The sequence below is a fragment of the Peromyscus leucopus genome, chromosome 4 (genome assembly GCF_004664715.2).
Source record: "Peromyscus leucopus breed LL Stock chromosome 4, UCI_PerLeu_2.1, whole genome shotgun sequence".
Classification (NCBI taxonomy): Eukaryota; Metazoa; Chordata; class Mammalia; order Rodentia; family Cricetidae; genus Peromyscus; species Peromyscus leucopus.
The window spans coordinates 107,450,182-107,522,270 of record NC_051066.1 but is presented as its reverse complement, the minus strand read 5'-3'; the positions used below and the strand labels follow the sequence as shown (position 1 = coordinate 107,522,270).

The window sequence follows — 72,089 nt, the reverse complement described above, 5'->3', positions numbered from 1 at the left end:
CTTCACCTTCACAGCTTCATGCAATGGCCTCTACAGGCATCCGTGTAGGGACTCCCTTGCCACATTCCTGGCCTCAGTAGCTTTCCTTAACCATGGAGGGGGATTCCATAACCCCTTTTCTATACCCTTCTTGACTCTAAAGCCAGAACTCCAAGGTCAAAGTTACTCCAACAAGGCCTCCTGATCCTTCCCAAACAGTTTCACCAACTGGGGACCAAGTATTCAAAAATATGAGCCTATACGGGCCATTCTCGTTCAAACTATCACATCCCTTAAATTACTTTTATCGGAGTATTTTAGCACACCAACACGACAAGTAAGTAATACAATGTATTTACTATATGGGTGTATATATGTGTGTACATAAATTCATATGTAAATATCTAAATAGTATATATTCTGAATACTTTAAAACTCTATACATATGGATATATATATACATATATATATATATATATATATATATATATATATATATATATATATATCTCCTTCTCTAGCATGTTTTTAGATGCTGTGCTGGTCAATTTTTTGTCAACTTAACACAAGTTGAGTCATCTGGGAAGAGGGAACCTCAACTGATAATATGCCTCCATCAGACTGGCCTGTAAGCAAGCCTGTAATGCATTTCCTTAATTGATGATAGATGGGGGGAGCGGGGTAGTCCACTGTGTGTGGTGCCGCTGCTGGGCAGGTGTCCTGGATGGTATAAGAAAGCAAACTGAACAAGACATGATTGACAAGCCAGTAAGCAGCACTCTTCCATGGCCTCTGCTTCATGAAGTTCCTGCTTCCAGATTCCTACCCTGACTTCCTTCATGAAGGTCTAAAAGCTGTAAGATGAAATAAACCCTTTCCTCCCGCAAGTTGCTTGTGGTCATAGTGTTCATCACAGCAATAGATGCCAGACTAAGACAGATGGGTCTGATAATAGAACCTTGATTCTTTCACCTGTTATGTTCCATTCTGTGAATGTGTCCAAATTCCTACAGGATGAACATGGCAGCTTTTGCCAGCATTCACTGTCACAAATGGCTACAGTGAACTTTTGTGTACTTTCTCCTCTTATATATCAAGTTTCTCTAAGGCATATGTTTGAAAGTAGCATTGCTGGACAATAGGACATGCGTGTCTTCCATTCTATATTATGGCATTGCTTTCCAAAGCTTTTATCCTTTTCTTTTAGGTGCTGGGAATCCAACTCAGATCTTTGCACATGCTAGACAAGCTTTCTACCATCAAACTGTATCCTTAAATCCTTTATAGAGGTTTATACCACTTGCATCTGAGTATGAGATTTAAAGGCAGGGTGTGTGACTAGCTAGCAAGGTGTGTAAGATTACAAGTAAGATTATCTGCTAGTTGACATCCTTGTTATACAGAATGATGTCAGTGTCTCACACAAACCCTTCAAGCTGGTGCAGCCCTGAGTCAGCTGTTGTGTGTATTGGTTGCCAATGCTCCAAACGCTCCCTTACTGGTGGATTGCCCTCAGCCTCCAGTGAGTCAGTCCCAGCTCCATCCATGAGTCCAGACCTACAGTAGGTTTTTGTTCATCGTGGTTATTTTGTATGGGGTTCAAAGAATGGAAAGAAAAAAAAATGAAGCCACAGTCCCCATCCTCTCTAACCTTGACCCTACTAAACGTGTGTGCAGAGACAGATTTGGAGGGAAGAAGAAAAGGAAGAAAGGAAAGAAGGATGGACTCTGAGGCAGATTCACCTCAAAGCTTCCCCCAGGGAAGGCTTGCTAGAGGGTGGGAGCTAGGCCAACATCTCTCTGTAAATGAAAAGAATATTGAAAGGCTTGCATCCTCCCCTGCTGGGAGAATTCTCTCTGCTTCCAGCATCCACCCACCCACTTGGTCCTTCTTAGCTTTGTCTATTTTCCTCTTGTCTAATTCCCAATTGGAGTCACATATTTTGTTTGTTAAATGAATCTCTGTGCAAAGAACACGTATATTATCAACTCAGTATTTGTTGAATAAATTACAGAGAATTTCACTTATATACATGACATTTTTGTTTTGTTTTGTTTTTTAAGACAGCGGTTTCTCTATGTAGCCCTACTCACTTGATAGACCAGACTGACCACAAACTCAGAGACTGCCAACCTCTACCTCCCAAGTGCTGGGATTAAAGGTGTGCGCCATCACCTCCCAGCTTTACATACCGTTTTTTAATAAGACACAAAAGGGAACCAGTGAAATGGCTCAGTGAAGAAAGAGCTTGCCACACAAGCCTGATGACCTGAGTCTGGTCCCCAGAACCCATGGGGGAAAGAGAGCATCATCACACACACACACACACACACACACACACAGAGAGAGAGAGAGAGAGAGAGAGAGAGAGAGAGAGAGAGAGAGAGAGAGAGAGAGAGAGAGAGAGAATAAATTAATTTATATTAGTTTTTAAAAGTCACAACAGTCCTTAAGAGGACTCTACGTTTCTGATTCCTTCCCAGCCTATCACAAACCATGCACCTGTACTCAGTGCCAAGTGTGAAGCCAGAGCCACATTTCCCAGGACAAACCTCCTTCCTCTCTTTACTCACAGAGCCACGGCCAGTCCTCTTTCTGCAATGGTCACACACCAGACAGGCACTGCCCACTCTCTAGTCTGGGCCGAATTCCTCTTTCTCTCTTTACTTCACGTACACATTCTTGGCAGCCTTTGAGACTCTGCTCTGTAGGGGCTGGAAATGTAGCTCAGTTGACAAGATTGTTGGCTTTGCATTCACAGTGCCCTGGGTTCAATGTCCAGTGTCACATAAACTGGGGGTGGTGAAACATCCCTGAAATCTTAGCACTGGGAGATAAAGACAGGAGGATCAGAAGTTCAAGGCCATGCTTCAAGGCCAGCCTAGGATACTTGAAAGCCTGTTTAAAAACAAAGGCCTCATGGACTACACCTATGCCTTCATCCACCCATCTGGGGCCACTTCTTCAGAAGTAGGGCCACCCTATCTGGACCTTACATTCTTCCCAGGCTCCACCCTCATATGGTTTGAATGAGAATGACTCCTGGAGGTTCATATATTTGAATACTTAGTCAATGCCCCTCCAACCTCCCACCCCCATTGGCGGAACTGTTTGTGAAGGATTAAGAGGAGTGGCTTTTTTGGAGGAAGTGTGTCACTGGGGGTGGGCTTTGAGATTTCAAAAGCCCATGCCTCTCCTGAGTTAATTCTCTCTCTCCTCTCTGCCTCCTGCCTATGGATCAGATACAAGCTCTCAGCTACTGCTCCAGTGCCATGTCTGCCTACTGTCATGCTCCCTGCCATGATGGTCATGGACTCACCCTCTGAATTATAATCAAGCCCCAAAAAAACTCTTCTTCAAGCTGCCTTAGTCTTGGTGTCTCTTCACAGTGATAGGCAGTAACTACAATAGCTCCCTTCTTCCACCTACCTCTTCCTTCTAGACCTGTGATCTCCTCATCCGCAAGCCTACACACTAAATAACCAACAAATTCTGTGTATTTCTTCTTTATGTATTTCTCCATCTTATATCCCAGCCCCTTACAACACCACCCTCCCTTCCTCGTCACTGGAACTGAGAACCCCTTTCACTGCCAAGGGCATTGAGGCAAGAAGAGCAATGGCCCCTCAAGATGTCCTCATCCAAATCTCTAGAACCTGTAGATATAGTACTACCTTCCATGGCATTCCTAGGAGACTCAGTAACGTGATGCGATTAAGGATTGCGAGGAGAAGTTCTTCTTGTTATTGTAGGGGTTTATCCCCATGTGTTAGTGGGTTTTCCCTTAGTGTGATGAAATATTCAAGATAATCAATTTACATATTGAGAATGTTTATTTTGGTTTACCAGTTTGGTGACTTCAGCCACTGACTACTTGGCCTTGTTTTGGGCGGGCTGTGATGACACAGTATACCATAGCATGGCCTGTGAGAGAAGAAGGCTACTTACGTCATGGCATCCAGGAAAGAGAGAGAGAGACAGGAAGGAACCAGGGTCCCAATGTCCCCTTTAAGGGGACCTAACTTCCTCCCACTATATCCACCTCCTGTTTTTTCGAAAGGGTCTCACTATACAGTCCTAGCTGGCCTGGAACTTGATATGTTGACCAGGCTGGCCTTGAACTCACAGAGATCTGCCTGGCTCTACCTAGGATTAAAGGTGTAGACCACTAGAACCACCTCTTTAAGGTTCCAAAGACTGGCAAACAAGCCTCTAATTGTGAGCATTTGGGAAAACTCTTCCACACCATAGCAGGTCCTCACACACACACAAAAGAGGTGGGCAAAAGAACCCTAGAAGGATATGTGATAACAAATGTGTTTGTGTATTTGGGAAAGAGGAGGGAGGGAGGAAGGGAGAACAGACCTGCAGTATGTATTAAAACATAACATAGGAATGAAAGGCAAAGGAGATTATACAATTATATTTTCTTTTTTTTTTTTTTTTTTTTTTTTTTTTTTTTTTTTTTTTTTTTTTTTTTTTTTTTTTTTTTTTTTTTTTCTTATTATTTTCATTTTAATTTTTTTTTTCTGAGACAGGGTTTCTGTGTGTAGCCCTGGTTGTCCTAGAATTTCCTCTGTAGACCAGGCTGGCCTCCAACTCACAGAGATCCACCTGCCTCTGCCTCCCAAGTGCTGGGAGTAAAGGTGAGCACTGCCACTGCCTGGCTAATATAAATTTTTTAAAGAAGAAAGTATTCAAATAAATAATGGCTAAACTTCTCAAATTTGGCACACATAATAAAAACCCTGTACACCTGCAAATTCAAGAAGCTGAACAATATCTAAAATTACTAAATCCAAAGTAATGGACACCAAGACATCACAGACAAGTACCTGAAAACAGAATGTAAACATTTCAAAAGCAGACAGAGAGAAGTGATGCACTATCTATAAGGATCACAATAGATCCTCCATCAGATACTCCAGTCAGCAGAAGGAAGTACCATGATATTTTTAGGTGATAAATGAACTTTTAACCTAGAATTCTATATTCATTTAAAATATACTACAGAATGAAGGGGAATCAGATCATTCAGATAAGGGCAACTGTTCCCAGAAAACATACTCTGAAAGAATATCCAGGATGCCTACAGTAACAGTTAGCTCTCTCTCTCTCTGCCTCAAGCTTGTGGATCTGATGCAAGCTCTCAGCTACTGTGCCAATGCCATGCCTGCCTGCCTGCTGCCATGCTCCACACCATGATGGTCATGGACTCACTCTCTGAAACTGTAAGTCTCCATTAAATGCATTCTTCTCTAAGTTGCCTTCATCATGATGTTTTGTTACAACATTAAAAGTAATTAAGACACTTCCCAAGAACATAAAATGAGAAGTCAGAGAAACTAGATCACTCATACATTGCCTGTGGGAGCTGTACAGCCATTCTAGAAAACAATTTGGCAATTTCTTATGAAACTAAATATGCAAATTTTCATGTCAATCAGTAATTGCACTCCTGGGCATTTACCCAAGAGAAATTATAAACACATAAAACCCTATATACAAATGTTTCTTTCGTAGTACACAGACTATAATGTTCAAATTGGAAACAAGCCAGGTGTCCTTCAACAGGCAAATTAATGATAAAGAAAAAAACATGCCATCCATACAATGGAAAAAAACTCAGCAATAAAAAGAAACAAACTGTTGACTCATGCCACAATACTGATAAATCTCCAGGAAAGTATTCTGACTAAATAAACTAGTCAAAGTCATACACTGGGTGGTTTCATTCATAGGATCCATTTGAAATGACTCAATTTTACACATACACATTATGAGCCTATTAAGTATCAGCCAGGGCCGGGCAGCAGTGGTGCACGCCTTTAATCCCAGCACTTGGGAGGCAGAGCCAGGTGGCCCTCTGTGAGTTCAAGGCCAGCCTGGTCTATAGAGCGAGATCCAAGACAGGCACCAAAACTACACAGAGAAACCCTGCCAGGACATTGGAGGTGGGAAGAAAGGAAACAAGAATCATGATAAAAGGGCAGCACATGCACCCCCTATTTTGCAACTCAACTGATGCGATTACATAGACCACCACTACTGATAAGCTGCATAGAAGTAAATGCACACACAGGAGATGGTGAAGTAAGATCTATGCACTGTAGCAATGTCAGTTTCTCAGCTATAACATCATAGCCACACTGGGAGAAATTGGGTGACAAATACACAGAAGTGTTGTTTTTATCTCTTATAACTTCATGTGAATCTATCTCAAAATTAAAATATCGGTTCAAAGACACCTCATTAGAAGGAAACCTAAAAGAATACAGGTGTAGACTGACAGTTTGTGGGAATACATCTCAGAGGAAACATTCATCTGTGCCATTGGATGATTTTCTGGGAAATATGAATAAAATACCTATTCACTCAGATAGGACAGCAATGGAAGACCAAAGAAATCACTGCACCCATGTCTACCTTGGTGAACCAACCAGTTAACTGAGCTCACTTACAGGACTGGGGATGAAGAGTTACTTAGAGAAATGTGGGTAATCCCTAAACAGCTGCACCACCGTAAAGTCCCAGCCAACCTGAATGACAGGCTCCCAAAGGCTGAATAGATGAAGTCTTCCCTTTGCTGCAGTTAACCCTGACACCCCCTGAGACCATGTATATCTATGAGAGAGCAAGATGAGTGGAGAAGCTATGATATCAACCACTTTTATTAAGGCATATCAATATGCCTGGTCTTCTAAAGGTCTCATGCAGGTTACCAAAACTGCTCTGACTTCAAGATGGTAATGTACATGTCACGCCTGAAAGATATAATTCCACAGCTCTCCGCCCTTCCTCTGCTTCTTACATGCCACCCTGTGTTTTCTGCAATTTTATTGAGCCTTGGAGGGGGTAATATACATGCATGATTGTTTTTCTCCCATTTAGTATTGGTCATTGAGCCTCTATATCACAGCAATAGTCACTTATTCTCAGTATTTTTTACCAGTTATGATCTCTGCAGTAAATACCAACTACAGCAAAAAATAATTTTCCAAGACCAGAAAAAGCAATGTATGGTGGATATAAACAAAAATTTAGGGGCCAATTAGCCAATTAGCCAGAAACATCACATCAAAACTTATAGACCTGAATACTACAGAGAGTAAATTAGAAGAACAGATAGTCTTAATGACATACGAATTCACTAGGCCTCTATGAACGTCTACACAGTCCTGAAAGCAAGTGATCCTGAAAGCAAGCCCTACATCTACTTTAAGACAGGGTCAAAACTGGAAGCCAAGTCTCAATAGTACTACACCATGTAGTTGGACTTTTTCTGTCCTGTCAACCAGCTCCCAAATAACCACATGGAGACTTCTTATTAATTATGAAAGCTCAGCCAATAGCTTAGGCTTGTTTTTAGCTAGCTCTTATAACTTAAATTAGCCCATTTCTGTTCATCTATGTGCTGCCCCCAGGCTCGTTTACCTCATCAATGTACTTTCCATGCTGCTTCTTCAATGTCTGGCTGGCAGCTCCTCAGACTCCGCCCTTTTTCTCCCCAGACTCTGCCCCAAAAATCCTGCCTAGCTACTGGCTGTTTAGCTTTTTTATTAAACCAATCACAGTGACATATATTCACACAGTGTAAGGGAATGTTCCACATTTCCCCCTTTTTGTCTAAATAAAAAAGAAAGGTTTTAACTCTAACAATAGCACTCTTTCCATCAATAACTAAGACCACTTTCTTTTAGACAAAGTACTGCTTCAAGGTCTGTGCCTCTAAGAATGCATGATTATAGGGCTGGAAAAATGGCTCATCAGTTAAGAGCACTTGTTCCTCTTTCGGAGGACCCAGGTTCAGTTCCAAGCATTCATATGGCAACCCATAATTGCCCATAACTCCAATTCCAGGGGATCTGATATCCTCTTCTGGCATCCTTGGGTACCTACATGCATGTGCACATATCCACATAATTTTAAACATGCCTACATAATTTTAAATCAGTAAAAATAAATCTGCTTTTAAAAATCTTGATATGACAATGGGACAAATATAGTAGTCCTCTTGGTGACCAGAGTCTTTAACAAGTGTTTGAAGTTTTCCTGGGTTGGTCCTATGTTAGCCTCATGGGAACTCCCTATACCCCTCTCCTGTGCTGGACCCCCCCAGTCTTTCTCTGGTTTTCTCTCTTGGTTTCAATTACTTCTATAAAAGGAAACATGAATTTGTACATATTGGAAATCATCTTTGTGCTACTCAACACTTGACTGGTAGTTTAGCAAGGTGTAGAATTCCAGATTAAAACAATTTCCCTTCACAGTTCTGAAGCTATTACTCTAATATTTTAACTTCCAGTATCGCTAGAAATAGTTCTGAGGAATAATAGCTAGTTAGAAAATGGAAAGGACATGGGAAAGGAAAGCATTTCCCTATCTCCTAGTTCCCCTGGTTCTAACATTTTCTTTTTTCTTCTTCTTATTAGCTAATAACCAGGATTTTTTCCTTTTTTAACATTGTTTTCAGTCCTTTGCAGTATAATTCCTTTTCTAAAGGATTTTTAAAGGTGGGGGGGGAAGGGAGGGAGGGAGGGAGGAAGAGAGAGAGAGAGAAGAGAGAGAGAGAGAGAGAGAGAGAGAGAGAGAGAGAGAGATTGATCTACAGAGGGCAAAAGAGGGTGTCAGATCCCTTGGAACAGATCCCTTGGGATCCTGTGAGCTACCGGAGGTAACTTCTTGGATCCAGACTCTGGTCCTCATGACAGAGTAGCTATCAATCTTAGTCACCACTGAGTCACTGCTACAGACCAGGAGGCTTCTTGTTCCTGTTTTGTTTTGTTTTTATGTATGACTGACAAGACCACGTGCAGAAAGCTGCACTCCCTTCTATGAGAAACATCACAGATGAGATTGTTTCAAACGCTAAAGAATGGCACCTTAAGTGCAGCCATTTGGGGACCTGGACATGAGTAAGATGTTCTCTCGGTGTTCTACGTCTGCCAGGCCTTCTCTCTCGGGCTGCAGGCCGCCCAACGTACCTGAAAACACTCCTCTTCAAGAACGAAATTCTGTGAAAAAGAAAAGGAGTACACTACTTTCCCTAACAAATCTAAAATGAGTTGCAAATCAAGAAGCTTCAAAACTTCCAAAGTCACAAACACAGCTTCCACTGCGGGCACTTCTGTATTTCTCTCCACACGGACCCACATGCTCGCTCACACGGACTCCCGTCAAATGTGTCATCTTTTTGCTCAATCAGTAATTCGTTCACTTTGCTTTACTCTGACTTGTCCTGGAAAATCTCTTCTGTGGCAGATGTCAAGGGTCAAGGTACAACTGAGTCAAGGTCCCCCTGAGAGCCTGTATAGAACTCCTCAGACCACACTGAGAAACACCAATTGAGTTTCCTGCTTCTGGCGACAGTGTGGAGAAGAGAAGTCTAGAGTTGTTCTGATTCTTGAGATTTAGTCTATGGCTTATAGTTTTCTCCATTAAAGTTTGTGGAACCTTTTTGTGCCAAGTTCTGAGATTTCACAGTTTTCATGTCTTAGTTGGGCCTGTTTTATCTACTGAACACAGTGACGCCTCACCACCTGGTAATTTATGTTTCCCACGTTGAGAAATTTTTCTTGAATTATTTCATTCATTATTACCTTCCCTCCCATTCTGGAAAACCTACTCTTTTTGACTGTTCCTCCTACATGTGTTTGCATTTGTTTTCTATGAACCGTCTCAGACTTTGCCAACACATCTACTGACTTTTTCATTTCTGGTACTATGAGCATGAATGTATATTTATTTTAAACTGCTTTCAATTTCCTGTCTTAAAATAGCATCTTATTCTTGTTTTCTGGTTATAGTATCTCATCCTTGAGAATAAGTCTTGATGTTTTCTAAGTTGCTTTTTCCCCTTATTACTTTATTTTAATCTGTGGTATTGTTACTTGTTTGTTCTCTATCTTCTGTGCTACTGAATTTCCTCAGATATCTGGTAATCTAATAATCTATACTATATTAGTGGTGTCTTACCCATGCCCAGCTGCTGTGTGTCTGGTTGCCAATGGGCTGTTCTCTAGAGAGTTGTCTTTGACCAGGAACCGCCTTCCCTAATTTGTGACCTCTTTCTTCAGTGACCAGAGGTCTAATAATATCTGTATATAAGAAATCAGTCCTCTTGATCCAAGATGATATCAACTCTGATATAATTTCTATTTCAGAATTCCCTGTGGATCAGGTGAGTTCAAATTTCAACCAAGGCCACCTCCATGGTCTCCTTTCTCTATGACTTCTCAGAGCAAAAGGGTGGAGCTGCTTCTGAGTCCCTGCCTCTGTAAATCACTTGCATGGGAGCCCCATCTCCAGGTAACCTAAGGCGTAGTTGTGGTTCGACTTCATTTTTGCCTTGATTGGATTTGGAAGTAGGGGGCTCACTCCCACATGTTTGTGGGGGTTCCTCCAGAGAAATTCAATTGACAAAGGAAGATTCATCCTGAATGTGGGTAGCACCACTCCATGGCTGGGGCTGGGGCTGCGTAAAAAGTGGGAAGGAGAAAGTAAACGGAGCTCTGCCACTCGTTTCTCCTGCTCCCTGACTGTGGACACAGCGTGTTGAGTTCAGTGTCTTACACCTTCACCACCATGCCTTCCCTACCGTGATGGACGGTGTCCTCTTCAACTGTGAGCCAAAATAAGTTATTCATCTATTATATTGCTTTTCATTAGGTATGTCTTCACAGAAACAATAAAAGCAAGTAATAAAAAAAAAAATTCCTAGAAGTGGGGCCTTCTCTGTGATTGCCTGATATATGATTTGTAGACCTTTGCAACTAATTTGCAAAAGGAATTTGTAGAAATTTGTACATAGGGTGGTGCGCGCCTTTAATCCCAGCACCCAGGAGGCAGAGGCAGGCGGATCTCTCAGTCTGAGACCAGCCTGGTTGATAGAGTGAGATCCAGGACAGCCAGGGCTACACAGAGAAACCCTGTCTTGAAAAACCAAACACACACACACACACACACACACACAGAGAGAGAGAGAGAGAGAGAGAGAGAGAGAGAGAGAGAGAGAGAATCTGGACATAGAATTATGAAATTACGCTGATCTTGTAAAGTGATAGTAGTAGGTTTTCTTCTAAGATCCATGACCTCACTAGCCCTGGGAAGTTAACTAGGTTCCTAGAATCAGGCATGACTCCCCTCCTATTGAGTGGGCCTCACAGCTTGGTAGTTTTCCTCCCTTGGCAGCTTACATGTACTTTCTGGTACTACGAAAGCTAGACCACAGGAAGGAAGATTTCAGGTTACAACTAGCAGGAATCTTCTGAGTCCTGTGTCCAAAGTGTGTTCTGTCTTCAGCAACAGGAACTTACTCTCAACCTGGGAGAGAAAACCAATGGCAACAGTAATAGCTTATAGTGTCTGCGGAGTCACTTGGGCCACCCTGACCAACAACTTGAACAGAGCTTCTCACGCTCAGTACTGGGGTTTTTGATAGTCAATGGCTCTTGTGGTGAACATCGCCAGCCCAATGACTTAACTTCAGGTAGTGTGTGTGTGTGTGTGTGTGTGTGTGTGTGTGTGTGTGTGTAAAAACATATATAGTATTATATTAAGTAAATAAATACATACTAATTCCTCGAAACTTTCAAATGTCATCAGTGTTAAGTGTCCCTCCTCCCCTTTCCTTTTTTATTGCCCTCCCCCGCCTCCCCAGTTACAAACCCCTCCCCATTTGTCTGTTTCCCAATTCATATCACCTGTATCCTGCTTTTACCTTCTGCTTCAAACCCAGTGGTCCCTTTTCACCTTCCTGGTTTCTGCAATCACTTCACATTGTATACTTGCATCTGAAAATTTGGAGCTAGGAACTGCAAATGAGAGAGAGCATGTAGCATCTGTCTTTTCTGGGTCTGGGTTACCTCAGTCAACATAATCCAGTTACCTGGAAATGTCATGATCTCATTTTTCTTTGGAGGTAAATACTATTCCTTTGTGTATGTGTACCACGTTTTATTATCTATTCATAGGTTGAAATTTAGGTTGTTTCCACTTCCTGACTATTGTGAATAGAGCAGCAATGAACATGGCCGAGCAAGTATCTGTGGAGGAGAATGTCAAGTCCCTTGGGTACATGCCAGGGCATGCTGGAGCTAAGAAACACAGTGGATTTGTTTGTTTTAACTTTGCTAGCCTTCTTCATACTGGTTTCCGGAATGGCTGGACCAGCAGTTTGCAGTCCCACCAACAGTGAAGGAGGACTCCCTTTCCCCACCCCCCTCCAGCATTTGTTGTCTCTTGTTCTGTTTGTCTTAGCCTTTCTGACTGGAGTGAGATAAAATCTCAAAGTTGTTTTAATTTGCATTCTCCTAGTTGTTAAGGCCAAATGGACTTTCTGAGGTGTTTCTTAGCCATTTTTATTTCTTCAATTGAGAATTCTCTGTTTAGATCCATAGCCCCACCCGTCTTTTTTAAAAAATTGGATCATTTGTTTTTATCCTTTCCAGGGGCTAAATATCCTGCTTTCTGCTCTGGGATGGAGGGTAGATGATTAGGGTTGTGGGGGAGGGTCTGAAGCATTAAGTGTGGAAGATGTTAACTGTATTAGTTACTGTTCTGTTGCTGTGATAAAACATTGTCATCAACCGGGCAGTGGTGGCACATGGCTGCCTTTAACCCCAGCACTTGGGAGGCCTTCCATCTCAGTGAGTGGTGGTGTGGAATGAGAGATGCCTCCCCATTGGTTCATGTATTTGAATACTTGGTCCTCAGCTGGTAGAACAGTTTGCAGAGGTTATTGCTGGAGGAAGTAGGTCACTGGTGTGTGTTTTTAGAGTGTAAAGTCTTACCTCACTCCTGCTTTGTGCTTGCAGTAAAATATGTGATCTCGGCTTCCTTTTCCCAAGTTATACCTCCCTGCCATAGGGACTCTTATCCCTCTGGAACTATACACCCAAAGGAACGCTTCCTTCTATAAGTTGCCTAGTCATGATATTTTACCACAGCAACAGGAAAAAAAATGCTGTCACTACTTTAGAAAAATGCCTTCCTTACAGTTACTTGGCTGTTTAATTATCCAGAGGACTTGTTTGTTTGTTTTTTGTTTTTGTTATGATAGTTTGGCCTTTCATGACAGGGTTTTTCTGTATATCCTTGGCTGTCCTGGGACTTGCTCTGTAAACAGGCTGGCCTGGAACTCATAGAGATCACCCTCCTGAGTGTTGGGATTAAAGGTGTGTGCCACCACTCCCACAAGGCTTTATCCAGGGTTCTTAATGATCTCTTCAAGGGCTAATCATACAATGTGTTAACCTCTTAGACTGGGGTTACTTGAATACACTCACCTTTTCTGTGAGAGCAAGGTCTATGCTCTGAATTCCCCAAGTCCTTGCATTCTGAGAATTCCAAAGAAATCCCTTCTGAGGGGGCTGCCTTCCTCACAGGCCATATGGACCTCCTGCTGGTTGCTACTTTCTAGAAAGAGTAATTGCTTCTCAGTGTAAGGTATATGTGCATGACTGAAGCGTTAGCATTGGGCAGGAATCCTAGACACATATGTGCACCATATCTTTGGGCCTGGCTGTGTGTCTACCTTCAGACCGACAGAGGAGGGGAGAGACAGGGATTCTGTTTACCCAGCCATCAACAAGCCACATTGCTTTCTTGGTATACACACAGATCCAGTCATCTAAAAAGACCTCAGAATTCCTGAAGCATAATGTGGTCAGGATCAGATGTGGGTTCTTGCAACTCAAAACCAGCTACGGATGCAGAACAGTGATGATACAGTCTCCCAGGAGTGACACAAACTGTTTAGATTCATCTTTGAGACAGACACTCATCTTCTTGCAGATTCTCCTCAGAACTGACTCTGAAATAAGGACTTGGACGCAGAGAATTTATCTGGTAAGTGAACCAAGGAGACAGGCATGAAGAAAGCAGGAGAGGGAGATAGAGAAGGGGAATGAGGCCAACAACGTGAAAGGACATTCATGGTCCATTTACTGCTATGCCCAACTGGGGCTTGGTCCCTCGGGGAACTTACTAAGCAACTTTGTGGAGCGGTCCTCAGCATCATTTTCATGACGATGATGAGGATAACTTTAGTCTCCGTTGACTTCATTCTCTCCTTTGAGTGCAGGTGATCATCAGGGAACTTAAGAGTTTGAGCTGTGGAAGCCAAGCAAGCTGTCCAGCTCAGCTCCTCTAGCCATTGGCTCTGCTGCTCCTACAACCTCAGACCACCACCATCACCACAATTTCTTCCTCCCCTGATGTTTCCATCCAGTCGTCAAGGCCTTTCCTTCCTACTTGGTTCTTGGGTTGAGTTCAGAAGAGGAAATGGCGTGGGATGCTACTTTTGCCCACAGCTTACTCTAGGAGAAAGAAGTATGGTAGTCTTCTTCCTTGATTTTAGTCTGTCCAATCTACCAACATCACCATCAGTTCACTCCGAGCAAGGGGAAGGGAAAAGGGAGGAGAAGAAAGCAGACGTCTCTCCGATCTGCCCTCCAGCCCCTGCAGCATCCCTCTAGGTGGGTTTCCATCGGAGCTGGCCATTTGCTCTTCCATCTTACATGATCGAAATGGAAAGGCAGCCTTCTGTCTTCAAAAGGTGGCTTATGCAATGACTGAGAGAAGGCTCTGTAAGGGAACAGGATCCTCTGCAGGAAGACACAACTTTCGTCTCAGGTCTTTGGCTCTAATATAAGGCAGTTCTCACTTGCCTGCTTGTCATCCCAAGGATCTCACAAAAGGGAAATCCTTCCAAATAGCCCTGGAGTTCTGTCCCCTCTACACTATCCCAGGCTAAGGTGATAAAATTAGTCCATACATCTATTTTTTGTCCCTCCTTGTTCCCACAAAACTACTATAATGAGATTGGGAGTGGGGTGGGAACATGGGTTCAGCAGGACAGAGAAAACAGAAGGGACAGTTGTAACAGGCGTTAGAAGCTAGAAAACAGGAATGGATGATAATTGACTTCAAAACTCCAAGAAAGCTAAGACCCAAGGAAAGACTAAAAACGACCTCATTTTCATGGAAAAGGGGGTGAGATGGGGAGAGGAGATTTGAATTAAGCCTTAGAGGCCTTTGGAATTGAGCGAGCCAAATCAGGAGAACTGGGTGAAAGGTGATTGAGAAACAGTTGAGTCTTACTTATTGAGGTGGTTTGAATGAGGTGTCCCCCTTTAGTCTCCGGCATCTGAGCACTTGGCCCCCAGTTGGTGGCACTATTTGGGAAGCTTAGGAAATGTGGTCTTGTTGAAGGAAGTACGTCACTGGGGGTGGGTTTTGAGGGTTTAAAGAGTTTCAGTCCTGACTTTCTTTTTCACAATTACAGTGAATCTCGAGAGCTTTCAGCATCCTCCTCAAGCTGCAATGCCTGTTGCTTGCTGCTATGATTTCTGGCTATGCTGAACTCTTATGTTGTGTGATCTTTTGTTTGTGTTTTTTTTTTGTTTTTGTTTTTTTTTTTTTTTTTCGAGACAGGGTTTTTCTTTGTAGCTTTGCGCTTTCGTGAGCTATTGGTAGCCAGGCTGGCTCGCTCACGAGATCGCTGCTCTGCCTCCCAAGTGCTGGGATTAAAGGCGTGCGCCACCGACGCCCGGCCGCTTGTTTGTGTTTTGACAAATAAAGTTTGCTTGGAGTCAGAGGGCGGAGCTAGCCATTAGTTAACCATAGAGGTTTGGATGACTGTAGAGGGAGGTGAGGCTGAGACAGGATTTTGCCCTTCTGGTCAGAGGAACAGAAGAGGTGGCAAACAACTGTGGCTGCTCCCCTGTTTCTCTGATCTTTCAGGTTTTTACCCCATATCTGACTCCTGGTGTTTATTGATAAGATTAATTAGATTTATGCATCACTCTTATCTCTCTGAAATCATGAGGCAAAATAAAATCTTCTTAAATTGCCTTGATCACCATGCTTTGTTTTGTTTTTGTTTTTGTTTTTCAAGACAGGGTTTCTTTGTGTAGCCCTGGTTATCCTGGAACGCAATCTGTAGACCAGGCTGGCCTTGAACTTGCAGAGATCCACCTGTCTCTGCCTCCCAAGTGCCTGGATAATCACAGTACAACATGGGTTAGGGATGCCAGAAATATTCCAGATTCATTATGCGTTTGCTTTTGAAGGAATTATCAGTTGTTGCACATTAAGAAACCTTTTACTGTTGCCAATTTTTTCATGATCCCCCACATTCAGTGTGGATCACTACCCACATTTTGGGAAGTTATACCTTATAAATCTTCCCTCATCACCAAGCTCCCCCATTCATTATAGCTGATGATTAATTTGTCATTATCATCAAAAACCATGGTTTACATTAGGGTCACTCTTGTTGCCATGCATTCTACAGGTTTGCACAGACAGTGTGACTTGTATTCACCATCACAGTATCATACAGGGTATTTCCAGTGCTCTATAAATTCTCTGTGGATTTTAAGAGGAAACAAGTTTTCTTCTGTGTTGCTAGGTAAGTGTTGTTTTTCTAGTAGAGGGACCAGCAAGCAACAGTTGCACAGAGTGAAACAGCATGGTGCTGTTCTAGAAACAGCTGTAAAATAAGGCTCAAGTGCCAGACAGAGCAGAGAAAATGAAAAGGCCAGACACAGATTTGCACATCAAGAGAATATATTTTTTTGAAGAGAGAGAGACTAGATCTGCATGAGAATGGATTGAAAAGTCTGCAACAGCCTAGAGGAAAGATGGGGAGGTCTGGTTTATACCAAAGTGAGAAGGATCATCAGCAAACCTATGTCCAAAAGGCCTTCCTGGATTAATTGCTGGTTTAAGAGCAAGGAGGGAAGGGAATATAGCCCAGCTCCCTTGCTTGAGGGGTGAGGGAGGAAGCAGTCGCAGCAGGTTAGTTCAGAATAAGCTTTATTAGAAGTGAGAGCCTCAAGACCATGTAGGGCCATTCTCAGGCTTAACGAAAGAGAGCACCAGCAGGGGCAGAGCATCATCTCAGAAACAACATGGCCGGACCTTGAAGAGAGATGGGGAGTCCATCCCAACACTTGGAGAGGAGCCAGTAGAGATAGTTTAAATAGAAAAATAGAAAACAGAACTGCTATGCACAGCATGACAGACACCCCAAAAGGAGTCTTCAGATAACCCCAAACAAGGGAGAAATTTTACAGTATTTTTTACTTTCTCTCTGACGATTTCATACATGTATACAATATACATTGATCATATCTACCCCTCTCCCCACTCACCTTAAACTCTCTAATCCATCTCCTTCCTCCCTACATGCCCCGTTCCCTTCTCTTTCAACTCACTGAGTCTAATTAGTACTGTCAACACGGGTATGGTGCCATCCACTGCAGTATGGGCAACATATTAGCAGACACATCCCTAAAGAGAATGACACCCCTTCCCCAGCAGCCACCAACTGCCAATCGCTTCATGGTGAGGGGTGGGGCCTTGTGAACCCCCAGCTCCATCCCTGCTGGAATGTTCACTGGCTAAATCCTGTTCAAGTAAGCACAACTGTTGTGAGTTCACAAGCGCCATGCCATGTTCAGAAGAAAATAGTTCACAGCGTTCCTTCGCATCCACTGGCCTCTGCCTTCTTTTTGCCTCTCTTACATGCTACTCCCTGAGCCTTGGGGTAACAACAGAGGTCCTGTTTAGGACTAAGCATTCAGTAGTCACTTATTCTTAACTCTTTGACCACTTATGAATCTCTGCACTAACCGCAAACAGAAGGTTCTCTGTCCAGTCTTGGGAGCAGCACTCATCTATGGGTACAAACATAAATATTTAGAAGGCAGCGTACAGAACAGTACTTAGATTCCCCCTAGGGCCTGTCACCTCCTAAGCCATGGGCTTTTGACCAAGTTTCGTGTCAAGTATGAAGTCCTTCCTGTGCGGCAGGCCTCAGGTCCAACCAGAAAGTATTCGGCTAAACCGCAACAGTTCTACCTCTCTTGTGGCAGTGGAAAGATCTTAACTGACAGATCACACAGTAGCATGTAAGGTCCTGTGCTGGGTAAGACCACTGCTTTAGTTTGCAGTCTACTGTTGTGATAAAACACCATGACCAAATGCAACATGGAGGAAAGGGTTTATTTGGCTTACATTTCTAAGTAATCATGGAGGGAAGTCAGGACAAGAACTCAAGGTAGGAATCAGAAGGAACTGATACAGTAGCCACAGAAGAATGCTATTTACTGGCTTGCTCCCAATGGATGGCTCAGCTTGCCTTTTTATACCATCCAGGACCACCTGCCCAGGGGTGACACCACCCACAGTGGTTTGTGCCCTCTCCTATCACTCACTAATCAAGAAAAGGTCCTACAGACTTGCCCACAAGCAAGCCAATGGAAGCATTTTCTCAACTGAGGTTTCTCTTCCCTGATGGCACTAGCTATGTGAAGATGACAAAAAAATTAAAATGAAAAACAAAAAGACCAGCCACACAACCTTTTTCAAGGGAGATTCCTGACATTTATAGCTTTACACCAGGTAATAGGTGATACTGCTCACAAAGGGTGGGCAGGGCGGGCCCTCCCATATCAATCATCAATCATTAATCAAGACTGTGTCCCACAGATGTGCTCACAGGTCAGCCTGATAACAGTCATTCTTCAGCTGAGCTTCTCTCTCCCGAGAAGACTCTAGTTTGCGCCACGCCCCTTCTTCTCTTGTGCCCCCAAAAGAAGGCCTCAGACAATAACCAGGCACAGGATAATCTTCACTCCGTGGCCTGCTGCTCCCTTGCAGTGTATTCTGAACATTTTTTTCTTTTGTTTGTTTGTTTGTTTGGATTTTTTTGTTTTGTTTTGGTTTGGTTTTGGTTTTTTGAGACAGAGTTTCTCTGTGTAGCTTTGCGCCTTTCCTGAAACTCACTCTGTAGCCCAGGCTGCCCTCTAACTCACAGAGATCCACCGGCCTCTGCCTCCCAAGTGCTGGAATTAAAGGCTTGCACCACCACCGCCCGCCCGGCTCTTTTTCGTTCTTTCTTATCTTCAAATAAAGCTTTCTTGCTACTTTTGCACGTCTGTGTGGGCTTTTATTTCAATTCCTTGGATAAGAGACCAACAACACTGGACCCCAACTTCGGGTAACAATCTGCCTTCGCTTATGTGCCAAGGTGAAGGAATTAGGTAGGCCCTTATGCTAGCAACCATGAAGAGGAAGAGCTGCAAGACTACACACAGCACAGCAGGGCTCCTGAGAGCCGAGGCAGAGGAGGGAAAGTGGGGGTGGGAGGAGTGAAGGGAGGGGAGGGGAGGGGAGGGGAGGGGAGATTGCAGGCAGGTGTGGCCTGATTCCGCGAGAGAGGAAGTTGGGTAGAGGGCTTGTAATCTAACATTCACTGATCCTTCTTACTTCCCCTTTCCTAGGAGGTTTATGGTTTGTCAGAGCAGAAGGGATGGGCTGCTAGGCATCTTCCATGATGAATTAAGCCACGAACTATGTATGGTTTGCTTGTGTGAAGGATCGGGGTAGGGTGGGGGTGGGAGTGGGGGAATAGCTCAGATGGGGAAATGGGAAGTAAGATAAGGGAGGCCTGAAGTAAGTGCCCACACACCCTGCTGTGGTGGCTACGAGAACGGCTGCATGCTGCCACTGATCTGCTAGAACTTAGTTAGGCCTTGCTAAGGGCTCACTGCCCCCAGGCTGAGTCAGTTTCTTGTCTACGGTGTAAAACAGGAGCTGGGGACCGAGAGTAATGGGTAGATAAATAAATAACTAAAGGTAATTAAATGAAAGAACGCACTGTTTCTTGAATATACTTCCACTGTCCGTGCAGGCACTGAGTCTGCAGCAGTGGAACCTCTAACTGGGGGTACCCCACCTTTGAGGACTCTTGGGCCGGATGCGACGCCATAAGCCAAGTCTCATTCTTTTAACTGTTAAAAATGTTCAGAGACTCGGAAAACGCCAAACAGCTGAGAAGATAAGACCTTGTAGCTCAGCATCATAAACCCACCCTACCTACAGGGGAGGGAAGCAGCCTAGCCTCGCGCTGGAGCGCCGCGCCTGCGCATTGCAGACAATGAAGCCGCGCGCCCTCAGCGAGGAGGCGGGGCCTGCCCGGGCATCCGGGTCCCACACCCCGCCTCCGCGGCATGAATGAGAGGCGCGGCGCCCGCCCCTCCCCCGCCGGGCCCGCCCCTCGCCGGGGCCGCAGCTCTCCCCCGTCGCCACCGCCAGCTCAGCGGCTCGGACTCGGCGGACGCCGCTCGCTGCCAGTTCGCCGCCCGCCCGAAAGCTGCCGCCGGGGCGCCGCAGCCCTCACGCCTGCTGCCCACCGCCCGGGTGAGTGAGGGGAGGGCGGGCCTGAGGGCCGCGCGGCGGAGGCGGAGGCTGAGGCTCAGGCTCTGCAGGTCGGGCTCTGGGATGCTGAGAGCAGCGCGCCGGCCTCGCACCGGCTCCGAGACCGGGGGCCCGCGGGGCAGTGCCCCCACACCCGCACAAAGGGCGGCGCGGGCTGTCACCAGGAGGTCACCTCGGGCTGGGCCCGGGCGGGGGAGGCAGGATGGGCGGAGGATGGAGGAGCCGCTGCCTCCGCTGGGTGGTAGAGACGGACGCGCTGTCTCCGGGACGCGCTGTGTGGCAGTGGGTTTCTCGCTGGTCCCGAGCCACTCCTTCCTTTGTGGGGCTTGTCTCGTGCCTGCTTGTCACACTCTGCAAGGCAGTGGTCTGCACTGGCTTATTTGCTAGTGCAAGTCATATGGCGACCTCATCATCTGTGGGGGGGGGCGTGTGTGTGCACCCACAGGCCAGAGAATTAATGACCCCCGCTTTGTCTCCGGAGACCCAAGGGGTGTGTGTCCTGTAAAATGAGATCGTGTAAAAGGGCATACGGAAAAGAAGTGTGAGGATAACTTCACATCTTTACCCGTCCGTCCCTGGTGTTATTCCCCCCCCCCAAATTTTTTTTTTTTTTTTTTTTTTTTTGGTGTTTCTTGCTATAAAACCAGTGGGTCTGTTCATTGAAAGTATGAGTCTGTATTCATGGCGCTGTATATTTAGAACACATTGTTTTTGGGGTTAGTGGTGATATATTTGTCAGGGATACGCCAACATCCAGAACATTGCTTTCGGGGCTTGGTTGATTGATAATAGGTCGTTGTATGCATCTCTATAGGAATACTCCCATGTATCTAGGGCACTGCTTTACCCACTCTTCAGTACAGGTGGATTGTGTTTCTTGCCTCCCTGCCTTAGGGAGAGGTGGTCCAGCAGGTTCTCTCCACCTCCTTGTTTGTCCGGTCGCCCCGTGCCCCCTCCCCCCAATGCTTTGGCAAAGGATTTTATTGCATATTATCCTGGCAAGCACCCTGGCTTTGATCTGAATTTTCGTGTGTTTGGTTGTGCAGCCCAGCTCAACAGCTCATCTTACATGACTACCAGAAAACAACACCTTGTATTTTTTTCATTGTTTTCATCCCACAAAGAGGTGGGGAAGCACTGCTGGGTCCCATAGACTTTGACTTGAAGGACCTTCTGCCTGTTCACTTAAACAGCCAAAAAGAGGTCATTGAGCTAGTACTAGCCAGGTGTGGCGGCCAAGGCCTTTCATCCCATCACTTGGGAGGAAGAGACAGGAGGATCTCTGTGATTTCAAGGCCAGTCTGATCTATATCGGAATATCCAGGCCAGAACTACATAATGAGACCTTGTCTTAACAAACAAACAAGCAAGCTATATCTTGTTATTTTGCTTTAAGATAGATTTTTTTAAATTTTATAAGATAGTTATTACTCTAGTTGGATAATGATATTTTGGTTTCTTTTTTACCCTTCTAATTTTATAGAGTGAAAAAGCACATTTTGGAAATATTTTTGTTATGATCTTTTGATTCACAATAATGGTGGTGGAAAAAAACTGAGGAGTTTATATATGAATAATTGAGTGGGTTCAGTTTTCTTTAAGATTCTCTTCAAGATTATTTATTTTTGAGTCATATATATTTTCATTCCTAGTAAAATTTTAGTACAAAATGAAATGTTAACCTCCACAGCATCTGTTTATGTATAGACTCCCTACCTAAAACATTTGCTTTTAATTTGAAGGAAATTTTCCACTGGTTGGATGACAATCTGTTATTCTTAATAAAATTCTTGCCTTATGCATTTTTTTCTTAAACCATGGGTCACAGCCCAATATTGATGGGATTGCATAACTGAATGTGGGAGTCACAAGTAATTAGCAATCAAAAGTTTCTGAATGTTCAATGGTCAAAAATTAATTCAAGGGGCTGGAGGTGTAGTTTCGTTGACGGATAGTACATATTTGCTTAGCATGCACAACACTGTGTTTAATTTTCTTTTTTCTTTTTTTTAAGAGAGGATCTTACCACATGGAACTCACTATATAGACCAGGATAGAATATTCAGGAGGCAGTGACAGGCAGATAGATCTCTGAGTCCAAGGCCAAACTGGTCTATATAGTGAGTTTCAGACCAGCCAGGGTTACATAGTGAGACTCTATCTCAAAACAAAGCTGTTTGAGTTGCTAACTTGAATTTCACTTTTAAAAAAATCATTATTTGAATTTTGGTTTGGGATTAGATTTCCAGCAACTTCAGAAATGGCCTCATATTAGTTATTTTTCCTCATTGCTGTGACACAAATACCTGACAAATGACTAAAGGTCTGTTTGGGCTGACAGCATGAAGGGTGTCATGGTAGGGAAGTCTAAGACAGGAGTATAAGGCTCTGGTCGCATTGTGTCTGGTGGAGAAGTAGAGAATGATACATGCTGATGCTCCATTTCCTTCCAGCATCTGAGGATACCACTGTTCCCATTCAGGGGCTTCCCTCTTTTTTTAGAAAATTATTATTTTGTTTTATATGTATGGATGTTTTCCCTGCAAGTGTGTCTGTGTACCAACGTGCTTGCCTGGTGCCAGAGGAAGCCAGAGGAGAGCATCAGATTCTCTGAAACTGGAGTAGCAGACAGTTGTGAGAGGTCGTGTGGATGCTGGGGATTGAACCCCAGTCCTCTGAAAGAGCAGCCAGTGCTCTCAACTGCTGGACTATTTTTCTAGCCCAGTCTTTCCTCTTCAGTCAAACCTTTTAGGGGCAGGGGACACCTTTATAGACACACCCAGAGGTGTGTTTTTATGATTATTCTAAGTCCCATCAAGTTGAAAATCAACATGAATCATCATAGGTCCTAAACATACTTCTTCCATTTTGTACTATATATTGATATAAAGCGGCATTTCATCATTGACATTATAAAGCCAAAAGATCAGTCAACTCTGAAAATAGTGATGCTCTATGCAGTATCAAATATTTAGCCACAATTTAATTCTCTCTATAAAAGTCAACAAACATGTCCATATATCAATACACAGATTTGCCCCTTGTCTTTAATACGTGGTAAAATTGTGTATGCCAAAGAGTTATTTTACTTTTCCGAGACAGGGTTTTTCTGTGTAGCTTTGCGCCTTTACTGGAGCTCACTTGGTAGCCCAGGCTGGCCTTGAACTCACAGAGATCCGCCTGGCTCTGCCTCCCGAGTGCTGGGATTAAAGGCATGTGCCACCACCGCCCGGCAAGAGTTATTTTAAAATAAAATTGTTTTAAGTTTATTATCAGTAAATGTTTGGTTTGATTTTAAACCAGTTTTATATGCCTGTATTCTTGAGGTCACATAAAAACATTTCTCAGGTAAAAGGGGATGCAAATGGAAAGATGGCCCTGCCTTGGAGGACTAAGAAGTTGTTGTTGTTGTTGTTGTTGTTTTTTAAAAGACCTTAAATTAGTGAAGGTAAACTTTTATGATTTGATAGGCTTGGGTTTTACAATTTAGAATTTGTTTGTTTGTTTATTTTCGAGACAGGGTTTCTATATAGACTAGTGTGGCCTTCAACTCAGAACTGCCTGCCTCTGCCAGGTTAAAGCTGTGGGCCACTACACCTGGCTGAACTTTAATTTTTCAAGAATGACTTAGCCCTTTCCTGCCTGCCTGCCTCCCTCCTCCCCTTTCTCTCTCTCTCTTTCCTAAGACTCTAAAGGTTTAGAAGATCTCAGACAGAGGCCCCTCCTCTTCCTCTCACCAACTCTGGAAACCTGTCCTTAGGACTCTGGTCTTCCTCATACCAGAAACCGCCTTCCTCCCCCATCCTTTGTCTCATATCCCTTCACTACTCACAGTTCCTGTGTTTGTGCCCTCTCTCTTGCATCATTAACTGTACACAGGTCTCAGCTCACAGGCATGTTCTCACGTCCATCTTTAAAAACAGAATACCAAATTTAATAAACTTTTTTTTTTTTTGCCTCTCATCAGTTTGTCCTGTTTACCTGATAGTTAAATGTCTCAAGTGAGAAGCATACATTTTGCCTGTCTCTTTATGTAGGACCTGTCACCCCTAACTGGTATTGTTAACACTTTTTGTCTCTTAGCCCCACTACAATGCCAGCAACAGGAAGGCAAGAACCTTATCTATTCTGTAAGTCAATTTTCAGCCTAGTCAGGTAGCTCTTGCCTTTAAATTTTTCTAATAAGAAAATCATGATTTTTGTTTCATTCAGTTTTTTTCTACACTAAAAGTTGCTGGGCAGTGATGGTATAAACCTTTAATCCCAGCATCTGGGAGGCAGAGGCAGGGGAATCTCTGAGTTTGAGGCCAGCCTGGTTTACAGGGCCCAGGGGATTGAACTCAGGTTATCAGGCTTGTGGGCAAGCAACCTTATCCTCTGAACCCTCGCATCAGCCTTCTCTTTAATATTTTTGTCTAGAAGATATATTGCTCATAAATACGATCTGTTTATTAGGTTTTTTCTTTCCTCTTCTTCCTCCCTCCCCCATTTCGTGCCCATTTGTTCCCCAGATTATATCATGTGATAGATTAGTAAAATGATCTGTTTGGCCAGGTGGGGTGGTGGCACATGCCTTTAATCCCAGGGTATCTCTGTGAGTTTCAGGCCAACCTGGTCTATAAAGAGAGTTCCAAGGCTATTACATAGAGAAAGCCTGTCTCAAAAAAAAAAAAAAGAAAAAGAAAAAAAAAAGAAAAACCAAAAAGACCTATAGTTGACAAATGAGCAGTTTATACCACTTCTTAGCAGTTTGGTAAATTGGTCATTTGATAAAATGGTTTAGTTTTGAGCCAAGTCCTACTTGTTTATTTGGATCAAAGGTTCCTTCTTCAAGTTACTCCATGTTATCTTATTTACTAATTTCGTTTTCCTTCTTGAGTCAGTTTCACTATTGTGTAGCTCCGGTTGGCCTGGATCTCCCTATGTCAGCCAGGCTGGCCTCCAGCTTTACAGACCTGTCATCACCTGTGTGGTAAGATTATAGTTGTATGCTAAAACTTTCAAATTCTAGCTGGGGTAGTGGCAGTGGCGCACGCCTTTAATCCCAGCACTCAGGAGGCAGAGACAGGTGGTCTAGAGGCCAGCCTGATCTACAGAAGAAGTTCCAGGCCAGCTAAAGCTGCACAGAGAGACCCTATCTTGAAAACAAACAAACAAACAAAAAACAACCTTTCAAATGCCCAGTTTGTCATCCATCAAACAGCTTTACTTATTTATTTTGATTATTTAAGACAATATTTCATGTAATCCGGGCAAGCCTTGAACTTAGTTAACTAGGAGCTGAAGATGACCTTGAACTCCTGATCCTCAAGGCTCTACCTCTGGAAGTGCTAGGATTATAGAAAACCATCCTCAGATATGTGTGTGCTAGATACCTGCCAAACTGATTTTTTCCCCCCAGGTAACTGACCTGCTAGTAAGCTAGGCAGGCAGTGCATGTAGCAGTTCAACCTCCTTTGAGAACCACATGAAGGATATAGACAAGCTGTATAAATCCCACTAGAAAGGGCTAGACCTTACTTAGACTTAAGAAATGTGTTTCTATGTGTTAAGCTGTTTTGTTGTTGTTTACTTTATTTTCTTATTATTTGTCTTGATTTTTTTTATTTTGGAAATTTACTTAACAACCGTGGGCTTTTTAAAGCTAAAACTGAGGGTAATTTTTAGTTTTAGAAATTGTTTCTTGAATTAATTTGGCAGTTACTCTACTTTCTTATCTAGATGCATAATGGGAACTCTTATAATCTGAGCATTTCAGACCTCAAAATGTGACGCTGTGTAAATTGAGGGTTTTAAAAGAATGCCAGATGGTTGAAAAGGAATTGTGAGCATTCCAGTTAGTACCATCCTTTGAAATCCAGCTGGATAAACCTCTGCTCTGAAGGTAAGAACTAGACACTTTGTTACATGCCAGCTGGCCCATGAATAGCTGGCCAGTGGCCTCATTTTGGGTTGGCCACTCTTGGAAAGCCAGCCTGGGCCTTCCATCTACTCTAAGGACAGTCATGCCAAAGAGTTAGTTGCTCCAGGCCTCCCTCTATGGAGTTGAAGTCAGCCCACAGTGTCAAGGGAAAGGAAGCCATTTAGTATTGCAAATGAACCCTGTGTTATGAATTACTGTGGGAAAGTTTAATGCAACCTGAATTTTTATGAATTTAATGTTAAGGACAGAAGAATTGCTTGTTAATAAAAGTGAATGCTTTTATATTGGTACTTCCTCCAATTTACCTGTTTTCATTTATTAGCATCCCTTAAAATGAAGTTTGCTTGTTATTTTCATTTTTTTTTAAAGATTTATTTATTTATTATGTATACAGTGTTCTGCATGCATGTGTCCTTGCAGGCCAGAAGAGGGCACCAGATCTCATTACAGATGGTTGTGAGTCACCATGTGGTTGCTGGGAATTGAACTCAGGACCTCCAGAAGAGCAGTCAGTGCTCTTTACCTCTGAGCCATCTCTCCAGCCCCCAGACTTCAGTCTTTAGTGACTGGCTAGTTTTAAAATTGGTGCAAAGGAAATGATGGAAAGGAGAAAGGGGTCAACACTTCAAACCATCAAGTTCTGGAATTGCAAGGGTGTGGTGGGGGATATTATATGAAACAAAAGTTTGTTTGTTTGTTTGGTTGGTTGGTTGGGTTTTTTTTGTTTGTTTGTTTGTTTGTTTGTTTTCTTTCAAGACAGGGTTTCTCTGTAGTTTGGGTGCCTGTCCCGGATCTCACTCTGTAGACCAGACTGGCCTCGAACTCACAGAGATCCACCTGGCTTTGCCTCCTGAGTGCTTGGATTAAAGGCATGGGCCACCACTACCTGGCATGTTTGTTTGTTTTAAAACAAAAAGTTTTATCATGTGGAGGTTTATGGAATGCTTTGGGACAACTACCTTAGACAGATAAAAAACTTTCTTATAATAGTTAGTATGTTGCCTTAATTTTTTTTTAATTTGGAGATTGAATGGTTCTGTATTACCTGTTTGTTAAATTCATCTAAGCAAACCAAAACCATTATGAACTGCCTACATTTTTTTCTTATTCTCTCCTAAATCTGAGCATGTGAAATTATACTTTGTGCTTTAAACTTAAAATAGGATCTAGTTTCTATAGCTTGAACTGAATCGTGTACATGGCTATAATTGAAGTTTCTTTAATCTGCTAGGCGGGTGGTGGTGGTGGTGGTGGTGGTGGTGCTGCTGCTGCTGCTGCACACCTTTAATCTCAGCACTCAGGAGGCAGAGGCAGGCAGATCTCACTGTGAGTTCAAGACCAGCCTGGTCTACAGATTGAGTTCCAGGACAGCCAAGGCTACACAGAGAAATGCTGTCTGGAAAAAAAAAAAAAAAAAAAAAAAAACAAAACTTCAGTCTTTTGGCTTTTTAACTTTGTCTATGAAAACAAGTCAAAAGTAATATATATATATATATATATATATATATATATATATATATATATATTATTGAGACAGGCTCTCACTGTGTAGTTCTGGATATCCTAGAACTCTCTTTGTAGATGTAGACTAGGCTGACCTCAAACTCAATGCCTCTCAGGTGCTGGGATTAAAGGTATACACAATCACATCTGGTCCAGAAGGAAACTTTTAAGATTTTTTTTCTTTAAATGATAAAGCAATATCAGTAGCTACAGCTAACTTTTACATGAATTAGCCTGCACTGAAAATACTGTATATCTATAGCATAACAGGCATTACTTATTTCCTCCTTACAACTATGCTGAAAACAGTTCATGGATGATAAAATTAAAGATCAAAGAAGTAGTTTCTTTTAAAAAAAGTAATTTACTTTTATTTCATGTGCATTGGTGTTTCGTCTGCATGTATGTCTGTGTGAAGGTGTCAGATTCCCTGAAACTGAAGTTACAGGTAGTTGTGAGCCATGTGGGTGCTGGGAATTGAACAGGGGTCCCGAAAAAGTAGCCAGTGCTTTTATCCACTGAGCCATCTCTCCAGCCCCCAAAGAAGTAATTTCTTGAGTTTAACACTCAGGGGCCAGAACAGACATCTGCATAGCCCATCACTTATCAGAGTTTATGCTGGCAACTTCAGGAGAGTATCCAGATGCATTGCAGTGGGTGCAGGAAGTTCAGAGTCCTGTGCAAAGAGCAGCTGCAGAACTACTGCAACAGGCAAAAGGCGTGAGTAAAGGTGATGACAATGGAAATGGGACAAAGAGAATGCTGGGGTTCCCTGGAGTCACCTTAACATGACTGCAGAGTTGATGCTTCTAGCAACAGAAGTACACTGTCACAGTTCTGAAGTCCAGAAGGTAGAAATCAGGGCGACGGCAAGACTACTGCGCTCCCCCAGTGCCTCTACAGAATCCTTCCTAACTTTTCTAGATTTTCCTCAGAAAACTCTTGTCAACAGACATATAATCTACACAATCTAAACAGATCTAGTCTCAGAACCCTTACCTTAACTTCTCTTTGGTTTTTGAGACAGAATTGCTTTGCAGCCCCAGCTGGCCTAGAACTGCTGTGTAGACCAGGCTGGCCTGAATTGCACTGATTCTCCTGTTTCCACTTCGCAGTTTCTGGGATTTAAACTACCACAACCAGCTCCAGATCCCTCATTACAGCTGCAAAGACTTTTGTCCTAAGGTCACATTTAGGTTTCTGGGACAGACTTTTTCTGTAGTGGGTAGCCATTCCAGCTTGGATCTGGAAGTTCCAACCCCCATTGAGACTCTGGCAACTGTCACGCTTACGAGGCGGGGCGAGGGGAGGCGCCTGGGGACCTGAGAGCTGGATGGGCCAGTGCTCTCTCTGTGCGCTCTCTCGGTGCCGGGACGCTGAACGGTGAAGGTGGATTGTGCAGAGCTCCGGAGAACACCGCTGGACTGCGTTACATCTTCCCCAGACCCTGCGACCTACCCATTACTTAGTTTGTGAGTTACGCCATTAAATAAATATCCTTTTAACTACGTGGAGTGGCCAAAATAATTTCTCCAATATTTTCCCCCACCATTTAACTATTTATGCCATGAGAACATAACAACTTCCTTGATAATTTGTACTGTCAATGCTGTGTCACACAGAACCTCAGATTAACAGGTATCCAACAGACCAAGAAAGGTGGGGAAAGGACAGAAGGACAGAAAGAAGACTGGACTTCATAGGGAGGATTAGGGAATAAGGCAGATATGTATGCAGGGAGAGAGCTGTTTAAGACAGAACATGAAAGGTGACAGATTTTTATCAAGTGATTGGGGATGCTCAGGTTGTGCAGATCATAGAAGTAATCAAAAACAAAGATAGGAAGGCATCTTTAAGGAACCACAAATGATGCTTCTGACTACGATGTAGTATTTGAAGAATAGTGCATGAGAATAAGGTTCAAGTCTGGGCCAATTCATGTAAGATCCTGAGTGCTGGGTGGATGAATTTGTTTCGTAGTTGGAGTTGCTTGCCCATGAGAACATGTTAACAAGTTTCTAACAGGTCTTCAGAGCTATTAAAAAGGCCTTGCAGAGAATATCTAGGGATGTTTGTTTGATTGTTGCATTTATTTGATTTTTAAAATATTTCATGTGTATGCCTGAATATATGTGTGTAGCACATGCATGCAGGAGCCTGCAAAGGTCAGAAGAGATATTGGATCCTCTGGAACTAGAGTTACAGACTGTTGTTAGCTGCCATAGGGGTGTTTGGGAACACAACCCAGGTTCTCTGTAAGAACATGTTCTAAACCACCGAGCCATCTCTCTAGCCTTGAGATAGGGTCTGGCTATATAGCTCAGGCTAGTCTTGAACATGCACCAGCCCTCCTACCTCTGCCTGCCAAGAATTAGGATTACAGACATGTACTACTAGACTTAGCCTCTGTTTAAGAGAGAAGGTTACTCTATAACCAGCACTTAACTTGAATTCACTCTATAGCTCAAGCCTCAACTTGCGGCACACCTTTTATTCGACTTACAGGTATGAGTTACCACGCCTGGTTGTAGTTTCTTAAAGTGTTTATATTTATGTGTATGGATTTTTTTTGCCTGTGTGCGTATCTGTGCACCACCTACATGCAGTGCCCACAGAAGACAGAAGTAAAAGTTATCATAGTCCCTGGAACAGTTACAGTTGTGAGCTGCCATATAGGTGCTGGGAATCAAACCCAGGTACTCTAGAAGAACAGCCATTGATCTTAACCATGCACTGCACCATCTCTCCAATCCTGTAGAATTTTTTTCTATAGATTTTCAGAAGGAAATAGCTCTTTTAAAAGGGGAGGGGTTAAATCAGTTCTATAGGACTGGAGATATATTTATATGTGGTGGGACACTTGCCTAAACAATCCCCAGAACTACAAAACTATTGTTCTGATTAGAAGCAGAATGTTTTGTGCTTTGAAGCTACTTCTGGAAGGCTATTGATTTTTTTTTCTTTCTTTCTGCTTTACTTTTCTCCTGGGAAGAGAATTTACAAAGCGAACTCCATAGACCCTTAGTCAGCACCATGTGTGGAATATGTTGCGAATGTTGTGTGTTAAGATACTATCTCAAAGAAGATGTGAAGTAATTGAATGTAAACAAGAGGAAAAGCATCATTCAGTTCTGGAATGTGGCTGTGACTTCCATCTTGTGTGTCTCAGTTCTCTGTTTCAGTTCACTGACACCATCCATTTACAACTCAGTTCTGTGAAAGCTTGACAGTTCTGAGGAGTGGACAGCTGCGTCCATAAAAGGATGTATGTATGTTTGTATTTGGAGACTCCACCTCTTCGTGTGTGTGTGTGTGTGTTCTGTAAAACTGCTTGTTCTGTGTTATAGATTTTTCAGTAAAAGAATGTATTTCAGGTATAAAACAATATTGTGTTCTATAGCTATGTGGCTGTTTTATTCAAAGAGAAAAGGGTATTCCACATATAACTTAGCCTACTTCTACACACTGAAAAATCAGTAAGGTGGCTTTTAGCCATGGGTTCCCTTTATTTTCTGCCTGAAATTAATATTATTCGTTAGACTCAACTATCTTACTTTGCTTTTTTCGTTGTTGTTGCTTTTTTTTTTTTTTTTTTTTTGTTTGTTTGTTTTGTTGTTGTTTGAGGTAAAGTCTCACCCTGTAGCCTGCTGGCTTGGGACTTGCTGCATAGACCAGGCTGGCCTCGAACTCAACAGAGCTCCGCCTGTCTTTTCTTCCTGAGTGCTGGGATTGCAGGCCTGGGCCAGCACAGCCAGCTCAACTGTGCTGCTTTTCAAACTTCTATTTGCAAGGGGCTTAGGTTTTGTTAGGAAGAGCTGTAAACATACTCAGTAGTATGAGTGCTCCCATATGCCATCTCAGCAGTTCCAGCAGTGGTTGAGACCCCTTTGTGGGTCAAATGATCCCTGTGACCTAAGACCATCGGAAAACACAGATATTTACATTACAATTCATAACAGTGGCAAAATTATAGTTATAAAGTAGCAATGAAAACAATTTTGTGGTTGGGGGTCACCACAGCATGTGAAACTAGATTAACGGGTCGCAGCATTAGGAAGGTTGAGAAACACTGAGTTAGGGTTTGTCACAATTGTTTCTCTTAGCCTTTTCTCTTTCACTTTCCCTTGCTGAGATATTTTAAAGGTAAGTCCAGGTCATTCTGTCTGTCTCTTTTTATTTGGGGCAGTTCCTCTTCTTTTTGTTTGATGTTATGAACTCATCACAGGAGCTGGGTGGGTCCTGGTCCTGTGACTCTCACATTTGAGCTTTGTCTGCTTCTTCATCATGTGGTGCAGTTTGTTGCTGTTCTCTGAATCACACTCAACACTGAATCACATGTAGAGGCTTTATGTACCTGTCTACCCCACTCCCGGTGTTGCTAAAAGACCAGTGTGATACCCACAGTATATATAACTGTGGTGTAATGATGACTTTTCTTACTCTGCTGTCTCTTCTACATTTGTTAGCAAGAATTCTGTAAGATCTTTATCTCATCGAAGGGCTTTTTAGGGTAACCATAAAATTCACATTACATGAGAGACTGCCACTGGAATTTTATACTAGTGTATGGTTGGTAGAAAATAAGTTTAATCAGATAAGGAAGGGAATTGAATTGTTTGACTTGAGGATTTAATCTTTTGTCTTAGTGGTGTAGCCTTTGTTTGAGTACCATATGAAGATGTGAATTATTTCTCTTAGAATTGACACACACTCTAATACCTCTGCAAGCTAAAGGTGGAAATATATGAAAGCCTTTTTTAATCAAGCAATGGAAGGAAAGCCTACTACGTTAGGATACAAAGTCCGGAATTCCCAGAAGTTGATTTGACCCAGTCCTTCCTCAAATGCAACTGAATGCCCACCCATTCCACTCATTCTTCATGGGCTGCTCTGTGTGTGAACGTTACTAAGTTCCCAAGAAATAATGAATCTGGAATCAAAAACAAGATGAAGAAATAAACACCACAGATGACATTTTTTTAAAATTTATTTCCCCAATCATGAAAAACAGTGATACTGGAATATCTTTCTAGGCCTACTTATTTCTCCTCCTCCTCCTCCTCCTTCTTCTTTTCCTCCTCCTTTTTCTTTTTTTTTTTAAAGAAAAAATTAAAACTTTTATTCTACACACTTGGGATTAAACATGTCTTCCAGACCTACTTATTTCCTAAGCAAGATTTTATTTTTAGAGAATTAAACCTTTAATCTACAGCTAGTTGGGCTACAAAAGTCTCTGCTTCCCCAATAATTTTTTTAAAAGTATAATACTGAAGAACTTCACTAGTCCAGTTTATATGATTTCTTGGAAATATTATGAAGTGATTCCAGATCCTCAAGTACTCTAAGACTTGGACTATTGGAGGCCTGCTAGCTTGACTGTAATCTGATCCAAAGTTTCTAGCTAGTTTGTTTCCTCATTTTAATTTGGTTTAAATCTGTTATGTACAAAGAGCTTGACTAGTCAGATCTGTGAGGTGCATATCTTCTATAAACATAGAAATAAAAGCCATAGGACATATTTTGTAATGTTTTATATTCTTTTTCTCCTAAAATACTGTGTTTTTATTAAATTGTGTATAGGTTAAAGAAAATGAAGATTACACACTTAAATTTTTAAAGCGGAGATTATTCTTTTACTAATATTTTTATTTATATTTTTATATGAGCTGGGTAGCACACACTTTTAATCCAAGCACTCAGGAGAGGCAGTCAGATCTCTGCGTTCCAGGACAGCCAGGGCTACACAGTGAACTGAAACCCTGTCTCAGGAAAAAAAAAATTTTTTTAATTTATGCTAAAGAGTTCTTTGATCATTTCTCTTGATACTTTTTTATTTATTTCTTTTTGTTTTTTGTTTGTTTGTTTTCTAGACAGGGTTTCTTTGTGTAACAGCCCTGACTGCCCTGGAACTTGCTCTGTAGACCAGGCTGGCCTCTATCTAACTCACAGAGATCTGTCTGCCTCCAGAGTGTTGGCACTAAAGGTGTGCGCCACCACCACCTGCCCAGCATCTCCTGATACTTAGCTTCATATTCCTTTAGTAAATTCCTTCAATGCTGAGGAAGCCACACTAGTTTTATTCTGCTCCAATTTACCTTATTTAACCTTTTGTTTTTATTTATTTCCTGAATCCTTGTTCTTAGGAAAGTAGTCTTGATTTCAAGGAAAATTAAACAGGTTAGGGTTCTTAGTTTAGTAACCTTCTCTAGACAGTCTCTAATTATACTGTTTGAGAAGGTCATTGAAAGTATGTGCTAGTGTGGTTTCTCCATAGTTGAGCCTTTGCTGTGCTGTACTGTTTACCTTATTGTTAGTGTGGTCCCCTAAAGGTGAAGCATGCCATTATAAAGGGATGCCTTAAAAGACTGCAGACAGAGGGAGACCACTCCGAAAGCCACTACTGATCACAGTTCAGAGAATTGATAGTGGAGTAGCCAGCCCCAGGTGATACATCTGCAACAAACTCCAGTACCTGAGGCTCCGGCGATCTCATGCAAGAGGGCCAGGGAGATTTGAAGAGCTGGAGGATCAGCAGGCTGCAGAGTTGTGTCTCCTAAAAATGATAGGGACGCTATACTCATGATACCTGAACAGTGTGGCTGCCTTAACAAGACCTGAACAATATGACACCATAGACAAGCTAACATATGAAAGGGGGCAGCCTCTAATCACTGCTGAGGGAGGGAGAATGAGTCTCCCCGGGATGAGCCGCTTAATTGGCTATCCAATACCAAATGGTCAGCCTTGAAATCATATATATACAAGCAACTCAGCAAGTGTGTGTGTGTGTGTGTGTGTGTGTGTGTGTAAAATTAAAGGAAACAGAGGCCATTGGTTTGTAGGGTGAAGATGGAGGCAGAAATAATGTAATTATATTTTAATTTTTAAAATTGAAAAAAAAGGACTATATATAAGAACTGGGGAGTATTAGTAGTAGAGCACGTGTTTAACATGTAGGAGGCCCTGTTCCATCCCTAGCACAGTAAAGAAAAACAAAACATCCCCTCACTTAAGCCCATAGATGAAGTCAGCATAATTGTTTTTAATCAGGTGATCTAAGCGTTACAGGGAATCATTATTCCTCATCTCAGCCAAAGTGATTTAGTACAGAAAAGGAACTTTCTACTTGCTGAGTTCAACAGTGCTTTAGACTAGCCTGGTGCACAAGTCACTGTGCCTAGGCACTGAGCAGAGGGCTCACTGCATGGCTTTAGATAAGACACACTTCCTTTCTGGGAAATTGTGTCACCACTTTGTTGCCTCATGTCCTTGCAACCTCGTGTCTCCTTTAGTGCAACCAGAGCCCACAAGGTGTGGGCCTCACCGTCCAGTCTCTGTCTGTCCTCCTGTTATTTTTTATGGTCAGGAGGTCTATAAATTCTTTGGAGTCCACAAAGCTGGTACATTTTACAAAAAACAAGTGTAATTTATATCTTTTTAAGTTAGATATGTCAATTGGGCCAGTGAGATGGCTTAGCAGGTAAAGGTACTTGCCACCAAGCCTTGTGACTTGAAGTTGATCCCAGAACCCGCATGGTAAAGAGACCCAACTGCTTCAACTTGTCCTCTGACCCTGATACACACTCCAGGGTACATGTGCTTCCTCCCAGACACAATAAATACATAAGCAATTCATAAGTTTTAATGAATTAATATAAAACAGAATGGTCCCGTTGCTCCATTGAACATTCTACTTGAGTTTACTATCTTTATTCATGTCTCATTTATCATCTTTTGTATGCCAGGTAGCATCTAGTCTGAATTTATAAATGGATAACTCCTTTATGAGTCACTAAGTTACAGTTTAATTCAATATTTATTAGATTTGCCAGTTGTCATTTTAATATTCTTTTTCTGACATTTTTCATATGATCTGACTGAAAAGTCCCTATAAAACTTAAACGGGAACTTCTTTGGCATTTCAATACTTTCCACAGGCTAACTTCCTATAAATGCAATGAAATCAAGTAGAGCTTGCATTAGACTTTTATTAGCTAACTCCCAACTCTCCTAAACATCAAACTTACACATTTTTTCACAGTAAATTCCATGGATTTTTATGTTGTTGAAAACAGAAAAAAGCAGAGTGATACAGCATATGGTAGTTGAACAAATTTTGGACTTACTTATTAACTGTGTTCTTAGTCTCAGATGGAAGTAATTACAATTAAATAATCGAGTTACTGTGAATGTAATTTAGTTCTCTTAACAAAGTACTGTCCTAATAATTAATTGTTGCTGTGTGAGGGCTAATACATTGGAAGGAATGAACACAGAACAGATAGCCTTTGCAAATATACAACTAGCTTTGCCTGCCAGGCTGCCAAGATGTGCCTGATCAAAGGGCTGAAAATTGTTCCTACTTAACTTCATTTTGCACTTTTTCATCTTTTTAGGAGGTTCTATATGTATAATTTCTAATACTTGTTTTAAAGTCTCTTCTTCACCCTCTCTTTTGAATAACTTTATTCAAATAAATTTATTTTGTAAAATAAAATTTACACCTTCATAGTCTGTTTATTTAAATGTATGATTCAATTCTAGGCTGGAAAGATGGCCTCGCCATTAAGAGCACCTGGTCTTTTTTAGAGGACCCAGGTTCAGTTTCTAGTACCACACAGTGACACAACCATCTATAACACCAGTTCCCGGGAATCTGGTGCCTCCTCACTTCTGCAGGCACATATGTGGTACACATACACACATGCAAGCAAAACACTCATAGATAAAATAAAAATTTAAACCAGGCAGTGATTGTGCACACCTTTAATCCCAGCACTTGGGAGGCAGAGGCAGGTGGATCTCTGTAAGTTTGAGGCCAACCTGGTCTACAGAGTGAGTTCTAGGACAGCTAGGACTACACAGAGAAACCCTGTCTTGGGGGGAAAAAATTAAAACAACCAAAAGAATTTTTAGTGCTCCTGCAGAGGACCCATGTTGGGTACACAGCCCCCACCTCAGGCAGCTCACAATATATAACTATAGTTCTAGGGCATTCAGCACCTTCTGGGTTTTTTTGGGCACCTGCATACACGATAGGCACACATACACAAATAAGTAAAATCTTTAAATGTACGTTCATTGGATTTTAGTTTGTTCCTAGAGTTGGGCATTTATCACCATAATTTGGGAACACTATCATTGAACTAAGAAGGAACCGCATTCCTCTAGCTATTCTCTATATTTCTACATTAAGCAATGGCCAGTCTTCTATTTCTATTCTCAGTCTTTCATATAAATGGAGTCATATACTGTGTGGCAATTTGGGACTGGTTTGTTTGACTTACCAATGATGTTTTCAAGGTTCACTTTAGTTACCTTTTTGAAATATTAAAGTTCTCAGAAGCATACTGACCTATAGGAGGAACAGATGGAATGATTTTTGTCAATAAAGAAAATTGACATGTGTGCCATGACTCACTTTCAGTCACAAATGATGAGGAATGCTCTCTAAATAGTTGCTATAGGTATAAAGAATGGTGTTCTGGTAGAGAATGGAAAAGATTAATGTCATGATTGTCAGCATATTTTTCCGTATACAGGGTAATAATGTGAGACTTGGTTGCACCACTGCCATTTTTATTTGTTGTTTCCCTCCTTTATAACTGGTTTTTCTGTTCACTGTTCTGCATAACTTAGACATTATTGATAAAATTTCTAGGCTTACACACTACATTTCTAGTTATTGAGTTTTATGAGATGAGAACTCAAATGTTTTATTTTGAACAACCAACTATTGTGTATGACAGGCTGAGTATCCCTAATCTGAAAATCTGAAATGCTCCGAAAATTGAGTTTTTTTTTTTAATGATACAAGTCCTCCTGTGACTGGTCACAGTCACATTATAGATACTGTAAAAAATTGAATAAAATCAGCTTTAGCTATGTCTATTCAATATATAGAAATACAAGTGACTTTTTAAGACTTGTGTCTTATCCCCAGTATTTCACATTACACACCTAACACAGAGAGGGGGTGGGGAGATTATTCCAGAATCTGCCAAAAAAAAAAAAAAAAAAAAAATCCAAAGCTTGTTAAGTTCTGGTACCAATGATTTCAGATAAGTGATATTCAACTTGCAGCATGCATGAGATTTTGGGATCAGGATATATGTGAGTCAGATAGAGGTAGTTAGGTAATTAGTAAATGTATTGCTGATGGTTCCAGACTACCTCCACTATCATGTTAAGATCATTGTAACATCAAATTTTCTGTGTTCTAATTAGTTATATAATGTGTCAGAACACAGGGCTAGGGAACATATGATCTTAGCAAAAAGTGTGTTTTTCTGAACTAGATTAGGATCTATGATCTGGTTTCCTGATGTCTGTGAATACAAAATAATTTAAAAATAGAACTGACCTAGATGATAAGTGTGTGAGATGGGATCTGCTACCATTGACAAAAAAAAATCTCTTAAAACAAGTGTTTTAAAAAACGATTAAAATTTCTTTATGAATGTAAAAGTTGTCACAGGTCTAGTATGAAGAATTATGGAGCAAGAGACTTTAATACCAAACACCCCCATTTCTTTCTTGCCATTCCACCTTCAAGTTGTGGGTAACCCCATCCTCTTCCTGTTTGTCATGCTATGAATGGAGCCCAGAACTTGTGCATGCTGGGCAAGTACTGGACCAGTGAACTATATTTCCAGCCCTTCTTGAGTAGATTGGTGATGTGGCATCTACATTACAGAACACAAGGTAGAGAAAGGGATGAAGTATAGAGTAGAAGACAGTTGTCATTGCTTTGATAAGCATGATTTCTAGACACTTTCATGTGCATCCATTCCATGTATCTTAACTAAGATATGGACAACTGCAAGGAGAGTTGGGAGGTGTAGACATGTGCCCACATAGAAATCTAATCACAGGAAGGAAAGGAAGACAGACATTGCAGGAGGCAGGAGAGGAGGGCAAGCAAACTATCATTCTCTGCCACAATCTTTTTATTTATTTACATAGTTTATGTGTATGACTGTTTTGCCTACATATATGTCTGTGTGTCACATATATGCCTGATGCCTGCAGAGGCCAGAACAAGGATGTTTGATCCCCTGGAACTGGAGCTAGAGGTGCTTGTAAGCTGCATGCGGGTGCTAGGACTTGAACTTCGTCTTCTGGAAGGGCAGCCAGTGCCCTTAACTGCTAAGCCCTCTCTCCAGCCCGTGACATTATCTTGTTAATCATAAGAGAAAACCAAGGACGTTCTTCATTTACCTCTTCCTCTAAAGAAGGATTCTGTTTCTAATACCTAATACTGATTTTCTTTTAGAGAAAAAAGGCTCCCAACTTAGTCTAAGAAATATCTCTTAGTATGTCATTCCCAGGACTGGAGAGAGGGCTCAGTGGTTAAGGGTAAGTAGTGCTCTTGCAGAGCATCTAAATTGAGTTGTCAAGTGTGTCATTTGGCTTACATTTGCCTGTAACTCCAACTCCAGGGGTATCTCGCCTCCATGGACACCTGTACTTGTGAATGTGTGAGTGTGCACACATGTACACACACATGTAATTAAAAGGAATAAAAATAAATCTTAAAACAGGATATTTTGTCCTTCTCAGGTGTGGTGTCTATCCCCTGTAGTCTCAGCACTTGTGAGACTGAGGAAGGAGAATGGCAAGTTTGAGGACAGTCTGTCTATATTCCAAGTTCCAGGCTAGCCAGAGCTACATGACAAGACCTGGTCTCAAAAAGAAAACACAAAAAGGATAAATCATTCCTTTTTCTGTAGTGGGTTACTGTAAGGAATAAGTCTGAAAGACACTTCCTAGAACTGATATGATTTATGAGCCAGCCTCTTATGAAATAACTTGTTTGAACTTTCCACGGAGCTCAGTAACTCCTAAGGAAAATAATCAGTAGAGAATAGACTCAACCCAGATAGTTACCTTGCTGGGGCATTTGCCTTTAAGGCTTCATCAGTTCTAATAGTCTTGTAGTAGGAGGAACTCAGAACTTTCTAATATATCCATCTGTAAAATTCAAATAATAGTGCTTTGTGCGATGATGGTTATAATACCAATCATATAAATGTTTTTATTATATAAAGAGAAGAAAGCTTCCAGGAGTAATGACATTGCAAGACTTGACTCATTAAAAAACTGTTTAGAGAGAGATTGTTCATCATTCTGGAATGATTGGCACCTTCTCAGGATGCTTTAAAATATAAAAGCAGAACTATTCTCCCAGAAGAAATGTATTTCATCCCTACCTCATTGACCCTTGCTTGGATTCCATACTCTGCCTGAAATTGTCTTAAGCATACAGTTAGGTTGGGTTTGTGGCTCAGTACAGTGCCTACCTAGCATATAAGAGATCTGGGGTTCAGTCCTCAGCAACACACACACACACACACACACACACACACACACACACACACAAAATCTCCTTAGATCTTTTGTAAAAGAACAAAGTGATTCTAGAAGACAAGAAGGAGATATTTGGGTGTAGTGCCTAGGATTTAATATTTAAAAATTGGAGATTATTATCACTAAGTGTCAAAGTACAATAAAAAGCAGCCTCAGTCGGTGGTGGTGGTGGCTCACACCTTTAGTCCCAGCACTCAAGAGACAGAAGCAGGTAGATCTCTGAGTTCAGGGACAGCCTGATCTACAGAGTGAGTTCCAGGACAGCCAGGGCTACACAGAGATAAACCCTGCTTCGAAAAAAAACAACAAAAAGCAGCCTTCATACTTTGGATTTAGAGAGAGACATTTGAGGATTGCTGAGTTAGTCATGGGTTTTCCTTCTACAAATTAAGGTTAAAAAACAGATTTGTTTTTAGTTTATATACATCAGCTGTCTAGAACTTGTTGGAAAAAAATGTTCAGCTAATATCTGTGCCTCAAAATTAATACTCTAAGCCAGTTGCTTTAGAAAGAAGTCTAAGCTGTGCGGTGGTGGTGGTGGTGGTGGTGGTGGTGGTGGTGGTGGTGGTGGTGGTGGTGGTGGTGGTGCACACCTTTAATCCCAGCACTCAGAAGGCAGAACCAGGCAGATCTCTGTGAGTTCAAGGCCAGCCTTGTCTACAGAGCAAGATTCAGGACAGGCACCAAAACTACAACAAAGAAACCCTGTCTGGAAAAACCAAAAAAAATAAAATAAAATAAATTAAAAAAAAAAAGAAAGAAGTCTATTTGTGACCCAAAGTGGGCCAGGAAGATGTGACTTCAGCCAACATGATTACTAACTTGAAAATTTTATATTTAACTGCACCCCTACCCAAAAAGCCAGCCATGCATTTAAACCAAAACTAACCTTGATGCCATGATGAATGCTTGCCATTTAGGAGGTATATCCTTGGCTAGATGTTGTAGCTATCCTCTTCTGTGGGTAGGAAATGGACACTTCCCTGTGGCTACCATCCTGGTAGGAGGGACAGTGAAGCTGGAGCCTGGGAGGTTAATGCATGTCACTATTGTGACCCTTGCTTGGATTCTAAGTACTACCATGAGGCTTACACTGATTTACCTTATTCTGCTAATGAATTTCTAAAACATTGTTCACATTGTTTTCTGTCTTTTTAAAGCCTATTCAGTGATAGACTCTTCAACTTTTTGTTTTTGTACCATTCTAAATGTGGTTATAGTTTATTAAACTTTATGTTGCTGTTAGTAAATATGCTTTATTTCTTCTAGTACTTTTCCTCTTTAGTGATTTTCAGGTCCTGTAATGGATTCTGAAAAACTAGTATCTTTTCTAGGAATTGAGAACTCACCAGTAAGGCTGGCATTATAACTCAGTGGCAGAATGCATTTAGCATGTTTGAAGCCTTGGGTTTAATCATGTTTGAAGCCCTGGGTTTAATCATCAGCAGTAAAGTCCTGAACTTGATGTGCTAGACCCTCAGTCTCAAGAATAAGAGAACCTAGGGAGCTTCCTAGAGGATCTTAGCCACTTCTAAAGCAGCTTGAATATATATGTATTCAATATGTAATAATTGAGTATTATGTAAAGACTAAACTTTCTCTGGGGTTCAGAATTTTAAATAGAATCACTTAACTCAGCATGCTTTGATGCTATCAGTAAGAAAAGAGAGTCCACATGGAGAGAAAACCCAGTGCCTTTTAATATCCTTTGTATACTTGAATTAGTTATTAATAAAATTATTAATTTACTTTGTCTAGAGACTGAACAAAGTCAAGTCCTTTAATTTAAAAACAAATTAAATCTTTCATGACTGCTTCATTAAACAAAGTTTAAATATTGATTTCTATCTGGTGACCTGTGCTTTTCGAGGAACTTAGGACTAATTGTTGGTTTGGTTTGTTTTATTGACAGGTGTCTTAAGTGCAGCTGACTTGATATTCAGGTTATCACAGTCCATTTTCTTGACTTTAGAGAAGGCTCTCAGGGACCTGTGAGATGGCTCAGAGAGTGAAAGCTCTCACTGTGTAAGCCTGGCCACCTGACTTCAGTCCCTGGAACCCGTGTAAAGGTGGAAAGAGAGAAGTGACTCCACAGAGCTGTCCTGACCTCCGTGTGCACAGTGTGACACACAGACACCTCCACACACGTCATCCCCTCCAGTGCACACACAACACTGAAGAAGGAAGGGCTCTTTTTCTGTCTTTAGAGCCACCCTGGCTCTAAATTCACAACATTTTCTTAGTTGTCACATAGGTCCAGTAATTCCCAGGGCTAGTGTTTAGTGTTCAGTGATATTTCCTGAAGAAATGCCATATTTTCAGAATAAAATGAACCTTGATTAATTTCTATTTAAAATACATAGTTCTTTGTCATATTTTGGAAGAGACTAAAGAGTGACATTAAATACAAGGTGTGATCCTGGATTAGATCCCTAAAATGGGAAAACATTAATGGAAGAATCAGTCAAGTTTGAATGAAGTCTATAGTTTATTTAATAGAATTGTACCAGTCTTCCTTTCCTTTCCTAATGAAAGATGTTATTTAATATTAGGTGATGCTAAGTGAAGAGTATGGGAACTCTGCAGCTTTTCTGTAAGCATAAAATTATTGGAAAACATTTTTGGTTTTGCTTTTTCTCAGAGTCAGGATCTCCAAATAACTCTGGCTGTCCTGGAACTCACTATATTGACTAGGCTAGCCTCCAACTCAAGAGATGCACCCTCCTCTTCCTCCTAAGTGCTAGAGTTAAAGGTGTATACAACCATGCCTGGCCTTGGAAAAGTTTTAGATATATACCTCATTCAGAATTATTACTAGAAACTTGTCACATGGGCCTTTCTTGAGGCTATATAAATACAGTGCAAATGACCTAGGGTTTATCAGTTGCTCACTGCCACAGGAAGCAGTCACAGGCTGCTTCACTTGTGCATCTGTTCCAACACTGACAGTTTCATGCAAGCTTACAAAGTCCACGGGGCAGTAGGATCTTGGGGAAGTTTGGGTCAAGGTGTGGGATTCACTAATGGCTTCAGTTTGGGCAGACAGTCTTACTCTTAGAGCCTGTTTGTTTGTTTGTTTTTACATCTCTATATTAGAAAATAAAGTACTCAATTTATGCCGATTATGAAGACTTAGAACCTTTCATATATAAATCCTAGTCCTAAACTATAAAGCACTATGCAGAATGCTCACTCTGATTACCATCTTAAAGAATTGATATAATGCTGACTCCCCATGGGAGACCTTTCTTGATTTGAGGGATGTGGGGATGTGGGGTGGTATGGGAGGGAGGGCTGGGGGTGGGAGGAGTGAAGAGGGGGGGTCTGTGGGTGGTATGAGAGTGAGTAGAAAATTTCTTAATAAAGAAAAATGAAGAAAAAAAAGAATTGATATTAAAAAAAGATTGTCATTTGGGGGGGTTGTTTTGTTTGTTTGTTTTTGGCTTTTTGAGATAGGATTTCTCTGTGTTGCCCTAACTGTCCTGGAACTCATTCTGTACTATAGACCAGGCTGTCCTCAAACTCACAAAGACACACCTGCCTCTGCCTCTTCAGTGCTGGAACTAATTGCGCCATCACCACCACTGGGCAAGATTTGTCAGTTTTATGGATTACAGGTTAGGCTGGCTCTCTTTCTCTCTGGAACCTTTCCTAAATTAACTATATAACTGCATTAAGTGCAATCAGAAGCATAAACGATATATTTATAACTGTGTTTATGAAATTTTCAGTATTTTATTCATTAGCCATGTGAACTTGAACCAATAGGATAAAGACTCGTGAAGCATTAAGTTGACTATTGTAGTCTACTTACTACAGGATTTTACTTATACATTATTGTAACCCACTCAAACCAGTGTCTAGGGCTTTGACAATCATGACACTAGAAAGAGAATTTCAGATATGAAAGCCTCAGATATAAAATATAAAGTCCAAGACACCAGTGGAATCCATACAGTCTATGTATGACCAGGAAACTCTCAAATGGTTACCTTATGTTGTGCCAGAAGATGCTAGGCAGGCTGCTAGGGAAGGAATGCATCAGAAGTCTCAGCTATCACTGGACCTTGCATATGCCTGGCAAGATGTGCCTACTAGCAGTGGTAGTATAATGGTTATGACAGTAACCAACAGCTTTCTGATCTTTTCAGTCCTTTGTGTAACTGACTTCGAAACCCTCCTTTACAGTTTGTGTTCTGTGCTGTTTAAGCGTTACAGGATGGTGGTGGTTATTGTTGCTTTTACCAATCTAAGAATTCTGCACTTAGATCATATGTGGTGGCACATGCATTTAATCCAGGCTCTCAGTAAGCAGAGGAAAGCAGATCTCTGTGCCTCTGAGGCTAGCCTGGTCTGCATATCTGAGTTCAGACCAGCCAGAGCTATATAGAGAGAACCTGTCTCAAAATGGATGGATGGATGGAATTTTAAAGTTCTGCACTTAGAACCAGGCGTAGAAGTGTACACCTCAGCACTTGGGAAGAAGTCGGAAGCTTGTGAGTTTAAGGCTGAGGTTTATATAAGGATATCATGTCTTAAAAAAAAATAAGCAAACAGAAAAGAACTTTCACCAAGCTGGTTGTAAAACCATTAATCAAATAGGATCGAATAATTAAAGGCTGATAAATAGATTCTTTGTAATATAGTGTATGCATTGTGTGCCTGAGACAAATCAGAAGAGAATAGGAGACGAGTAATTTGTGTCCATCATCACCACATTGAAGTCTTTTAAAGGTCTGACAAGATTCTTAAAAATTTTAATGGAGACTTCATTATATAAAAAGAAGAGGGTGGGTCTTTATGAAACTGACACATAGAATAATTGACACTTCAGCTGGACTGTGGTAACACACGCCTGGTGGATCTGAGTTCAAGGCCAGACTGGTCTACAGACTGAGTTCAAAGACAGCCAGGGCTACACAGAGAAACCATATCTCGAAAAACAAAACAACAACAATAAAGAATGACACTTGGAATAGGGCAGAGTAAAAACCCATCAGAATAGCAAACACTCATGCTCCAGTCACAGTACACAAATGAAAGGCAGCTGCTCAGGCTTGATTACTTAGGCAATACCAGCCAAGGGGAGAGCTGGATACATACCGGGAGGGATCAGTGGCAGCAGAAACAGCCCAAAAGCAAAAGGATCAGCATCACCATTTACAGAGCAGGGGAGGATAAAGACTATTAAAGGAACTGTTTTGATTTAAATGATTAATTTTTATTTTATGTGCATTGGTGTTTTGCCTGCATATGTCTATGTGAGGGTGTCAGATCTGGAACTGAAGTTATAGACAGTTCTGAGTTGCCATGTGGGTGCTAGAAGAGTGGCCAGTGCTCTTAACTGCTGATTCACCTCTCCAACCCCAGATTGATTTCTCTCTCTCTCTCTCTCTCTCTCTCTCTCTGTCTCCCTCCCTCCCTCTCCCCCTCTCCCTTTCCTTCCTTTTTTCCTTTTTTCCTTCCTTCCTTCCTTCCTTCCTTCCTTCCTTCCTTCCTTCCTTCCTTCCTTCCTTCCTTCCTTCCTTCCTTCCTTCCTTCCTTCCGGCTCTTACTGTATAGCCCTGGCTGGCCTGTAATTGTAGAGATCCACCTGTCTCTAATACTGAGTGCTAAGACTAAAGCCTTTTGCCTCACAGCCAGCTCTGCTTAGAATTTTTAATTTTTCTTAAAAGCAAAATACAAATAAAATAATAAAACTTTTATAACATTCTTTTTTTACATTGTTACTGTTATTTTACATTTACTTACTTATTTGAGTGTATGTGGAGGTCAGAGAACAACTTAACAAGAGTCAGTTTTCTCTTTTCCGCCACGTGGGTCCCAGGGATCGAGCCCAGGCTTGGCAGTAGGCAACCTTACCCACTGAGCCATCTCGCCAACCCCCTTACAGCATTTTTAATGAAAAAAAGTAGGATCAAAATAATGAGGTGATTTATGAGTGAAGTAAAATGGGAAGGATCCACACTGAACTAGAAATGAGACAAATATCTACATTGCAGTAGTGCAGGTTTTTGTTCCTCTAGACAATGAGGATGGGATGGGAATGCAGTGGAGAAGTCACAGAAATAAGTTGCTGCAGAGAAAAGCCTTCTGCTTGTGATTGAGTCTGTGGCGGGGCTTATTTTTCTTTTCTTTTCCAGACTTGGCACCTGAAGACAGAGCACCCAGATGTCCATCATTTGTTGTTGTTTTAAATACTGGAGATTGACTAGAGCTTTGCACAGCATTCTACCACTAAACTGTATTTTCCCTAGTCCTTTTTTTACTTTTTGAGACCCAGTCTCACTGGGTTGCTCAGGCTGGCCTGAGTCTCACAGCGGTCTTGCCTCGGCCCCACTGAGGTGCTAGGATTGCAGGCTGCACTACTAGGCTGGTATGTCAGCTTCTTCACCAGAAAGAATAAGAAGAATGACCCCAGACCCACTCAGTGTAGAGAAATGTTTATAAAATACCAGGCAATTGTCTTGCTTAGCTGCTTGCACTTAGGAGATAAAATTTTTTTTTGCCGGAAATCTTATTCCCATAGAACCTGATCTCTGTGTCCAGAAAGGAAGTAATAATACAGGAGGTTGTAAAATCTGGAATGCAGAGGGAGATCTTTGAACTTCAAGTGGTAGAGACTAGCGCATCTGGAAAGATACGTGGCCCTGGTGCCACCAGAGACACCATCTTAGGCACTGGCTCAGCACCTGCCAGTGCAGAACCGTCTCTGAAGGGGCTACATCGCAGAGCTGGGCCTCAGATTTTCACTTATTTCCTTAGGGGACTCTCTTGGGAGAAACAAAATTGTTAGCATACATAATCTAAGTGAATTTGGGGTTAAAGTAAAGGAAAGCATTTCTTCCCTAGTATAGAGGTGCTTTCTGGAGAACTTGGAGTTTTTGGCATTTGGGTGACATGGCAGAAAGATATATTTAGTCAAACATATGTAATTTACACTTCATACACATGATTTCCAGCGCTGTCTCCTTTTAAGTCTTTATGTGAAGATATAAACAAATATTGGTCATCACTGATTGTTTTTACTTTAAAATGTTGCATTTTGAAACTATATTTGTAGCATACCAATTTCAAGATACAAAATATAAATACTTCCCTATTGTCTTAGAATTTCTGTTGCATGTGAAACACCATGACCAAAAGCAATGTGGGGAGGGAAGGGTTTATTTCTTCTTACAGCCTGTAGTCCATCATCCAGGGAAGTCGGGGTAGGAACATAAGGGAGGAACCTGAGAGGCAGGACCTGAAGCAGAGGCCCTGGAGGAGTGCTGCTCACTGTCTTACTCCTCATGGCTTGCTTAGCCTACTTTCTTATACAACCTAGTACCACCTGCCCGGGGTGGCGTTGCCCACAATGGGCTGGGCCCTCCCACATCAATTATTACTCAAGCAAATGCCCCACAGACTTGCCTACAGGCCAATATTATAGAAGCATTTTCTCAATTAAGAGTCTCTCTTTCCAGGTATGTCAAGTTGATAAAACCAACCAGCACATGTTTCTTACTTTCTCAACAAAGCAGTTCATGCTATCAGTTCTTTCAGTTTCTGAATATCCTCTAGGCTTTGTCTGTATTACAAATCAGTTCCAGCTGTGCATATTATAATCCACACGGGCCTTTAATTCCAGTGCTTGGGTAGCTGAAACAGCAAGATCTGAAGTTCAAGGACAGCCTGGGCAAGACCCTGCTTCAAAAATAAAAATAAAACTCAAAGTAAATTTCTATATTCTCTAGTGAAATAGTGTCAAGCCTATGTAGCAATCCATGTGTTTCATGGCCTCTGTTGTGGAAGAGAGTTGGCTGTAGACGGAGTAGTTAATCAAGGCAGACTGAGAGCTGCTACCTGATTCTGGAAGGCTCTGGTCACTGTGGTGGGGCCAGGTACCAGCCTATCCACTGCATTGTGGCCCATCACCAGGTGTCAGCAAGAATGAATGTTTTCTTCTGCACTTGTTCCTGCACTAGCAACATAAACCGGAGGGCTCTGGCCTGGTTTTCTCTTTTCATTGGTTGCTAAGACTACCTTTGGTTAAGCTAGAACACATGAAATTGCAGAGTCTGGAACTGCTGGTTTACTTATCAGGAAGATGAACTACAGATCAGCAAGTTAAAAGTAGTTTTACTTGTTGACGTGTTTTTGTAATTGTTTTTAATGACATATAAGTAAAAAGCACACATTAAACCCTCTGTTCAGTTGCTTTTATGTGTGTTTTACAGCTAGCTTCTCTTGCTCAGAGCTAAGTAAACTTCAGGTGCTTTAAGATTTCCTAGATAGCAGCAGTAGCTGCATTTATCTTTAACCTTTTAGGGTAGGCTAAGAAAAAACAGTAGCCTTCTTCTATCTCAAAACAACCAGTTTAGAAAATACTACATGTAATTTTAAATGTGTGTGTGTGTGTGTGTGTGTGTGTGTGTGTGTGTGTGTGTGTACACACATACGTATATAAACTTGGAAAAATATAAATTTGTTTGAATAAAATATACAAATCTATCTATCTGGACATGGTGGCAAACACCTTCTTTCTTCTCTTTTATTTGAATACAGGCAGAAATATTTCTCTCCTTAGGGAAAAATAGCAATACAAACACAGTAAGTGACAGGAAGCGGTGAAAATTGTGACTAAGGGGAACTTACTGGCATATGCTCAGACGCACAGGCATTCTGTAGACTGTAAAAATGGCACCCACCCAATTATGCAGCAGTAGAGCAGCCTGCAGAATGGCCATGCAGCCCCAAGCAGTCTTGTGCTGTGTAAGAATGCAGTTTAGTTGTTGAGTGCTTGCCTGGATGCTTAAGGTGGTCAGTGACAGATAATAGACATTTTTAAAGTCAGGTCTTCTTGAGCCAGTTTGGCTATTTATTTATTTATTTATTTATTTATTTATTTTTTTATTTTTTTATTTTGGTTTTTCAAGACAGGTTTCTTGTGTAGCTTTGCGCTTTCTGACTCACTTGTAGTCCAGGTGGCTCGACTCACAGAGATCCGCCTGCTCTGCCTCCCGAGTGCTGGGATTAAAGGCGTGCGCCACCACCGCCCGGCTTCAGTTTGGCTATTTATATACCTATAAAGTCCATTCACCTAAATTATGAAATTAATACTCAAATTCTCACTAATTTTTTAAAGATCTCAATATAACAAATCTTTTCTTTTTAATGTTTTATTTGGTTAGTTGACTCAAACTGCTTAATTTTTTTTCTTAGTTCATCTATTTTTGGTTTTCCCTTTATTTCTTCTGGCTTACATGATTTGTTCTTCTAAAGTTGAATTATCCAGTTCATTTTCAGTATTTTTCTGTTCTTTTTTTTTTTTAAAGATTATGCATACAGTTTTCTGCCTGCATGTATGCCAGAATACCAGATCTCATTATAGATGGTTTTGAGCCACCATGTGGTTGCTAAGAATTGAACTCAAGACCTCTGGAAGAGCAGCCAGTGCTCTGGACCACTGAACAGCCCTTTTTCTGTCCTTTTAAAATTGATAGTATAAATAAAAGGTTAATTTTCCAGTTTCTGGCTATTAAATGAATATGGTTGAGCAAGTGTCTTTGGTAAGATGGAGCGTCCTTCGGTATATATATCCCAGAGTGGTATAGCTGAATCTGGAGGTAGGTCAATTCTCATCTTCTTGAGGAACCACCACACTGAATTCTGTAGTTAGTACCTGAACAAGTTTGCAGGCCCACCAGCAGTGATGAGTGTTCCCCTTGCTCCACATCCTTGCCAGCATGTTATTGATCTTAGCCATTCTGGCAGGTGTAAAATGAAATCTCAAAGTAGTTTTGATTTGCATTTCCCTAAGAGTATTGAACATTTCTTTCAAGTGTTTCTCAGCCATCTGATTTTCCTCTTTTGAGAATGCTCTATTTAGATCTGATCTGGACCCATTTTTAAATTGGGTTGTTTGTTTTCTTAATATCCAGTTTTTTTTTTCAAGTTCTTTATATATTTTGGTATTAGCCTCTATCAACTTTGTAATTGGTAAAATCTTTCCCATCCTGTAGACTGCCACCTTGTTCAAATGAAAGTGTTCCTTGCCATGCAGAAGCTTTTCAGTTTCATTTATTGTTGATCTTAGTGCCTGTGCTATTGGTGTTCTGTTTAGAAAGTCTTTACTATGCCAACACATTCAAGGCTATTCCCCATTTTCTCTTCTATCAGGTTCAGTGTATGTTTTTATATTGAGATCTTGTTTTATCCAGGGTGAGAAGTGTGGATCAATTTGGATTCTTCTACATGAAGCCATCCAGTTTGACCAGCACCATTTGTTGAAGTTGCTGCCTTTTTCCTGTGTGTATTTCTGGCTTCTTTACCAAAAAGCAGGTGACTATAGGTGTGAGGATTTATGCCTGGGTCTTCAATTCCATTGATCAATGTGTGTGTTTTTGTGCCGATACCATGCTGTTTTTTACTATAGCTCTGTAGTACAGTTTGAGGTAAGGGATGATGGATGATACCTGCAGCAGTTCCTTTATTATTTAGGATTGTTTTAGCTATCCTTGGTTTTTTGTTTTGTTGTGTGCGTGTGTGCGCGCGTGTGTGTGTGTGTGTGTGTGTGTGTGTGTGTGTGTGTGTGTGTGTGTGTGTGTGTTTGTTTCCATATGAAACTGAATTGTCCTGTCAAGACCTGTGAATGGAATTTTGATGGGAATTGCATTGAATCTGTAGATTGCTTTTCATAGGATGGTCATTTTTACTGTATTAATCGTACAGATCTATTTTCTTCAGTGTCTTGGTTTTTATCATACACGTCTTTCACTTGCTTGGTTAGTTACCCCAAGGTATTTTATGTTATGTGAAGCTATTGTGAAAGGTTTTTTCCCCCCGAGTTCTTTCTCAGTCTGTCAATTGTATATAGGAAGGCTGCTGGTTGTTGTGAGTTGATTTTTGTCTCCAGCTACTTTGCTGAAAGTGTTTATCAGCTGTAGGAGTTTCCAGTGGAATTTTTAGGCCCACTTACATATACTATCATATCATCTACAAATAAAGATACTTTGACTTCTTTCTAGTTTGTATAACCTTGATCTCCTTCAATTGTCTTATTGCTCTAGCTAAGACTTAAGTACTGTGTTGAATAGATATGGAGAGATGGATAGTGTTGTCTTCTTCCTGATTTTAGTGAATTGCTTTGAGTTTCTCTCTATTTAAGATGATGTTGGCTATGAGCTTGCTGTAAATGACCTTTATTATGTTGAGGTATGTCCCTTGTATCCCTAATCTCTCCAGGACTTTATCATGAAGGAGTGTTGGATTTTGTCAAAGACCTTTTCTGATTCTAATGAGATGATAATGTGGTTTTTGTTTTTCAGTTTGCTTATAATGGACTACATTTGTGGATTTACATATGTTGAACCTTCCCTGCCTCCCCCCCCCAATCTCTGGGATGAAGCCAACTTGATCATGGTGGATGGATGATCTTTTTAATGTGTTCTTGTATTCAGTTTGCAAGTATTTTACTGAGAATTTTTGCATCTGTGTTCAAAAGGGAAATTGGTCTGTAATTTTATTTGAGTCTTTATGTGGTTTGGGTATCAGCGTAACTGTGGCCTCATAAAATGAATTGGGCGAAGTTCCTTCTGTTTCTATTTTGTGGGATAATTTGAGAAGTATTGGTATTAATTCTTTGAAAGTCTGATAGGATTCTGAATTAAAACCATCTGCCCCCATTTTTGTTTTGTTTGTTTGGTTTTTTTATTGGTAGACTTTTAATTACTGCTTCTAAATAGAAGTAATAAATAGGGGTTATCAGTGTGTTTAAATTGCTTATCTGATCTTGATTGAACTACAATAGTGGTATGTGTACACAAGACAGTTATCCATTTCTTTTAGATTTTCCAATTTGGTGTAGTACAGGATTTTAAAGTCTGTCCTTAGGATTCTCTGGATTTCCTTGATGTCCGTTAATTTGCTTCTTCTCTCTCTGCCTTTTCATTTGGCTAAGTAAAATTTGTCAATTTTAGTGATGTTCTCAAAGAACCCACTCTTCGTTTCATTGATTCTTAGTATTGTTTTTATTATTACTGTTGTTTCTATTTTATTGATTTCAGCTCTGGGTTTTATATTTCTTGCCTTTTGAGTATGATTTCTTCTTTCAGTTCTAGAGCTTTCAAGTGCACTCTTACTAGTATGAGATCTCTCCTTTTTTGTAATGTAGGCACCTAGTGCTTTGAACTTGCCTTGTAGAATCACCTTCATTGTGTCCCATAAGTCTGGGTATGTTGTATATATTCATTGTCATTCAATTCTAGAAAGTTTTTCATTTCTTTAATTTCTTGTCTTGACCCATTTTTCATTCAGTAGTGAGTTCCATTTCCATGAGTTTGTAAGCTTTCTTTTGTTTCTGTTGTTGTTGAAATCCAGCTTTAATCCATGGTGGTCAGAGAGGATGCAAGGTGTTATTTCAGTTTTCTTGTATCTGTTGAGACTTGACTTTGTGTCCAAGTATGTGTTCAATGAGCTGCTAAGAAGGAAGTATATTTTTTAGTGATTGGATGGAGTGTTCTATAAATATCTGCTAGGCTCATTTGGTTTATGTCATCATTAGCTCCAATATTTCTGTTTAGTTTTTGTCTGGATGACCTGTTTATTGGTGAGAGTGGAGTATTGAAGTCACCCACTATCACTGTATGAGAGTCAATGTGTAATTTAAGCTATGGTAGTGTTTCCTTTATGAATTTAGGTGCCCTTATGTTTGGTGCATAGAAGTTAAGAATTACAATGTCCTCTTGGTAGATTTTTCCTTTGAGTATGTAGTGTCCTTCCTTATCTTTTCTGATTATTTTAGATTGAAGTCTATTTTGTCAGACATTAAAATGACTACACCTGATTGCTTCTTAGGTCCATTTGCTTGGAATATCTTTTTTTCATCCCTTTTCTCTGAGGTGATGTCTATCCTTGATGTTAAAGTGTGTTTCTTAGATGCAGCAGAAGGATGGGTCCTATTTTCTGTCCAGTCTGTTAGTGTGTGCCTTTTTGTTGAGGAATTGAGACCATTGGTGTTGAGAGTTATCGATGGAGCAGTGTAGGCAGAATTTTCCTGCCTCGCAGTCACTCTCAAATAAACACACTGAGGCTTATATTAATTATAAATACTCGGCCAATAGCTCAGGTTATATCACTAACTAGCTCTTACATTTCAAGTTAACCCATATTCCTTATTCATGCTCTGCTACATGGCAGTACCATTATTAACGTGTCACATTCATCTCCTGCTTCCTCTGCATCTGCCTGGCAACTCCAGACTCTGCATCTGCTACATGATAGTACCTTTATTAGCATTCATCTCCTGCTTCCTCTGCATCTGCCTGGCAACTCCAGACTCTGCCCTTCTTCCTCCCTCCCAGCATTCTCCTAATCTGGCTGTCCAGCCTAACTTTATTCTGTTCAGCTATTGGCCAGTCAGCTTGTTTATTAAACCAATCATAGCAACATATATTCACACAGTGTAAGGGAATATTCCAATTTATTCCTTGTATTTTCTTAGGTGTGGTTAAACCTCTTTAGTTTGAAGTTTTCCTTCTAGCATCATTTATAGGGCTGGATTTGTAGATATTGCTTAAATTTGGTTTTATCTTGGAATGTCTTATTTTTCCCATCTATTGTGATTGAAAGTTTAGCTGGGTATAGTAGTCTGGGATGGCATCTGTGGTCTCAGTTTGTAAAACATCTTTTTGTTCTACATTAGGCTTTAAAGTCTACACTGAGAAGTTAGTTGTTATTCTAATAGGTCTACCTTTATATTTGATCTTTTTCCCTTGCAGATTTTAATATTCTTTCTTTTTCTGTATATTCAGTGGTTTTGATTGTTGTGTGCCAAGAGGAATTTCTTTTCTTATCTGGTCTGTTTTCTGTGCCTTTGCCCCAGGTTCCTTCTTTCTCCATTCCTAATCTTCTTAGATTCGATCTTTTCATAGTGTCTCAAATTTCCTGGATATTTTGTGCCAGGATTTTTTTTTTTTTTTTTTTTTTTTAGATTTAACATTTTCTTTGACCAGGGTATCCATTTCTTCTATCATGTCCTCAATGCCTCTTCCCTCTCCTGTATTCTCTTGGTGAGGCTTGTCACTGTGAGATACCTGTTCATGTTCCTAAATTTTTCATTTCCAGGTTTTCCTCAGTTTGGGCTTTCTTTATTGATTCTGTTTCCACTTTCAGGTCTTGAATTGTTATACTCATTTCCTTCTACTTTTTGTTTGTGTTTTCTTAGATTTCTTTAAGGAATTTATTCATTTCCTCTCTAAGATCCTCTATCATATTTATAAAGACCGTTAAAGCCCTTGGTCTGTGTCTCAACTGTGTTGCAGTTCTCAGAGCCTACTGTAGCAAGGTTGGTGGGCTGTAGTGGAGACCTGTTGTCCTGGCTGTTATTGATTGTGTTTTTATGGTGGTGTCTAGGCATCTGCGTTTGTGATGATTGTAATTCTAGGTGCCGATACCTTGCCTTTGTTTGTGGGTGTTTGTTCCTTGGTTTTTGTTTCCTCTCTGGTTCTTAGGAGAGTGTGATATCTGTGTGCTGCCTAGTAGGAAATTCTTCTGGGATCCTGCTAGGTGTGACCACTGGGGGTTCCAAGTAAATGTGTTTCTAGGCATTGGAAGCTGACACTTGGGAATGGGGATGGGTTTGGGGGAGTGGTTTGAAGGGGTTCACAGGAGAAAAGAAAGCAGGATGTTCCACTACAGTCTGCTTAGTCCCCCAAGAAAGGAGGCAGAGTGAAGAGAGGCCACACAGGTAGTCTGCCAAAGAGCTGGGGGTGAGACTGGAGAACTGGATTTGTAGGAGACAGAGAGAGTGAAGATCAGCAGTTAGCCTACTTGCTTCTCTGGCAGGCTTGGCTTGCAGTTTCCCAGGAGATGCCTGGTGTACTTAAGGGCTGGGATAAAGAGAAGAGCAGGGGGAATGGCTGGAGGGGAAGATCTGTGTGATGTGCTGGAGATCAGGGGCACAGAGAGGGAAGGGAGGCCACAGCAGATGGTCTCCTACAGAGCTGGGGTGAGACTGGGTGACTGGGTTGGAGGAGAGGAGGGAGAGGTGAAGATCTGCAGTTAGCTTACTTGCTTCCCTGGCCGGTGGGTTCCCAGAGAATTCAGTCCACTTTTTTTTATGACTGACTAGAACTCCATTGTAAGTGACAACACAATTGTTTACCTTTTCATCTCAATAGACATCTAGGCTTTTCCACTTTTGAGCAACAGTGAATAGTGACTTTGTTTTTAGAACTTTGGGATATATCACATGATAATCCTATTTAACCTTTCATTTTGTTTTGTTTTGTTTTTGTAGACTCTCACTATGTATTGCTGGATAGCCTAGATATTCCTTGTGTAGACCAAGTTGGCCTTGAACTCACAGAAATCCACCTGCCTCTGCTTCTGAGCACAGGAATTAAAAGTGTATATTACCAAGCCCAATTTTTTTTTTTTGAGAAACTACCAAATTAACATTTGATGCTATATAATTATTTAATCCCGTCTTTCTGAGAAGTTCGTGGGTTATTGTTACTGTGCATGTCATGTGCCACAGCAGGGAGTCCACTTTCTACCCTTACATGGGTTCTCAGGATGGAGCTTGGGTTGTCGGGCTTGCCACATGGCCAATCCACACGAGTTATTTTCTTATATTACCATTATAAGTACTGGTAAGTTATAAGGTAAATACTGCTACATAAGGGGGTGAGTTAGTAAGTTAAGTAATCTGAGAAGTTTTAATTTTTTTGTACTTTGAGGCTTTTGTGTTGATTGATTACTGGCATTATTTCATGAAATGCCTTATGAATGAATGTAAACTGAAATGCTTTATGTTATCTAATAAAATTAATAAATATTTGGTGTGATAAAGAAGGAAGGACAAGAATACTAATACTTTAGCTTATTTTAGTTCAGGTCAAGCATTAGAAAACTTTTGCCTCTTCATGTATGAATATATAATGCCATCTTGGTTCTAAGAGAGTTTAGGAGTTTGTTTTGGGGTGTTGAGGGGTTTGGTATGTTTCGGTTTTTTCTTTTGTTTTATTTTTTTTACCGTCTTGCTATGTAGCTTTGGGTAACCTCAAACTCATAGCAATCTTCCTGCCTCCTTCTCCTGAGGGCTGGGATTACAGACATGTACCACCACGTCTGTCCACACCTAATTCTTTTCTATTCTTTCTTTCCTACAGTTCATCCATGAGCTCAGATTTCCCACATTACAACTTCAGGATGCCTAATATTGGATTCCAGAATCTGCCTCTCAACATATACATTGTGGTTTTTGGCACTGCTGTATTTGTCTTCATCCTTAGTTTACTCTTCTGTTGCTACTTGATTAGGTAAGCAATTTTTATTGTTTTCTGATATTTCAGAATACATTAAACAGTTATTTCTACCATAAGGTCAAAATATGTGTAAGAATGGGCCAGCTTTCTAAGGCCATAGTAGCTTAGCATTTTGACTGTGAGTTGGTGTTCAGCAACCCACTTTTGTGCGATCTTCAATCCTATCAGCTGATGAGGTGTTTTACTCTGTAGTAAAAAATGGTTTTCAGTAGCTCTTCCACAATATTAGCACCCCATCCAGATATACTTACATCATCATCATTTCCAAGATTTAATCTACTTTCTCTTTTTAAGTTTTGTTTTGAGACAGAGCCTCAGTCTGTGCATCCCTGACTGGTCTCGTACCCATTATGTAGACCAGGCTGGCCTTGAACTCATAGAGATCTACCTGCCTCTGCCTCTAGTGTCCTGATTTAGTCTACCGGAAGTTGCTCCTGTAGAAGGCATTTTGTATCACTGTCATCTGAAGTCATCATGAGTCAGAAGACAATGTCTTAAGACAAAAGCTATGCCTTAAAAAGCCTCTTGCAGCTTATCTTTCAAGACTTTAAACACCTCTGTTGGGTATTCATGTAATTATTTATCTGCATAACACACTAAACATTCCACACTGCAAACATTACCCATACACAGAGACATAGGACAGAAGGGACCCTATATACTTGGGGTGAGATGATAGATTTTGTCACTGATGATTCATGCCTGGCTGAGTTGATATTATCTGAACACTTTTATCTTTTACATCATGAAATAGAGCCTAATTTTTTTTTTTTTTTTTTTTTTTTTTTTTTTTTGGTTTTTTGAGACAGGGTTTCTCTGTGTAGCTTTGCGCCTCTCCTGAAACTCACTTGGTAGCCCAGGCTGGCCTCGAACTCACAGAGATCCGCCTGGCTCTGCCTCCTGAGTGCTGGGATTAAAGGCGTGCGCCACCACCGCCCGGCTGAGCCTAATTTTCAAAGCCCAAACTAACTTTATATGTAAGCCAAGTTTAGTAGCAAATACTTGTAATCTTAGCATTTTCAAGGAGGAGCCAACATGATCAAGAATTTAAGGCCAGGCTGGGCGGTGGTGGCACACACCTTTAGTCCCAGCACTCAGGAGTCAGAGGCAGGCAGATCTGAGTGAGTTCCAGGACAGCCAGAGCTATATTTTGAGACCATGTCTCAAAAAAATAATAAAATAAATGATATTCTTCAAAGAGTTTTTTTTTTTTTTTTTTTTAGAGTTAAACAACATGGAGTGAGTGTATTTGTGGGGTTGAGTTTTTATTGTTTTGTTTTGAGAAAGGATCTCACCCTGTAGCTCAGGCTAGCCTTAACTCTTGCTCCTCTTGCCTCAGCCTTCTGACTGCAGGATTGTTACAGGTATGGGCCACCTGGCTGTAGTTTCTGATAATCTGACATGTGATTTTACATTCTTCGTGGCAAATCTTTCCTGGCTGGGCATGATGGTCATGCCTTATAGCACTCAGCAGGCTAAGGGCTACTTCAGCTCTCTAGTGAGTTCCAGGCTGGCCCGGGATAGAGTAAGACTCTGTCAAAAAATATATTAGGAGAGCCAGGTGGCTCACACACACAGTCCTAATAATACTCAGGAGGATGAAGCAAGTCGGTCCTGAGTTCAAAGCCATCCTGAGCTACACAGCAAGACCCTGTCTCAAAGGCGAGGGCAAGTGTTTGAAACAACTGCTGCATAGAAGCTTAGGATTCTAGTCATAGGTAGGTAAAAGCAAAAAGAATTTATAAATCAAGTCCCCTTCCCCCCTTTCAGGACTAGGCTCATGCATGCTAGACAAGCATTCGATCACTAAGGTATAGTCTAGTCCCAGTACACCTGAGCAACAAATAATAATTATATTGGATTTTAGCCCATAAAGCATAGACTAAAATAAATTGTGTAAATTTAGGGGTTTTGCTCTTGTTTTCAGACAGGATCTTTCTTTTCAGCCTTGACTAGCCTGGAGCTTGCTATATAGACCAGGCTAGCCTCAAATTCAGAGATCTCCTTGCCTCTGCCTTCTGAGTGCTGGGATTAAAGTTGGGTGCTGCCATAAATGTCTGCCTTCACTCTTATGTGTGAATTCCAATTAAATATACAAAGAATTAGGACCACTGGGCAAGGGAGGTGGATGCTAATAGTGGAAAGAAGCTTGTGTGAAAAATAAGATAGGGACATGATTTTAACTTATCTCCCCAAGATTGTGTCAGAAAGGGTACAGTAGTAGTGACTTTATGGTTGGCAATACCTGAACTGACCATTTTTAGTTAAGTGTCAATGGTTTGAACAGCTAAGGAACTGCCCCGATAATGGAGGCTACAGAGACATAAGGTGTAAAATAGGATCCCAAGTTAGACTATTGCTAAGGAAAGGGCATGAGTGAAAAAACCTTGTGGAATTCAGATGGGGCCTATTCTTGATAGTTGGCCGATGTCCTGTCAGTATTCTGCCATGTACTTTTCTAGTTGTGGTAACTATACTATGGTTCAATTGGGAAACAAGGGCAAAAGTATATGTGAACCGAGCATGGTGGTGCAGGGTCCTCAGGCAGGAAGTTCTTAAGTTCAAAGCCAGTCTGGACTACATAGTAATACTTTGCCTCAAATAAAAAATAGAGAGAGACTCTATACATTTTGTATGTTTGTTTTAGAATAAAAGTCTTTTATGTGCATGTACCTACATGAATTTATGTGCACCACATGAATGCAGGTGCCTGTGGAGGCCAGATAGTGCTGGAACTGAAATTATAATCAGTTGTGAGCCATCTGATGTGGGTGCTGGGAATGAAACGCAGGTCCTCTTCAAGAGCAGAAAGTGCTCTTACTTGCTCAGCCATCTCTCCAGCCCCTAGAATAGAGCATTTTATTAGCATAGTATTGACACAGTTTCCTGTGGTCCTCTCAACAGAGTCCAGACAGCAGAATGTCCCCTAGGGCCTGTCCATGGAGGCCTCTTCCTGGCTTCTGGTCACAAACAGCAGTCTCTCGCTTTCCTTGGCTTATGGGTGCTGTTTATCCTCTGCTCTACAATCACTTGGTCACGTGGCCTCTTTCCTGTCTCTGCCTAAGGAAATCCTGCCTAAGGTATCTCTAAGGATACCAGTCACCCCAGATCAAGCAAGGGTTCGGAGTTTTTGAGGGATGTCATTGGAACCAGTATGCAAGGACAGGAAGGTGGACCACTGGGGCAGTGTGCAGAGTCTGTGAGAAATCCACAGGTTGCATATGGCAGTTGATATCAGACACATAACTACTGCATTCTTAGGGAAAAGAGGATCTTAATGAATGTTATAAAGTCAGTAAAAACCAGGATAGGGATTTCAAAAAATCTAGAACCCTACCTCACAACACACATAAAGTCTAGGTTCAGGTGGATCTCAGCTCTAAATGTAATAGGTAAAATAGTACATGACTTTTCAGAATGTGGGACATGGCCTTGAGAATGTCTTATGTAGCCAACCTTGAACTTTTGATCCTTCAGCCACTGTCTCCTAAGTGCTGTGGTAACAGGTTTTTGTTTTCAAACATTGGCTTCAGGAGAATTAACTTCTTAATCTTTGGCTAGGCAGACATTTCTGTAACTAGATACAAAAAGAATCCCAGTTAGGGACTATAGATTGGAAGAAACCAAACACAAAGGAGGGTGCACCAAGCAACCCATGCATGAGCCTGAAAGCCGACATAGCTAATCTACATTGATCAGTGATAAAAGGCCCAATAGGGCCAGTGAAGGGTGGACACTAATTGGGAGGGATCATTTCAGAAGCTTCAGGGATGCTAGGAATAACCTATATTGTGATGTGGTCATTACACAAAATCCAGCAGATGCATTTTTTAAATTTCCTAACTGTGTGTTTAGTTTTTATACTTTATTGAATTTGAATGTGTTTTAAATTGTTTTTAATTAAGAATAATGAGGCAAATTAACTAAGTAAACTTCCCTTAACACACAAAATTCGTATCTTCATTAGAGTATCTGATGTATTGAGATTCTTGTTTCAGTGAGATTTTACTAGAACTTAGAATGGGTGCTATCTCATGGTTTGCAGCTACTTTCTATGAAATCTTAATATCACTGCTCATTTGTGTCTTTTAGGCTAAGACATCAAGCACACAAAGAATTTTATGCCTACAAACAGGTGAGAAATTTAATTACAATTAGCTTTTATTGTGCTTTTCAGTAAACTTTGAGACTGTGATTCCATAGTTTGAACTGGGATTAGCTTAACATGGGTTCCTCTTAGCTTTTTATTTGCCAGTTTGCAGCACAGAATAGATCAATTTGATTTTCTCATGTGATCTTCTTTTATTAGGATTATTTGAAGCTATAGAAAATTTAAATGATAGAATAAAATGACAGATTTGCAGCCCATATTTGCTGAAGAAAAATGTTGTCATCTGTAACCCTTCAAGTTACCACTGACTTAACAGTGCACATCCCACGAATGGGTCTTCCTCCTTCATGAAAAAAACAGCAGCTGCTCAAAGCAGACCAGCTGTGTTTCTGCCCTTTCTCCGGGTCACCAGCCGTCACTGTTCTCTTCCTCAGTCACCAGCCTTTCGCCCATGTTTCTTACAATCCCAGCTGGCTTTTGGCGGTGGTGGTGGCAGGTTCTGAAGTGAGCTCATTGTGCACCTGTTCATGACCACTGTGTTTCTCTCCAGCACTACCATGGCAGTCTAAGACAGTTGAATGTTGTAGTTGTCTAAATGAGTGAATCTTTTTGTCTCAATTCTACCATAATCTTGAATATCTACAAGATGTTTGCATATAAGTTAACTATAGAGTAAAATTGGCCTTGATGGTCATTTAATAGGCAAAAGTGACTGGGAACTAATCAAGTGAGGTGAACAGTAAATGTGGTCCTAAGATGAATAAGAGTTTTAGCACATCATTCTGTGGTGGGATGGTAGGCTTGCTTGTAATTTCTGAAAACATGATTTGCTTTCAAAACCATTTTCTATTTGAATGTCAAACATTCAAAATTCAGACATTTTCACCAAATTTAACTTGTCTTATTTTCCCATTTAAGATAAACATAAGGTGGGCGGTAGTGGCGCATGCCTTTAATCCCAGCACTTGGGAGGCAGAGCCAGGCGGATCTCTGTAAGTTCGGGGCCAGCCTAGTCTACAGAGCGAGATCCAGGAAAGACGCAAAGCGCACAGAGAAACCCTGTCTCAGGAGTGGAGGGGGGAGATAAACATAAATAGCTAGGTGTAGTGGCACAGATCTTTAATCCCAGCACTCAAGAGGCAAAGGCAGGTAGATCTCTTTGAGCTTGAGGCCAGCCTGGTCTACACAGTGAATTCTAGGATAGTCAGAGCAACAGAGACCCTGTCTCAACCAACCCCCACAAGCAAAAAAAAAAAAAAAAAAAAAAAAAAAAAAAAAAAAAAAAAAAAAAAGATAAAACGTAAGTTTATTCTGGGTTGGGGAACTCAATGCTCAAAGAGCACTTGCTGCCCTTGCAGAGGACCCAGGTTTGATTCCCAGCACCTGTGTGGCTTACGACTAACTCCAGTTCCAGGGGATTTGACTGTCTTTTGCCCTCCATACATACAGGCACATACATAGTGCACAAATACACATGCAGGCAAAGAACCCATGCTCATCAAAATCAAATAATTTTACATGTGTGGGTGTTTTGCCAGCATGCTTGTCTGCACCATGTGCATGCCTGGTACCCTCAGGCCAGAAGAGGGTATGAGGGCATCAGATCCCCTGAGACTGGAGTTACAGAAGGTTGTGAGCCGCCATGTGTGTGCTGAGAATTGAACCTGGGTCCTCTGGAAGAGTAGTCAATGCTCTTAACTACTGATATCTCTCCAGCCCCCAAACTACTTTTTGAAAGATGAGTCTGTTTTCAGATTTTTCTTTTTTGATGGAATCCGAGCCATGTCACATTCATTTTGGCTGATGCTTGTTTGTTACCACACACCCAGGGCAAAGCAAGATGAAATTTTCCTGAGGACATGGGTGTATAATAATAAGAAAGCTTCCGAAATTAAAACTGACTTTACATTTTAATATTTTATGAATCACTAATTCTCATCAGCCAGTGCTGCTTTACCAAATTGTGGTTATTGCTTCCACTCATTTCATCACAATCCAGATGAGCATGTGTTAATGTCTTTCCCAAGATTTGCTCTACTCTCAAAAAGATTCAGTAGAGCTGAAGATGTAGCTCAGTTAGCAGAAACTTACCGAGCACGCACAAGGTCCACTCCTCAGTACCACCGAAACTGGGCGTGGGTACACACCTGTAACCCCAGCCATTCAGGAGGTGGAGACAAGATCCGAGGTTAGAAGTCATTATTAGCTACATAGTGAGTTCAAGACCAGCTTGAGCTACACGAGACCGTATCTTTAAAAAAATTAAATTAAAAACAGTGCTTTTCAGAGTATTTAAAAGAATGTTGTTAACCCCAGCACCCAGGAAGAGGCAGACAGCTCTCCATGAGTTTAAGGCTAGCCTGATCTACCTAGTGAATCTCAGACTAGTCCTGCCTGTGTAAAAAAAAAAAAAAAAAAAAAGAATATTCTGTTTCAAAGTGTAAAAGAGATTATTTATAATTTGAATGTGAGGAAAGTGAGATATTATATATATATATATATATATGTATATATATATATGGTTTTTACCTGCCTGTGTAATATACACATATAAAATATGCATATATTTCTTAGCAGAATTGAGAAATTCTTCAATCACTTCTGTGTACATGGCAGTGGCATTGAAACCCTAGCCTAGTACATGCTAGGCAAATACTGTGACCACTGGGTAAAGGTACATGCCTACATATGTGTGTGGGCATAAGAGCATTTTTTTTTAATCTTACAGGTTATATTAAAAGAAAAAGTAAAAGAATTGAATTTACATGAGGTAAGTTGCTTTTAAGTATTATAATCTTTCCTTGAGCCTTGATTTTCTAATACATGTGGTATGCTTGAATACCTTCCTTTTCAGAAGCTGAAAAAGATGGGCACCTTCCTCCTTCCCTCTCCCTACATCCTAGCCTCTCCTGTGATAATACCGTAAGGTACATTGTGTATTGTCACTGTGTCCAAACACCTGCCAGCACTTAAAGAAGAGAGAGTTGATTGTGGCTCCTAGTTTGGGGATTCATTCATCATGAAGACCTGGCAGCCAGAAAAGCTTGAGCAATTGTAGGCGCACGAGCAGCTCACACTGTGGACTCCAGTAGGAAGCAGAGAAACAAACACTGATGCTCACCAGGCTTTCCTGTCCCTTCTCTCTACATATTCAGTGTGGTACACACTTAAGGTGTGACTTCCTCCTCAGTTAGACCTCTCTGGAATTACTTAGTGTATCCTAGGCGATTTCTAAAAGCCAGTCAGTGGTTAACCATTACACAAAGTCTCAAGATTTTTTCAGAGGCTGGTTTTGAAATAGGTTCTCATTTGTAGCCCAGGTTGTCCCTGAATTCACAATTGTGCTTCAGCCTCCCAAGGGCTTACAGGCACAACTCAACATGCCCACTTTAAGGATTGCTTCTAATAGTTCTGTGTGCCGACTCTAACTACAGACGTAGTCCAGAGTGTGCGGCCTGATCTTCACTAGGAGCCTCAGGGAAGCCCTGTGTCCTGTCGCTTAGCTGAACTTCGGGACCCCACACCGTGTTTTGTGGTCGACACTGGCCTCACATGTGACTTTACCTTTCAGCTCTGTGCTGTGTGTCTAGAAGACTTCAAGCCTCGAGATGAACTGGGGATTTGCCCATGTAAGCATGCCTTCCACAGAAAGTGAGTATTGCCATGGACTTATTTAATGTGATTCGGCTTACTGTGAGCTATGGGGCATTGCCAGCCAGGCCTGACGGCTTCACAGTTGGTCTGTAATGCAGAAAACTGAGCACTGCACAGGGTGGGGCACAGGCATGTGTACGTGACATTAGGAGGGACCGGGAAATGGAACATGACTACCACTGCAGGCTCGGGCAGAGATCCAGCCCACCCTACACCTCTATAAACAGCTCTCCAGCTGGAACTTTCCAACAACTGTTTCCATCTCTTGAAGCTGTATTTTAATCAAAACCAGTTATTTTAAGTCCCAATAAATAGTGTGGCTATACATGGTGTTGTAGGACCACCTTCCTTTTTACAGACACATTCATATCCCCTTCAGTAAAAATGGGTTTATTAGAATTTTTTATTTTTCCTGCTTTCCTTCATCAGCATACTTTATAGGAAGACATGCATGACTCACAGTGTCTTGTGCTGGTTGTGGTACCTTTGTTACTTTGTGGGAGATAGAAAGCTCTGGCTTGTCAGAGGGTGATGTGGACAAGAGGGCTGAGACCCCACCCCAGACTCCTGGAGTACTCTAAGTCTGGAGCTGATGTCTTCCACCTGGCTGTCTTGTTCTGCAGGTGCCTTGTTAAGTGGCTGGAAGTCCGCAAAGTGTGTCCCCTGTGCAACATGCCAGTGCTGCAGCTGGCCCAGCTGCACAGTAAACAGGACCGTGGTCCCCCTCAAGAGCCCCTCCCTGGGGCAGAGAACATTGTATAGCCCGCTGCAAGGATCGAACTTGCTGGATACATCAGTGTGGAGCCAGGAGGAATACAGCAGACTTTGGCCTAGGCTGCTCTCTGCCTGGGGCACCCACTGTCACTTCCTTTGCCTCATGAAGAACTCTCGAGCCAGGCACGCTGAGACCCTAGGCATCTGGATCTTGTGACAACCAAAGCACTCTGACATCACCCTAGGCAAGAGGAGTGGATGAGCCTGCAGGTTTGGTTTCCGAAGTCTCCTGAGCATCTCTTACTGTCTCCCAGGCACCTCCACATCAACCAGAAGGGAAGATAACACAGGTGTTGAGAACGGGACTGAGAATGGGACTTTAAGGCCATACCCACCTGTGTGTGGACCTGTAAGCTGCTGCGTCTGCTGCCACAAACCCTCTTGGCATCCTGAGTCGTGGAACCAGCTGTTCCATCAGCTGAAGCACAACTGGCTGCTAGTGTTTGGTGAAGCAGCCTCTGCAAGGCTCTTCAGGTTCTGTTCCTTTAATAAGGCCTGCTTGGAACCTGAAGACTATGGGAGCAGCAGCAGCAGAACTCACCACACATACCAGTTCACACTTGCTGTCAAATCTTCCAAGTTAAAGCCATTAGATACACTTGGAAAGGCCTGATCAGGAGCCGTTCCTCTGTTTTCCCTACTAGTCATCAGTAATACCCAGAAGGAGCTTGACCCTGAACCTCCATTGTCTTGTGTAACCCAGGAGCCAGGGTACTGCTCAAGTACCCCACAAATGCAGTATGACTCCATTATAGCTGCTGTCCTCAGCCCACTGGCTGAGGAGTCTCTCTGGGCCCCTCAGATGGCTCCAAAGAGGAGCTGCCTTCTCAGCAAGGCCAGTCCCCATCCACCTGGATGACCAGGACGCCGACACTTTGCTTCTCTCTTCTCTTCCTACCCTCCTCTCTTCTCCTCTTCTACATAAGAAAAATGTCTTGCTACATTTTTAAACATTTATCCCAAATAAGCTCTCTATAATTCTGAAGCCAGTGAGCCACTTGGAGTTGTAAATAGTTTGAGCAAGCTCCTGCATGGCTGGCCTTCTATTGGTGTGTACCTCAGTTATTTGGACTTCAGATCCCTAACTGAAGGTGTTTTTATAGGAGAAATGCATGCTGCTCTTTGGCTTTTTCTGTCCAACTTTTCTAGAGATAATTGCCTCCAATAGGCCTTGTGGACACTGTAAATTAGCCGTGTGAAAGCACAGAACATTCTTTTTACACAGCTTGTTCTCCCTCCCTCGTCACAACAGTGCCACTGTAATGCCTCATCAACTGCCCTGCCCTGCTGTCCCAGTTGTGAGGAAGTTTTGCAGGAAGTACAGTCTGGCATGGAGAAGATTGGGGGGGGGGGAGGCTTTGCTACTCTGTTCTTGGCATTTACCCAATCTTAGAATGAGAGGGGACCTGCCTCTGCCTCCAGTAGCTGAGGTCAGATGGGGAAGAAAATTCCTATTTGTCTAACAAGTGCTAAAGGAAGCCAAATGGTTCAAACACCCCTGTAGTCCCAGCTGAGGCAGGCAGGGTCACAAATTTGAGACCAGCCTTGGCTTTATAGTGAGATCCTCTTTGCAAAGGGGGACTAGGGGGTAGTTCTTGGCAGAGTCCATTTGGAAAATTACAAATCTGGTTGGTGAGAATTGCCTGTCCCCATCTGGATTCCTATACAGAGCAAGGAAGTGAGAACCATTTTCTGAGAGCCTTAGCCTGATTGGCCCCAAGAATTCATGCCTATGTTCCTCTTGCTTCTATTATGTTTGTAGCATCAGAGTCAAATGCCAAACACTCAGTTTACAGTGAAATGTTTTCAATGACCAATGCCAGAAGTGGGCTTCTTCTGGCCTAGTTTTGTTATAGGCTATATCCGTCATTTCATATTGCATTAACTGGATACAATAAGGAAATGCCCCCTTAAAGATTACCATATGGTCAGTACTGTAAATTATTACTACTCACAGCTTTTACAGAATCCCGACCTTTAGCTGCAGCCTTTTCTATCCCTGTCCTTACTACTAAAAAGCCAGCTTCACCAAAGCTCTGTATTTGTAAAGGCAAAGTTGCTCCTCGGGCCTCCAGACAGGTTGAGGTGCTTGGTGTGCAACCTGAGTTAGCATTAGAGGACTACTGGGGGTGCTTTGCTCTGCACCAGGACCCCCATTCTGCTGGGCCTGAATGAGGTCCCCTAAGCGTTTCTGCCCAGCCGCTATTCATGTGATTGCTTCCTAAGACATTCCTTGAGCTGGAAGCTGCAACTGGGCAAAGTATGCCTCTCATCTCCTCCTTGGCTTGGTGATCACCTCCTGCTGCAGCAGCCCAGCCATACCTCTCCCAGTCGTTCTGGCCCTTGCTAGCCACAGCAACCCAACATTTACACCTGATGTCTAGGTCCCTTCACCAGTGTTCCCTGTGCATCTGCAGTTGGCTGAGCCATACTCTGCTCAGGCCCAAACCTGCAGTGAGGCCATCATTTCCTAAGTTTCTGGTCATCTTTATGTGGATATGTGAGGATTTTGGTCTACTCTTGGACTATTTGAACTCAAGTGTCTTAAGGGCTATGGGTTAGTGGAGCATAACTCAGCCCTAGCTGGACTTCATGTGATCGTTGTTACCTGGGAGTCAATTGAATTCAGCTGGCATTGGAAATGAAACAAAACCTACCATAACCAGATTCCTACTTGAGTCACTCTAACTTATGAGAAGTTGACATCTGTTTTGCTTTGCCAAATGTAATTTAGTTTGGCCTATCTCTGACCATTAAGGTTCTTGTAGCATGTGCTTACCTAACCAGGAAGCAGGACAAAACAGCCAGGTAGGACAGATGGCCTCTGAGTGAGGTTTATACTGAGGAATACAGGGGCCCTCCCACCATTGCCAAATACTGTTCTTGACAAGACTTGACAAAAGATCTTTTCCATGGCTGTGTTCCAAAGCATGCTATCTGACTTCAAACAGCTGTGCTGAACACCTCCAGCACTTATTTTCTGGGAATTTGAGATGTCCATAGAGGGTTCCAGGGAGATCTATGCACTAGTTTGAATTGTCCACTCACTGCTCACTTGCTTTGTGCTTTTCTTCAGGTCAGCCTCTCAAGAGCCTCCTTTCCTTAGCCACCATCCAGAAATTGTAGCAAGGTTCCTTGAAGACATGCCAGTCCAGTCTGGTGGGCACAGGCATGGGGGAACCAGGAGCTGCCAATAGCACATACCTTCCTGGTGACAAACTCAAGAACTTCCTGAACTATGGGGCAGTCAATCTTTGAGACAGGTTCTATGTACTCCCAGTTGTCCTGAAACTGTAAACCAGGCTGACCTCAAAATCAGATCAGTTTCCTCTGCATCTGCTGCAGTTAAAGGTGGAGTACCATGCCTAGCCTCCACACTGAATCTTGACTTGGTTGCTCAGTCTTCCTTTGAGTCCTTGAATAGGTAATTCTCCACAAAACTCACATATCACAGTAGTTGTCTTCCTTGCAAAACTCTGTGCCATGAGCACTCAATTCATTAATGTTCCTTTTGTCTCCTTTCAGGGGTGGGGTGTGTGGTGTGTGTGCATGGTACACACACACATACATGTTGAGAGACTTTATACAGAGAGCCATCCCAGAAGTTAAGGAATCTATATGAAAGGTGAGCCAGAAGCGGAGGCTGTTTTTGCATTCACATTCCTTTTGTGTAGATTGCGTCCCTTACCCCTAATGAAACAGCACAGCTGATTTCCCTACGTACTGTCTCCAGGATGACAGTCTTCCCCTTAGCACTAAACAGTCTCGGGTGCCTGGACCACTCTGGTCACTTAGGAGAACAGGTATCCAGGTAGAGGTCTCCTAAGTCCCCGGGCTAAGAGTCATTACATCTCAGTGTCTGCAAATGAGACACTACAGAAGCAATGCTTCCTACAGAAGTCTCCCTCAGCCAACTTTCTGATGAACAGAAATTGCTTTCTTTCTAAGTTCATTTCTGCCCTCTTCTAACATAAAAATGAAAGCAGCCTCCTCCAGGCAACCCTAAGGGGGAAAGCAGACATGTGCCTTGCTCTTCAGCATCCACCACCCAAAGTCTTTGCCCACTCACCTGCTTCCCTGCAGCCCAATCAGCAGCCCAGTGAATAAAGTGTGTCTGTGCTCACCCAAGATGAACCTTGAAAAGAGGAGACCTATCCTTCTGGTACTTCACACAACCTGTAGCCTGGTTAATTGCCTAAGAGCACTAGCCGCTCTTCCAGAGGGTCCAGGTTCAATTCCCAGCACCCACATGGTGGCTCACAACTTCAATCTGTAACTTCAGTTCCCTAAGATCTCTTCTGGCATTTGTGGGCACCAGGTACACACATACATGCAAGCAAACACTCATACACATAAAAATGAATCCTTAAAAAAAAAATACCTACAATGGAAGCATCACAGTATCTGACTAAATCTTAGTGATGAGGACCTTAAATGCCAGGTAAAGACTTTTTTTAAATAAGATTAACAGGACTTAGGTACACTAATTGAGTTGAACACTTGTCAGCCTGTTTTCAAGTTCAGCTTTAGAATCCAAATTACTGCAAGATGCTTTGATTCTAGTTAGACCAAGCAAGTATCCACATTCTTAGTTCCTTTGTTCATGGGGTCAGGGAGAATACCCCTGCTGTTTCAAAGACACAATGTGGCTAAGAACATGGCCCCACCAGTGTTAAGGGACTTGTGCAGTTGAAACTTCAGCACCACCCACTCCACTCCAGCCTGGCTGGTGTGGAGAAGCAGAGCGTCTTCCTGGTGATGGCCTGGAACTGATGCCTCTGGGTCTTTTGACAAGTCATGACCAGGAAAGTGGGAGAGTGGCACTTTAGTCTTGTAGTTTAGCCCTTTGGGGCTCATTTACTAGATGTAACTCCCTCAAAAAAGGTTTATGAAATGCTGAACCTCAGGTTTCATAGACTGTTTGTACACTAAGAATTCTGCAGCAGAATATTTTTAAACATTGGTTTTTTGTAAGCTATATTTTTGTATATTTAATTGCTATTTTAAAACTTTAATGCATTTTTTGCTAATCACTTGTTTAAAAATAAAACATGCATGTATGTAATTGACCCAAACACTGTAAATAAAGGGCAGATTTTGAAATACTTTGTATTATGTGCTTGTCAACTTATGCACTGGCAGGCATGAAACTGATAGACTGACAACCTCTGACCAGTCCTCTGGTGTGGGATAAAAGGTGGGGCACACTGGGGGGGGGAACTGCATCAGGCCTCAGTGACAGCAAGAAGCCAGATCACACCATCTACTCTTATTGTAACCACCAGCACTTGGGGTGGTTTGATGTATAGCTTTGTCCTTTGATAATCCACAACACTTCTAGAACTTGCCCCAACCTTAACCCTCAACGTCCTGTACAGTGGCTGTTTCTTCCCTTAACACTCACGTGGCAGTGAGCAGCTCCCTGCTGCTCGGCTTCAGCCCATGCCTTTCTTTACCAGGGCCACATAGAATCCTGGGCCTACCTCTAGGCACCCTTGTAACCCTTCTGTCCCTCCTGTCAAGTGCTTGTTTAGCACCTTGCTCTCTGATTCCCAGGTCTCCTCACCCCAGGTTGTTTTCCCTGTAGCCTGCTCCTTCACTGCCCATTTCCACATTTTCTCATGCTCTGGGGGTTCACTGACTCCTCACTTTCCCACCTAGATTCACATCCTCTGTTTTGTCTCTAATTCAAATGCCCTCTCTTGCTTTGGGGGTTCTCAAAACCAGGCACTATGAAATCAAACCTAGGTGTCCTCAGTACCTCCTGTCTCTTACCTCCTACATCCAGCCCCTGGGGCCCACAAAACATTTCCTCTTCACACAGGCCATCCTTCTCCCATCTTTCTCTGTGCTCCATGGTCACAAACCCTCCTTTCTACCTAAGTGGGAGGAGTGAGATGGTACTTTCGGTCACCAAAGGAACTAAGGAACTAGACAGATGAGAGAAAAGATGCTTCCAACAGCCACTGGGTGCAGCTGACAGGTCAGAGGTGGCCATGAGATGCAATGTGTACATTTCTGCAGACGACGCTGGGACCAACAGGAAGACAGCTTAGAGAGACCCACAGTTGAACTTGAGAGTGGAATTGTCAGAGTAAGTAAATCAGGAGACAGCTGCCAGGGAAGCAGGTTAGAACTGGCTAAGATGAGGCCCTCAAACACCCTTTGTATTTACACTGGAGTTGTACTAGTGGTACACACTTATAATCCCAGCACTTCAGATCTGGAAGCAACCGGATCAAATCAGCAGTTCAAAGCCAGCCTCAGCTATACTGCAGAATTGCAAGCTTGAGGTTACCTTGGACTACAGGAGACACTGTCTCAAAAAATAAAAGAACCCTTCCATGGAATGACACTGGGCTGAACATAATGAGGGAAGAGGAGACATAAGTAGTGAGGGGTGCAGAACAGAACAGTACCATTCATCCCCTTGCTTGTGACCTTGGCTTGCTCTTCAATGTAAGAAGACAGAAGTAACGAATACAAAGCACTGGCCACAACTGTCAAATAGCCAAGGTGTAGACAACACAGCTCAGGTGCTTGGTAAGCCAGCCCCAGGGCAGTGGTGACTTCACAGGAGTCACCCAAAGGGGTGGTAGGGGAAACTAGAACCCTGCACAAGCGGAGAAACTTCCTGGCACTAATGGTAGGTGGAAAGTCAGATTTGAGGAGTCTCAGCCATCCCTGCAACAGCCCAATGGCACAAGAAGTCCAATAGGCCAAAGCACATGTTAAAAGGCAGCTGTCCCTATGGGAATTAGGAACCGTCAAGGAGACTAGCCAGCCAAGTCCATCCCCTGAGCTCCCATGGCCCAAACCAACAAGAGCCTTCTGTTGCCCTAAAGCTGGCATCAGAACCCACAGCTGAATGGCAGACACACATTCCTAGACAGAGTTTAAGGTCTCCAGTCCAGCTGCAAGGCTACTGTGGACAGCCCCTTCCTTGCCCTCAGCTGCAGTGCAGCTCTTAGTGTACACAGTATGAAAGCAGGGAGAGCGTCTTAATTCTGCACAGAAGAAAGGTCCAGCCCCTATCAAGAGTGACTCCCAGCCTGGCCATCTCAGCAATCTTCTGAGTCAACTCCCCACACGTACCCCACATGCCAGCATGCTGAAGACCATAATTATTCGGTAATCATTGTTCCTCCTCTGCCACTCAGTATAAAAGGATAAGCTCTCTTCCTGCCCATCTGGCACTTCTTACCCACATCCATCAGGTCCCTAATCACCTACCCA

The 72,089-nt window shown here is 41.9% G+C and overlaps 1 protein-coding gene across 1 annotated transcript; it reads left to right on the top strand.

Annotated features, from left to right (window-relative positions):
* Positions 1-20,048: 20,048 nt before the first annotated feature.
* On the top strand, positions 20,049-69,958 carry Rnf24 (ring finger protein 24). Its single transcript, XM_028878604.1, has 6 exons — positions 20,049-20,191; positions 56,159-56,308; positions 60,407-60,449; positions 63,154-63,195; positions 63,997-64,076; positions 64,703-69,958. Exons 2-6 carry the CDS (start codon positions 56,166-56,168, stop codon positions 64,839-64,841), a joined length of 447 nt encoding a protein of 148 aa, XP_028734437.1. The 5' UTR covers positions 20,049-20,191; positions 56,159-56,165; the 3' UTR covers positions 64,842-69,958.
* Positions 69,959-72,089: the final 2,131 nt, after the last annotated feature.

Bases quoted from the DNA above. Each gene is read 5' to 3' on its own strand.
- Rnf24 (XM_028878604.1), top strand. From the start codon at position 56,166: ATGAGCTCAGATTTCCCACATTACAACTTCAGGATGCCTAATATTGGA. The intron at 56,309-60,406 runs GTAAGCAATTTT...TGTGTCTTTTAG, and splicing joins TTCTGTTGCTACTTGATTAG to GCTAAGACATCAAGCACACA. The intron at 63,196-63,996 runs GTAAGTTGCTTT...TTTACCTTTCAG, and splicing joins AAGAATTGAATTTACATGAG to CTCTGTGCTGTGTGTCTAGA.